Raw genomic sequence first — 52,951 nt, 5'->3', positions numbered from 1 at the left:
GTGTGTGTGTCCAGGTGCTGGTCATATAATTAGAATATCATCAAAAAGATGATTTCACTTATTTTCATTCAAAAAGTGAAACTTGTATATTATATTCATTCATTATACACAGACTGATATATTTCAAATGTTTATTACTTTTAATTTTGAAGATTATAACAGACAACTAATGAAAATCCCAAATTCACTATCTCAGACAATTAGAATATTGTGAAAAGGTTCAATATTGAAGACACCTGGTGCCACACTCTAATCGGATAATTAACTCAAAACACCTGCAAAGGCCTTTAAATGGTCTCCCAGTCTAGTTCTGTAGGCTACACAATCATGGGGAAGACTGCTGACACAAGGAGGGAAAGACACAAAAGGTCATTGCAAAAGAGGCTGGCTGTTCACAGAGCTCTGTGTCCAAGCACATTAATAGAGAGGCAAATGGAAGTTGGTAGAAAAAAAGTATACAAGCAATAGGGATAACCATACCCTGGAGAGGATTGTGAAACAAAACCCATTCAAAAATGTGGGGGAGATTCACAAAGAGTGCACTGCAGCTGGAGTCAGTGCTTCAAGAACCACTATGCACAGATGTATGCAAGACGGGTTTCAGCTGTCGCATTCCTTGTGTCAATCAGGGTCCCTGAGACACACAATCCATGTTGCTTGAGGTCCAGTGTAAAGTTTCCACAGTCAGTGATGGTTTGGGGTGCCATGTCATCTGCTGGTGTTGGTCCACTCTGTTTTCTGAGGTCCAAGGTCAACGCAGCCGTATACCAGGAAGTTTTAAAAGCACTTCATGCTTCCTGCTGCTGACCAACTTTATGGAGATGCAGATTTCATTTTCCAACAGGACTTGGCACCTGCACACAGTGCCAAAGCTACCAGAACCTGGTTTAAGGACCATGGTATCCCTGTGCTTTTTACTGGCCAGTAAACTCGCCTGACCTTAACCCCATAGAAAATCTATGGGGTATTGTGAAGAGGAAGATGCGATATGCCAGACCCAACAATGCAGAAAATCTGAAGGCCACTATCAGAGCAACCTGAGCTCTCATAACACCTGAGCAGTGCCACAGACTGATCGACTCCATGCCACGACGCATTGCTGCAGTAATTCAGGCAAAAGGAGCCCCAACTAAGTATTGAGTGCTTTACATGCTCATACTTTTCAGTTGGCCAAGATTTATAAAAATCCTTTCTTTGTATTGGTCTTAAGTAATAATCTAATTTTCTGAGATACTGAATTTGGGATTTTCCTTAGTTGTCGGTTATAATCCTCAAAATTAAAAGAAATAAACATTTGCAATATATCAGTCTGTGTTTAAATGAATGAATATAATATACAAGTTTCACATTCATATATATACATATACACACACACACACACATATATATACATATATATATATACATATATATATATATATATATACACACATACATATATACATACATATATACATACATATATATATACATATATATATATATACATATATATATATACATATATATACATATATACTGATTAGTTACTACTTTAACCATTTGCGCCCAAACTACGGTTACCATATTAACCTTTTTGCAATGGGTTTAAAGGCTTGTTCTTATCAAAAAGATTTACAATGTTTTGTGTTAGTATTACCACCTGTGCTTAAAAGTTTAATCAGTTAAGCAAACTGACTAAGCATTTCGGTGAAAGTGTGACATTCAATGCCTGTCCTGAAACGGGAGAAGCGCACAACTTCTTCCAGAAACCTCAGATCGGTTGCACAGTCTAGTACTGTGTCAAGACTGTCTCAAATAAACCCGTCCCGATTCTGTAACGTTACTGACAGTCCAGCAGCGAGGATAGCAGCTGTATTCTGGGTCGGTGCAGCATTGCATCGTCTAACTGGATCATCATGACCCAGCTAGCGATTCATTTCAATTACCTTCTTTTTGGCAACTAATCTAAGTTTGTATTTAATAATGGTACACATATCAAATAATGCATGTTTACGTCACCCTCAATGGTCGCCATTCGAAAATCTGTATTTCAAACCCTAGTGAGCTGCCTACCTAGACAACATTTTTGGGCATCTTACTCAGTTCAATCAGTTCAGTTGACTCGGATATGACGCCGAATGCATATTCGGGATTTATAAGAAAAGAAAGGAAATAATACCGATCAGGTGAGAAACACCGTCTTTGGACGCTACAGATCACCAGTTCAATGGCTACATCATGTCTTCGTAATTCCAGCACCAGTCCTCGCGTCCGAGCATCTTCTACGATCAAACCTGAGTTGATCGTTACATGGCCTCCGTTTCGTGAATCTTTCGCATGCTACATAAAACCACACATTTATATGATCCAGTGCTGTCAACTCAAGAGAAAATGTTTCCCCTCCCCGCCGTCGGTGTCGGATGGTCTGTAATGGTAATGCGCAGGAACAGAATTCGAGCTGTCAAATAGTGTAGCAACACAAACACACACCGCGTACGCGCTGCACGCATTTAAAGAGACACACACACTGCTTGAGCTGCCGAAACTGCGCATGCGCAATGCGCACATTCTCTGCCTGCCCACTCGCTGATGTTTATGAGGATTTACCTGTTTTTATCAGGGGGGCAGGGTTTCATATTTTATTGAAGCAGCCCCGGGCGCCGCCATTGGCTAGCGGACCCCGACCTGCTGTTAGCATTCCATTGACTCCCATTCATTTTGGCGTCACTTTGACAGCGTATAACTTTACATCTGAGGCGTTTAAAGACTCCATTTGTCCATTAATTATTTCTAAAGAAACACGAAAATGTATAAAAGGCTCTATTACCTTACGTTATGGTCAGTGTTGGGAAGGTTACTTTGGTAATGTAATAGGTTACAGATTACAAGTTACCCTGTTTAAAATGTAATAGTAGTGTAACTTTTTCAATTACTTTATTAAAGTAATGTAACTAATTACTTTTGAGTACTTTTTGATTACTTTTCTAAATTTGTGAAAATTAAAGATTAATAAATAAAAGCATATACATCAACTTAAATACAGTTAGCTAATAAGCATGTGACGTATTCTGTGTAATAAACTCCTGAAACATTGGTGTTTTTTTTAAACTGCTGTCTCTGTATATGATGATAGTTTTCTCAAAATAAGTAAAATGCACATGAAGTGACACAGAGCAGTTCAAGAAATTATGTTTATGTGCTCGTGTACTCCTATATTGAGGCAGCAGAGGTTGAAAACACTGCGAGCTTTAGTAGGCCTATGTGTAGTAAATGAAACCATGTCTTTGCCATTAATTTACAGGAGGGGCGGACTGGGAATAAAAATCAGACTGGAAAATTCAAACTCATACAAACAAATTCATGGACAAAACTATTTTTTGTATGGACCTGACATAAAAAAGGTTTAAATCTTTAATTTGGGGACATGCAAAATAATTAAAAGTTCTCTCCTGAACTGCACCTTCACTTCCATTTTTCTCTTCAGTCTCTTTATTTTGTCCTGTTATCCATCTCTCTCGTGACTTTAATACTCAAGATTGAACAAAACTATACTTTACAATACAATACTACAATATCTTTACAGAAAAATCCTAATACTGTACACAAGTCATGTTTTTCCCTTACAAAAAATTACCATGCTTTTATTAGCCTATATAAAAGTAAAATAACCTTGTTTTTTTTTTTTTTTGCAAATGGATTTGTATTTATTTTTAAATAAATACATTTGTAAAATAATTTTACATTTTTGGTTATCACAGTTAAACAATAGTAACCATTTTCTCTGGATTTATAGTTAAATATTAAAATGTTAATTTTCGTAAGGGTTGTGTTGTTGTCTGTCGTAGCTCCCCCTAAACCTATAAAAAATCAGATTTTTTTTTCAGCTAAATTACTACTGTAACATTACAACTGATAATAATGATGTCCTTTATATAGTATTTTGAGTGATGACTGATGAGCAACGTGCTGCTGCTTGATTAAATAAATAAAAAAACAAAGACAAAAAACCATCTTTACAGATGAAACTGACCCGAAACCCTGAACAGTGGTTCTGCTTCTCTGCTCCAGCTGTGCGCTTCCACACTCCATCAGAATTATCACTCTATTCTCTCTCTCTCTCTCTCTCTCTCTCTCTCTCTCTCTCTCACTCACTCACTCACTCACTCACTCTCTCTCTCTCTCTCTCTCTCTCTCTCTCTCTCTCTCTCTCTCTCTCTCTCTCTCTCTCTCTCTCCCGTTGATTACTCGGAGTCTGATCCAAACTGTTTGGCGGAGGCGCGGAGAGCGCGCGAGTCATGACTAACAATTCATGACTTATTAGAGATTTAATTATCAAATGGCGGATTCGCAAATGATCGCTTTAGTACATTCGGCAGGCAATTATACAATAATGATATTAAATAGTGGGGTAAAATCGGCTGCCAGGCCACCGGGAATTGTCCCGGTTCTCCCGGTGTCCAGTCCGCGCCTGATTTCCACAGACACGCAGAATGTGCAAGTCATATATTGCATTTTTGGGGCTTAATATTCACAGACACTAGTCGATGTCATGTTTTGATTCAAGTGTACTGACCTACTTTTGATTTAGTCATCCAAAATGTGGCATATTCCGTCCGCGTTAGGCATTTCGTTTTTATGACTGGATTCTACGAACCAGACTGTGTTTCCGCATCCCGGAAATTATTAGGGCGGTATGTCTCAGAATAGTCAGTGCAATTTGGGAAAGAAATCAGTTAAATCTTTATGTGGATGTGTGTAAATATTCAAATGTAATCCCCTTTGTAATCGTAAAAAAATTCATAAGTAACTGTAATTTAATTACTCATTTTTTCTTAGTAACTGTAACTAATTACAGTTACAATAATTTTGTAATTAAATTACGTAACGCCGTTACATGTAACTAGTTACTCCCCAACACTGGTTATGGTCCCGTAGAAGCAGTTTTTGTAAAAAAAAATAGGCTAACGATTGCGTCATAACCTGCGACTCTCTGTCGCATAGTAGAGAAATTACCGTATGGACAGGAGGAGAAGCTCGCAGGCAATCTTCTACTGTCTATGAGGCAATCGGGGGGGGGGGGCGTAGAGGCATAAAGTCAAGGGAGATAATTAATCAGAATACTTACCAAAATGTGCTCCTGTTCACGCTCGCCTTCTCTGCAAGATTCGGTGGGTGATTCAGATTTCTCTTGGCACAGCGATTAGAAGACTTACAGGTTGCTCACAAGACATCTACGTCATGAAGCTCAGTTTGAGTCTGCAGTACGCCCGACCCCCCAGACAATTTAGCTCCCTTTTTACTAGTGTTCATAGAATCCATTGAAAAAGGGGAATTACCCGCCTCTTTAAGACAGGGTGTTATTACATTAATTCCAAAGCCAAACAAAAATATTCTTTATTTAGAAAATTGGAGACCCATTAGTCTATTAAATAATGATGCCAAATTATTTGCTCTAATATTTGCCAAAAGACTGAAAAAAGGATTAAAAAGTATCATAGATGAGGAACAGACAGGATTTATTCAAGGAAGACACATTAGTAATAATATTAGATTGATTCTAGATATGGTAGATTACAATGAATATATTTTAGATGATAGTTTTATTTTGTTTATTGATTTTCACAAGGCATTTGATACCATAGAACACAATTTTTTATTCAGGGCAATTTAATTTTTTGGCTTTGGTAGTTACTTTCAAAATGCTATCAAAACCTTATATAAAGGATGTAACAGTTCTGTAAAATTAGCAAGGGGGACTTTTGGCAGATTTAATATTGGTAGGGGAATTAGGCAAGGGTGTCCGATCTCCACTTTTTTGTTTTTGTTAGCAACGCAAATAATGGCCCTTCACATAAAAAAAATTGATTTTCAAGGAATTGCTGCATTAGGGAGAACATTTAAGTTGTGTCAGTTTGCCGATGACACTACCTTATTTGTGAAAGATTTGAATGAAATCATTAAAGTAGTGAACTGTATAAAAGAATTTTCAGAAGTATCAGGATTAAGAATGAATATGAATAAGTCAGTTCTGTTTCCTCTCAACAAATGTTTTTTAAATAATTTCCATAATATTCCAATTAAAAACCAAGTAACATATCTGGGAGTAGTTATATGTAAAGATGAATATTTGCGTAATGATTTAAATTTCAGTCCAATTATTACTAAAACAAGTAAGAGGTTTAATATGTGGTTGCAAAGGGATTTGTCTATTCAGGGGCGGGTACTTCTGTCAAAAGCTGACGGTATTTCCAGATCAGTCTATACATCCTTATCATTGGATATTCCTCCAAAAGTTACCAAGCAATTGAATAAAATGCTTATTAATTTTTTTTGGAAAAACAAGCCTCATTACCTGAGAAAAGACATTTTATGCAACTCCAAAGATCATGGGGGTCTAGAGGTGTTGAGTTATGATACGTTAAATAATGTATTTAAAATAAATTGGCTTATTCAATATTTAAAAAATAAAGACAGTATTTGGAACTCCTTTCCCAGCTATTTGTTCAAGCAATTGGGTGATCTTGAATTTTTGTTGAAGTGCAATTATTCAATTGAAAAAATACAGGTGAAGCTAGCAAAATTTCATAAACAAGCTCTTATGGCATGGACTCTGGCCTATAAACATAATTTCTCACCAAGGAGGTACTATATTTGGAACAACAAGGACATCTTATATAAAAATAAAACTTTATATTTTGATTACTGGTTTGAAAACAATATTATAGCAGTTAGCCAGCTCCTCAACAATGATGGAGTTTTATTAACATATAAAGAATTTTTGAATTAATTTAAAATACCAGTTAAACCTAAGGAATTTGCAGTTGTAATGGATGCAATCCCTCAAAAAGTTTTGTTTCTTCTTAGAAATGCATCACATGAGAAAGATTTGTATTTTGAAGAGATCAAGAGTAAAATATTTATTGGTAATACAAATATTATACAAAATAGAGTCTCAAATAATTATATTAGAAATATACTTAATAACATTGTTTATCCTCCAGCTCGCTTTTTCTGGTCTTCTGTATTTGGAGATGTTAATTAAATGTTACAAAGCTTGGCGAACAGTAGACAAATTTTATATTAATAATAAAGTAAAAGAGGTTTCTTTTAAAATAATGCATAGAATATATCCAGTTAAACATGTGCTGGAACGCTTTAAATTAGAAATTGATTACTCTTGTGATTTTTGTAAAGGTGAAAAGGAAACAATTTTTCATTTATTTTTTCATTGTATACATACAAAAATATTTTGGATTGATATGGAGTTTTTTATTAAGGAAATATTGGACATTTCTTTGCAGTTGAGTGGATATGATGTAATTATATACTTCAGTGATCATGGAGTTGGCAAAGATGAAGCATATCTCATACAATTGTTAATTTTAATGGGGAAGTTTCATATCCATAAAATGAAGTGGTCAGGCTCCAAACCAAACTTTTCTCATTTTCTAAATGATTTCAAGCTGTATTGTAAGATTCTATGTAATTGTACAAGTAAAAAAGCTATTCGAACTTATAATATTGTAAACAGGTATACTATTGTATAAAGTGACACCCCCCAAAAATATTGATTTATTTATGTAAAAAAAAAATTTTTTTTATGGTTGTTATTGTCCTCTGGCATGGTTTTCATATTGTTGTTCATATTTTTTCCTTCTCATTGTAATGTTTCTCGTTGTATTGTTTTGATGTATGGCATAATAAAAAAAAAAAAAAAACGCCCGACCCCCAGGAAGTGCGTGCTTCTATTTGACTTCACTTGTCTCCGTTGATTCCAATGGGGTCGCTGTGTCCATTTCTTTTAATGTCTATGGTTTTTATACAGTCTATGGGATTTACATCATGTCATATACACAGGGTTTGTTATGCTGCTTTTGTCACCACTTTAAAGATATAAGTATCCACGTATTTTGTGTTTGAACTGATTTTTCTAAATTTGTATCAACGAACTTTTGTATTAGCCAAAGTTATTTATTTTTTTCAGTGATTCTCTTCATATTAAGTATATGATTATTTTATTACTATAGGATAAAATACCATCCTAGCAAAATTTTACATTCATAAAAAATAATGCCTTCTTTCTGTTTTCAAGAAAGGTGTTTATATATATATATATATATATATATATATATATATATATATATATATATATATATATATATATATATTTAAATTCTTAAAAAAAACTTTACAAATTAATTTACTTGTAATAATCTTCAACTTATAAAGTTATCTAAAATATATAAAAGTTTATAAAATACTAATAAAATCATAAAATACGCCATAATTTATTTTAAAATCTCATGCATTAGTAACTTTCTCATGATATTTTGTGTATTGGCTTTATGCTTCATCGTTGCAAAAAAAATTGATATTATAATAGAATGAGCATTCTGTTTATTTTGAATGTGAAACTGTCAAAATATGCAATACATATTTACATACGTATTTATAAGATTACAGCATACCATTATCCAGTCTTTATTCGTTTACCAAATGAGCATAATTCAATTCTTAAGGCAAATATTAAAATATATGGTTATATATAATAGAATAGGATTAGAACAAAATAATAATAACACGACTTATTATTACTATTGTTGTTATTATTTGGTATACTATTAGAGTGTTTCAGATTAGAAAATGGGACCTTTACAGTACTTTTCATTTTGTTTCCGGTTGTGTTTCGTCTGCAAAGGTTCGACCGAACCCAGGATGAAAAAAATATATTTACGTATTTCTCTGATAAAAGACGTGCCTTATAACTACCGTGTACAGTACAGTATTTCGCTCCAAAGCTTTCATTGTCGTACCATCCGCTTATTCGAGTATAATAAGCAAGTTGATGTAACCAGTCGGCGGACGGAAGAGAGTATGTTGACGGAAGTAGACGTGGATTATGTGATGAGATCAGAGCCAAACCTGCGCAGTAAAGTGACATATCTATCACGTTTTGACGCCAAAGAAGCTTACGAGTAACTAGTAACTCATAACCTGAACCTGTGTTTATTTGGGCAAAGTTTTTATATAGATCATTTGTTATTTACCCGACCTTATTAAAAAACCGTTCATTGATTCAGTACTTTTGTATAAAAAAAAACCTGTGCGGTCTGTTCGAAAACAAGCATATTGTCATTGTTTTTGCGCGTGATTTCATATAACTATGTGGTGTGGAGTTGTATTTGAACTGAGATGTAACACAGTTTTTGTCAACCTCGAAGAAACATGTTAAGCCAATGGCAGCTTCACTATGAATGTGCAACATAAAAGTTTTGAATGTTGCTGACTGGAAGCAAACGCTGTTTTCAACTAGATTCATCGAAATATAACTTGTATATTACAGTAGATAGAGTATATTGTTTTTTATATTGTGTTAGTCCATGAAGAAGATGTCTCCAATTCCTGCTCTTCCTCTTATCATTAACTGTTGTATGTCTGCACTTGGGTGCGTTGCAACAGTCAAGCTTATTCCTGCTTTTAAGAATCATTTCATATCTGCGAGACTCTATGGCATGGATCTAAATAAAACCATAAAGAAAGAGGTGTAAGTGGTTGATTTTTACATCAAAAGTATGTATTGTAATTTTATGTCTGGAACCTGAAATTAACTCCTTTCTCTTTCCCTTATTAACCAGGCCTGAATCACAAGGGGTTATCAGTGGCACAGTCTTCCTCATCATTCTCTTCCTCTTCATCCCTGTGCCCTTCCTCCATTGCTTCATGGGAGAGCGGTGTCAACGGTTCCCTCACAATGAGGTGACATTATCATCCACTAATCATAAATAATACACACATTTCAAGAATTCACCACTTACACTACTGTTCAAAAGTTTGGGTTCAGGTTTTTAATACTTTTATTCAGCAAGGATGCATTAAATTAAAAATGACAGCAGAGACATTTATAGTGTTACGAAAGCTCATGGTATCCACAAAAATATTAATAATAAAAACCCTTTTCAATTTTTCTTATAAGACAAGTTTCATGTGCAGCAAATATATATATATATATAAAACTGTGGCATTTGTGCATATATCCATGTAGTTTGTGCAACTGATTGGTGCTTTGTTGGCCATCTGCTGCATGATATTCCTGGGTTTTGCTGATGATGTTCTGAATCTACGATGGAGACACAAGCTAATGCTGCCCACTATTGCCTCCCTGCCTCTACTCATGGTCTACTTCACTAACTTTGGCAACACTGTCATCGTTGTGCCCAAACCTTTCCGTGTCCTGCTGGGGATGCATCTGGACTTGGGTGAGTTTGACAGTCTGCTTAAATGTCTGGTGCTCTATATGACCTGATTTTATTGCACTCTTGTTTGATATGTATGATTGTTGATATTCTAAGCATTTTCTATATACTGTATTTCAGGCATTCTGTATTATGTATATATGGGGATGCTGGCTGTGTTCTGCACAAATGCCATTAACATCTTGGCTGGTATCAACGGCATTGAGTCGGGGCAAGCTCTCTTCATATCTGGCTCCATCATCGTCTTTAATTTTCTGGAGCTCAATGGTGAGAGGAGGCCTTATATTCAACCCGTTTTAGCAAATTTCCACCTAGATTCAAATCTCTTAAAATATGCATAATTTATATATACGTACAATACTGTTCAAAGTTTGAAATAATTAGTCTCTTATGCTCACAAAGGGTGTATTTATTTGGTCAGTTAAAAACAGTAATATTGTGAAATAACTGTTTTTATTTGAATATACTTGCATGTAATTTATTCCTGTGATGGGCGATACTCAGTTCTCAGAAGCCATTACTCCAGTTTTCAGTGTCACATGATCCTTAATTTCTTAAATCTCTCTGACGCTGCTTGGTTTTTCATTTTAATAGGACTTTAGCTCATTCTCTAGCTTACATTGTTCAACTGATCTTTGATTAATGTTTCTCTTTCAGGAGACTACAGGGATGACCATGTTTTCTCTTTGTACTTCATGATTCCCTTTTTCTTCACCACATTAGCCCTCTTCTACCACAACTGGTTTGTTAAAACTATTGCTATTTGATTATCTGTACTTTAGTTTTTTAATCCAGGCCAATTAAAAAAACTGATATCTAAAAGTTAAGCTTGACAAATAGCGCTATTTGAACAAATATGTAACCTTTGAATATCTCATATCAGGTATCCTTCCTCTGTGTTTGTGGGAGACACTTTCTGTTACTTTGCTGGAATGACGTTTGCAGTGGTTGGGATACTCGGCCACTTCAGTAAGACCATGCTGCTTTTCTTCATCCCCCAAGTCATCAACTTCATTTACTCTCTGCCTCAGCTGTTTCACATTATTCCCTGTCCCAGACATCGCCTGCCAAGGTGGGTTATTACACTAACATTTTACAAATCAAGCTATAACAAAGATTTATTTCTAATTTGCATTAGAATTCATTTTGACAGTCATTGAAGGTTAATTTAATATGTGGGCATTTAAAGTGTTAAACTCTTTGGTTATGAGATGGTTGTGAGATGAGTTGGAAGTCGTGGCCTAATGGTTAGAGAGTCGGACTCCCAATCGAAAGGTTGTGAGTTCGAGTCCGGGGCCGGCAGGAATTGTTGGTGGGGGGAGTGCATGTACAGTTCTCTCTCCACCTTCAATACCACGACTTAGGTGCCCTTGAGCAAGGCATTGAACCCCCAACTGCTCCCCGGGCGCTGCAGCATAAATGGCTGCCCACTGCTCTGGGTGTGTGCTCACAGTGTGTGTGTGTGTGTGTTCACTGCTCTGTGTGTGTGCATTTCGGATGGGTTAAATGCAGAGCACAAATTCTGAGTATGGGTCACCATACTTGGCTGAATGTCACTTCACTTTCACTTTCACTTTCATGAGAGCTTGACCTCTAAAACTGATTAATGCAGGTTACAGTCTGACACGGGAAAGCTTGGCATGAGCTACTCCAAATTCAAACAGAAGGACCTGGGCAAATTAGGACAACTTATTCTAAAGGTAAACACACACATGGCACTGTGAGTGTGTATCATTATAAACAGGTTTAGGAATGTTTGTTTAAAAAGAATGGTACTTCTGCAACAAAAGAGCCAGGAGCATTTCTATTTGGTATTCCCTCTATGTTTGAATGTGATTTCCTCTTTTTTTTCCTGCAGGTGGCAGAAATGTTATGGCTCCTGGATGTGCGTAGAGGGCAGGAAGGAGATGATGAGTTTATTGAGTGTAACAACATGACCCTTATCAACCTGGTACTAAAAGTTCTGGGACCTACCCATGAGAGAAACCTGACTGCAATCATGCTGTTAATACAGGTGAATCCCTTGAGAGCGAATGTGCTAAACTATGGTTATTTCAAATTAAAAGATATTTGAACTTGTGTCTATGTGTCTTAAATACTTTATAGAGATTGGCATATCTAGCAAAAATGTATATTCATTATAAAAATGCCCATGTCTTTTTAAGATTTGATTAATTTACATGGCTTTTCCAGGTGTAGAAATCAAACTTTCAGAATTGGGCTACCTCATGTATATCTATATTTTCAAAGAAATATAGTTTAAACCCTGGTTCTTCAAAGGAAACGGATGTTTTGATGGACTGAAATAGTATTATATTTCTTTCTCAGGTCTTGGGGAGTGCCGTGGCGTTTGGAATCCGGTATCATCTTGTGCGTCTGTTCTACGACGTCTAGACCACTGAAGCTCCTGAGAAACGTTACAACCTGCTGCTTTCATTTGGAGAAAAAAAATACTGAAATAAAACTGATTGTTGTAAGATTAATTACTAAACCGCCTGTCCTCTATAAAGTATGGAATCTTGACACATTGTATTTCAGCTTCTCTGTCTATACATCTGCATGTGTAGGGACAGTCTATACATATGCCCTTAATTCTCAATGTGACATGAAAGCTCTGTAGATAATGAACAGTGTCTGCATAAAGATTTCCAATAATTTGGGATGACCTGAAAAGGGGGTTCTATTTTGAAGGATTATGTGGAAAATGTTACATTCAGGGATATTTTAGGGAGTTGGTGTATTTTTTCAGAACATTTCTGAAGGATTATTTGATATATATATATATATATATATATATATCATTATTAATATTTTTTCTGTGTGTCAGATCTAATTTTATGTCTTTGACTCATTTGAATAAACCAACAATGTCAATGGACCACACTAGCTTCCAGAGAGGAAAATATGCTTTATATTTATACTGTTTTATGAATCAGTTATTATATATTTTATATGCATTATATTTGTACTATTCTCATACGGTATTTAGACGAGAAACCAAACATAGCCCATACATTAATACTAATATAAAACACTACATTTTCAATTATGTAGTGTGATGGTTTTCCAGGTTCTCAAATTTGATGGCCCCTTCATAATATACAAAGGCCACCTATAAGCTTCATATATAATAACCTTTTTATACTATAGTAAGTGTAGTATTTTAATGAGAACATTGTGTTTTCAAAATTAAACAATTGGCTTTTATTTGCCATTGTACTAAAATGATAGGAAATTTTTAAAATATTATCTCGAAAGTATTTACTTGCTATCACATTTTAAACTATCTATCTTTCCTGAATATTAGAATGTAAGAATAATAGAATGTAAGAAAAAGATTTTTCGCTTCTCTTGAGATCTGTTAGTATAGCACAATAATATTGTTCCAATTCCAAAATACTTTAAGTAAATCCCTTTTATTAAGGATGGCTGAAGCGAAACAGTCGTTCCGAAGCTTTGCGAGATCCCGAAGCGCAGATGTGTCGAAACACTGATCCGAAGCGTGATTCGAAACACCCATGTCACGTGACTATGACCAAACGAAGCCGCGAAGTGTTTCACTAATTGTTTCATCAGGTGTGGTCCGCCGAATCAGCGTTTGATTGGAACGGTCGGGAACAGACCACACAATCACACATCTGTATAAAAGTGAAATAAACGCATTTTGACCTCGTGGGTTTTTGTGAGAGGAGTTTGACTTTGAGATAGCGGATTTTTGGTGATATAGTGACATGGTGCGATTTGATTAGTTATAGGCAATTTAAACTTACATTTAAATTTACACAACACATTGACTGAGAGGCTAGAGACAGACAGAGTATACATATAGTGACACATTAATAGATACATAGATATAAATATATATAGACAGCTATTAATAGATAGATACATATATAGATAGATTACAGATACATATATAAATACATATAGATAGATACATATATAGATAGATTATAGATACATATATAAATACATATATTATAGATAGATACATATATAGATACATAGATTATAGATACATATCTAGATACATAGATCGATTCATATATAGATAGATAGATTTGGATAGATAGATAAAATGGAAGCTCCCCAGAAGAGATGCCGTACATCTGTGGTGTGGGAGCATTTCCATTTAGAAACCCCAAATAAAGTGAGATGTGTGTATTGTGATCGGCAGCTAGCCTACTGCAACAATACATCATCCATGATGCGCCATTTGAGGAGCACTCATCCTGCCATTTTGCAGGGTGCAGAGGATGGCATTCCCCCTGTACCTAGGCCTGCTACTGACACTGCTGGGCCATCTAAGCAAGGTATGCATTGTTTGGGATATAATTATAATTGAAATATAATTACAACCTTTTGGGACACTGTTTATAAAGTTTATAAGTTATATAAAGCACTGATTATAAACACTGGAAGGTTTCCAAATAATGAACCAGTAGGCTATACTTTTAATAGATTTTTTTTTAATAGATGTTTTGTCTTCTCTTTTAAAAGTCAGACAGAGGGAATTGGATGAGGCTCTTATAAACATGGTGGTGAAGGATCTGCAGCCCTTCACCATCGTGGACGATGAGGGATTCAGGGCATTTGTGAACAAGCTTGATCCAAGCTATGTCCTCCCATCCCGGAAGGTGCTTAAAATAATGGTCAGCGAAAAGTACAACAAAGCCAAGGAGAAGACAATGGAGGACCTACAAAAGGCCGAATTTGTTAGCCTTACAGCTGACATGTGGTCCTCCATTAATATGGATGGATATCTTGGTGTGACTTGCCATTACATAACACCAGAGGCAAAAATGGCAACTGTTGTACTGGGTGTAAGGAGGTTTTACCAAACCCACACAGCCCAGCATCTCATGGAGGCTAAAGCCTTGCTAATGGCTGAGTGGGGAATAACCTCCAAAGTTCAGTGCATGGTGACTGACAATGCATCTAACATGATCCTAAGTGCCCAGCTACTCCACCTTCGCCATGTCCCATGTTTTGCTCATACTTTAAATTTGATTGTGAAAAAGGCACTAGATCAAACCCCAGTCATCAATGAAATACGCCAGAAGGCCAGAAAGATAGTGGGGTTGTTCAGATCCAGCTGCAAAGCAAAGGACAAGCTTGTAGAGATGCAGAGCTTGATGGGAAGACCAACTCTGAAACTGATACAGGAGGTTGACACGAGATGGAACAGCACATTTGACATGCTACAGCGCTTGTATGACCAACGTGAACCAGTGGCTGCTGCACTTTCCAACTTAAACAATGATACTGCTCCCCTGACAAGTATTGATTATGACATTATTGAACAATCATTGTCAATACTGCAACCATTCAAACTCGCAACAACAGAGATGTCAGAGGAAAAGAGAGTGTCTGCTTCAAAGCTTATACCACTGTACAGGATGTTGTATCACAAGCTTGCACAGAAAAAAGGAAATGCAACGCAGGAATCACCTGTTCAATTAGGTAGGCCACAATGACCATACTACCCATGTGATTGGCCATAACTGTCATATTATTGTCATTATTAAAAATATGTGTTTCTCCTGTTTTGGCTCATAGGCTCACATCTGCAAGAAGGTCTGCACTCCAGATGTGGAGGTTATGAGAGTTTTAGAGCCTTGGCACTGGCTACACTGCTGGACCCAAGGTTCAAAAATGTGGCATTTGGAAATGCTGCCAAAGCCCAGGAAGCTGAAAAGCATATCACACTGGAGTGTGCTTCACTGATGCGTTCAAACACAAATCCTGGTGAGCAGTTTCAGTCTGTGTTATGTTATGTAATCTGAATCATGTAATATAATATATCCTTCATATATGCCGTCAGTTTAGGATTTGTTACTAATTGCTGTTTTCATTTTTATTCAGACCCAGAAATGTCAACATCACACCCATCATCATCATCATCATCACCATCACCATCAACATCAACACCAGTAGAAACACAGGACAGTTTATGGGAACTTTTTGATACTCGCATCCATCAAACCAAGATGATACACAATGCTACAGCTGATGCCACAGTGGAAGTGAAAAAATACATCAACGATGCGTATTTGCCCAGAACTCATGATCCACTAACTTACTGGAAAGAGAGAGCAGTAATCTTTCCTCATTTGTATGTCCTTGCAAAAAATATCTTTGTATGCCAGCAACAAGTGTCCCTTGTGAGAGGATTTTTTCAAAGGCTGGTGAAATTATCTGTAAAATAAGAAGTAGGCTAAGTCCTTCCACAGCAGATAAATTAATATTTTTGAATAAAAATCTCTTAAAAAGTGAGACATTGTGGCTTGATTTCTTTTATTAATATTCATTTTTCATGACCAAAATAACATTATGCACAGTGAGGAGCCTATAGGTTACAAGCTTCACATATTAGAACATTATAATAATAAAAAAACAACACATTTTTTTAATGGCTCGTCAAGGTTGTTTCAGATCAACACCTGCAAGTGACCACTAGGTGTCACCGTTGAGACGGGTGTCGGATTGATTGAGGAGCGTCTCGCTGCAGCTTGCGGTGGACATCCAACCCCGCCCACATCCAAGTGTGACGTCAGACGCCACGCCTATGCCATACGTAAAAATACGTCATCGGGTGATGCCAGGTGACAACTCATGTGTTGTGCGCATGTGCAAAAATGGCGGAAGTATGTTTTTTTTTTTTTTTTTTTTTTTATTAACATTTTGTCAAAGTACAATTTTAAGACGTAAACAAAATTGAATCAATTTTATCGGAAGTATATTGTTTCGGGGATCAAATTAAATAATGTTATCTTTCGTTTTACTAATACAGGTTAAATAACTTGTATTAAATAAATTTAAATAGTACAAATTAAACCTAGGCCACATCTCTAATGTATGGAAGTAAATTCATCCAAACAGCCGGTAAAACGCCTGCATTGGTTGATTATACTTAGGTAAATTAATATAATATTTATACCTTCCGCTGTTCGATTATGTAAATGACAAATTCACATATTTTATGATCGATTGTAACATACCTTAGACAATATGAAAGTTAAGTAGACAATTTTGTTTAAGGCATTTTTATTTATCTAATTCTCTAAAAATATGTTTCACTTATAAGGTAGGAATGTTAGTGATCATATCACTATTTTAAGGATAAATATGGGTGTTATGCAATAACTGGAATCCTCCCCTCTTTGCTTTTTTTTAAATGTGTTTATTTTTCAAATTTCTTTCATTTTAAATAAAAAAAAAATGTTGCTGAAATTGGCAAATTTATATACTTCATTTGGTTTTAAGTATTTTTGTTTTCCTTTTAATTATATACAAGAACAATTATGATCTACACACTAATATTTTTTATAGCATGGAAAAAAAAAATGTATCACCTCGCAAAAAAGAGCAACTACATTTGCATGATAGGATTGACGGTTCTCTATATAGACTAAGCTACACATACATAGGCTTAAGTCATTGGTTGCTTTGATAGATTATGTAAGTAACATGGCATTGACTTTTGGGCCTTTTTCCATCAACACAAATATATATAAAAATGTGTCCAAGTCCTACGGATGCATAAAGATCAATAAAAAGACATCCCTTGGGTATTGTTATATTTATTTCACAAAACAATAATATTCAACAATGTAGAGTAAATAAATTATTATAAATTAAATAACTCCCAGAAACATTTTATTGACTTTCAGCCCCTGTTCATCAACACATTTTAATAAGAACGTTTCCATATCCTCGCGATTGTCAAAGACAAACACACAGGCATCCCTTGCTTTCTCAGTCTCTCTTTTCAGGTAGTCTTTGATTATATTAGACTGTTTTTCTTCGTCCATCTGGAGAAATTCAGGCTCTGTCACCTCTCCATGGAACAGCTCACAGTGGCTCTGAACCCAGCACCATGCTACACCAATGTCCCTTATGAACTTCCTCTTCAGTTCCTCTTCGATCTTCTGTTGAAAGTAAAAAATAAACTGTGTTTGTGGGGTAAATCTAAAATTACTATAATTATTTTCACAAAAAAAAAAAATGTTTTTACCTCATCACTGTCATCTTGACCCATCACAGTTTCCGTACTAGCTGGCTGTTTGGTGATGGTGGACTCTGACAACCTAAAGACAGACTCAAAGGTTAGGTAAATGGACCATTTGTAGAGCATCTTTTTAGTATTTCCAACCACTCAAAGCATTCAACACATTTCTAAACATTCAACATTGTGGCCTCTCCAAAGTTTTGCTACTGCAGTGCCTAACATTCTAGGAGGAAACATTTAGTGTGTCTGGGTAGTTTGAATGCAGAAGAATCAATTTCATTTCATTAACCAGTTGTGTGTACCTTGGATGGGACATGTTTTGCAAGAGCAAACTACACCACCACCTTCGGAGCTGAGGGATGTCATCCTAACAGATAAAACCCAAAATAAAAAACTGAGAATGCATTTGAAAAAACTTCTGGAAAAAATAAATAAATAAAAAAGGAAAACCTTCCAAAAGAAAATTTGAGGTCATCACCTGGCTAAAGTCAAATGTCCAGTCCAGGGCCATATAGAGTGCATACTGAAACAGACAACAAATACCATTGAGAAAATTCAAATATTGAAATTAACTGACACCAATTTACTGTAACGTACAGATAACACTAGACCGTATTCATCTAAATACTGCATGTAAACTAAACTAAACTTCTGCCATCCCCATAACTGCTCAGAATCTGTAATTCACTGCTTACCATCAGCATGAACAGACCACAATCCAGTCCCTCTCTCTGGGTTGGAATATTCTATCAAATATTTAAATGTATAATTATTTTTTTTTTTTATACATAAAACTACAGAACAAGGACTGAAAAAAAAAACTGATGATTGCATTCTCGTACCTTGGTTATAATGATCTTCCACGGGCCATTCATTTTAAGATGAAGTAACCTGTAGAAAAAAAAATTAACAAAAGTGTAGAGTGTACACAGCAAGTTACAAAACACACATAGATAAATAACAACAATATTCTCATCACTTTAGTGGTTCCCAAGAAACTACAGTTCATCTTGTTGTTCTTTGAGATTCACATACATATTTAGATTATACAACATACATATACATGCATATATGATTTAAAAACACAAAAACCAATCATTATCTAAAGACATGCTCTCACCATACCTCCATGGTCCACTGCATGACTTATGTGGTTCTCTAGAAGGTGAAGTGTAAAAGATAACTTCTCTTCAGTGGTGAAACTGCAGCAGGGACATTCAAACCCCCCCATCACGGCAGAACTGTTCTGGATCAGGTTTGGACTGCAGAGGTGTAGGATCCTGTAAAACATGATAAATATTATGTGTATATAGAAGGATACAAAGATTTGCCACGAACAGAGACAAAGTAAGACATAGTGAATTGTGTGGTTGCTCAAACAAGTTATTGTGCAAGAGTTGTCAGTGTATATCATTAAATATATTCCATGTGTTTTGCATGGGGCCAGGGGAGTACATGTATGTGAGAGAGGTGAAGTGTGAGTGTGTGTGTGTGTGTGAGAGAGATCAGTATTATGTGTCAGGGATATAAAAAAAAAACATGAAGGATGAATCAATGCACATACATTTTATCAGGATACAGTTAGGAGCATTATAGACATTATGAAAGTAAACACAGCAGTGTTGGTAGCCTTATAACGTGCCTGTGTGCTATCGTTTCACTTCATGTCTAACAAAATATTCATTGATAATTTAATGTGTACATTTTACCATTTTAACTATTAACGTTAAGCAGAGACATACAGTGAGTGTGACAAACACTTTTGGGCTAAAAACCGGCAGATGGTTTTTGCCATGGCAGATAACTTCTTCCTCTTCTGGGCAACTGGCAAATACAGGTAACAACAACTTCTTCTTCTTTCTGGCGATCGCAAAACAATATTTCCTTCTTTTACCGATTAAAAACATCACAAACTTCTTCAGTTCAGTCTTCTCGACGCTTCTTCCTGTTTGAAATTTAATGAGAACGTGACGTAGACGGATATAGGCGCGGATATATATAGAGAGAGAGAGAGAGAGAGAGAGAGAGAGAGAGAGAGAGAGAGAGAGAGAGAGAGAGAGAGAGAGAGAGAGAGAGAGAGAGAGAGAGAGAGAGAGAGAGAGAGAGAGAGAGAGAGAGAGAGAGAGAGAGAGAGAGAGAGAGAGAGAGAGAGAGAGAGAGAGAGAGAGAGAGAGAGAGAGAGAGAGAGAGAGAGGGGGTGTTAAGCAAGTAAGTATAAAAGTAAGTATATAGAGGAGGCGAGTTATTTCAGTCTTTTTAAACAACCGCAAACACGTTCCCTTACGAAATGTCCTTGAATTAAAACACATTCAGTTATTCTCACCAGAAGCTATTAAAAAGCCACTATTCAACAAAATGGAGGCAGTGTATTAAACAGCTTTTTTGTTTTGCTAATCAGCTATGTCTCATGTTAAGTAACAACTTTGTGTTTGATTTCACAAATAATACGTTTCAATATGTTGGAGGTAATAATTTTGAGCAAGTTCATATACTAAATACAGATGTTTATTGTCTGTAAAAACAACCTGGAAGCTGTGAAAAGATTGCCTTAGAGTCATGTTAGATCTCGGACATGACTTGACTGTGTTTCAGAACACTGGAGGACCGCACACTGTGATGCCCATAGACATCATGGTGATGTCCCCGTCGAGTAAACGCGCCCTGCGCAGAGAGGAGCTGCGACTGGACCTGGCTTGTGAGTGGGGCTCGTATCAGGAAACGGTTGAAACGATGCAGGAGTTCTCCCAACACGTGGAGAAACATTATACAGATGCTCTTGACCGTGAGACAGACTTACCAGGTGCGTACTACACTTCACAGTGTCAGCGTGGATGTGTCTTGTAATGGAAGCATTTATTTACTTATTTGTCGTGTTTTAAAGGCATAGTTCACCCCAAAATGAACATTCTCATCATTTATTCAACACCATATTGTTCCAAACTTTTTTTATGTAATAGAATAGGATTTTTTATTTATTTATTAAAGAATATCGTCTCCATGAAATGAAAATGAATATTGACTGTGGATGTCACATTTAGCGAATGGTGGAAAATCATCTGATGTAGTCCATAGAACACACACTAGTCAATCAAAAACTTTCATTAAAGTTGTCCTAAAACTAAAACAATACCCGTTCTTGTCCAAGAACTGGACATATAGATGCCATATTTATTTTGAGGTGGGTTTCCAGTCGAAAGTAAACCTAACCCATCTAACTTGACTATGGTCTTTTGCCCTGTACCAATCTCTTTCAGGTATAAAGAGCATGAAGATGTGTTCATGCGCCTGCAGCTGAACGGCTATGAGAGCATGGAGCTAACAGAGCAGCTAATGTGGCAGCGGCAGGGAGAGGGGGACAGCAGTGAGTCCAGCCCGGTGAAGAACTGGAGGAGTCAGGGCTCCTCGGCACCATGGGTGGAAATACAGAGGCAGGAATAAGAAAGGAGGGAGTGAATGACTGTAGGACACAAGAAAAGACAGAAAGTGTGTTCTTGGTGTTGACAGCCAGCACCTCCTCAGAAACAGACTTTACGAGTGAGGATTCTATAATGCGTCAGCTACAAGACACTCACTGCTCAACCGCTGGGCATGGAGGTGGTTTAACTGCATCTCTGATTACCCCAATGCCTTAAGACTGCTGTGTCAGACAATAAAAACATACATTAGGACATTCCAGTTAACTCTCTGACAAAAAGTACAATGATGCTAACGGGACCAAAGCAGGAATAGAGTGTGTTTGAGGATGCTGTCGTCATCATCAAACCCCTTGAACACTGCACTGAACAGAACAGATGAAGCTGAATCACAGGTTAGCGCTGAGGATGTGGTTAAATGAATAGTTCACTCAAAAAGTACCATTTTTGTTATAACTTGCCCCCATATTATTTTGTTTGTCACAAAACAAAAAATGAGATGTCAAGTGAAGTGTGTGAGTTGCCTTTTTTTCCATTCAACAAAAATGAATGGTAATTTATTCCTCCATAATAATTTATTAAGGAGGTAATTTATAGCTCCAAAATAGACAAAAACACAGTGAAAGTATGTTAAATGTAGCTTCTGTGACGTGTGTCTCAAGTGTGTTTGTGTATTTTTATTTTTTTTCCCTGTTTGGAGCTTGGAAAAGTATGTTATTTTCCTTGTAGGGAAAACACACGCACACGTTCAAGATGTCTTATTGAAGGACACTGCAGGATTGGAACAATAAGATTAAATTATGCCATTTTAATTTTGGTCTAAATTATCCCTTTAAATTAGACTGTGTGAGAGAGAGAGAGAGAGAGAGAGACAAGCTAGAGAGAAGAAGGTAAGGGAGAATGGAAATGTATCCTACCGAAGTTTAATCTGCTTTCTTTGACTCTTAATGTAAAGGAAGATGGCCAGATCTCTGTGGAAAACTCTTTACAGTGTATAGTTGTATACAGTCAGTGTCCTGTTTTAAAAATGAATTGGAACTTTAAACTGACCACCATTCCTGTTTAATTTATTTTTTTCCTGTTTAATTTATTTTTCAGCTTCAGATCAGCTCTGTCGTCCAGAAAGGCCCATTCTGGTGGAAGCTTCCAGTTTCTACTGCCATTCTATCAAAGTAGCAGTTAAAAATAATTAATTTGTTTTTAGTAGTAGTTAAAAAAACATTATTATGTTTGATTTTTTTCTTTAAGATACACCTTTTCCTTAGGACTTTTATTTGTCATTGAGTCCTAATAATCTAAGTGAGAAGGAAGAATTCATTCAGGGCAAACTGACTACTAAATGACCCTATTTTATTTTAAACAATGGCAGTTATTTCAAATCATTTTTGTCCTCTTTGTTTTGTTCTTTTTTTTTTCATTCAAAGTAGTCAGTATTTTTGGAAATTAAAATAATATGAATAAAATAGGCACTTTAAATTGTAATAGTATTTCACAATTTTACTGCTATCAAATAAATGCATCCTTGCGGCGCGAGAGACTTCTTTTCAAAAACATTCTTTAAAAAAAAATCTTACCGATCCCAAACTTTTGATCATTAGTGTGTATATATATACTGTGAATATTCTTCTGTGCGTGAAAAAATGAAAGCTTGTGTATTCAGGTACAGAGTGTGTTCTGGGAATAATCCACTTTTCCTGTGTGGTGTGTGTCTGTAAGAAGAGTCACGGTTTGTTTGAATCTCTCAGGACAGGAGGTTGTGCTGGGTTAGGCAGAATTTTATGCATCACTGCAGTAGTCAGAGGTTAGTGTTTGAGCACTTTACATAGATCTGTGTCGCAGAATTTCGTGTCGTAATTACAATCACTCCAGATCTCAAGCACTCTAGGAACTCTGCTTAGGGAAACGAACCGGACAAGATGTGAAAAACATTTACAATCAGCACAACTGATATTTAAGCTAAACTGCAAATCAGACTTCCCATGGCTCTCTCCCTTTCTCTGTAATCTCTTTCTCTGCTCTGGTGAAGTTAGCTAGTGTGTTAGCAGAATTTAAGAGATTAGTTTGAGTTAACGGCTTAGTGTAAGCTAAGATGCAACACTTCCCCTTTCTTTCCATCTGTCTCTGTGCAGGAAAACAGGAGCTGGAAAATAGCCTTTAAAGAATACAGTTCCTAATCCAAACTGTTTTTCTATATTATTCATATAATTATGACTTCTACAATATGAGACAACATAACAAGGAAACGCTGATTAGAAAAGAAGTGGGAGACGTTCATAAGAAGAGAACTGAAGAGGTATATAGAGAACTTCTGTATTGGAGAAAAATTTCCGCCATTAAAACAACATGAAAGTAGTAAATCTTCTGCTGCTGTTTCTGGGGTCCTTGCAAGTGGTGTTCACTCAAGAGCCTTTAACTGTATTTACTGAAAGAACCACTGTGGAAGAAGATCTAGGAAGTGGTAAGAGAAGAACTTGATTCATTTATGAACGAACAAGATATCTAAACTAAGCATAAAGACTGCTTTTACAAATTGACAAAATTTTTAAATTATTATACATTGAATATTGGTAAAGGATGAATGTATTTGAGCACCGAAGACTGCACTGTGTCCCTCAGGTCTGTTGGAGGTGGAACAGGAGGATGAATTGGCGGACACTTACTGGTCCGGGACAGCCCCCCTTTGTTTTGGAGGGTGTAAAGGCAGACACCAGGAGCTCAAGAGAGACAACTGTGGAGATTCAAACTGCTGCTGGGTGGGATACAAATCCTTCTGTAGAGGTACACCTTATCATCATCTTAAAGGGACAGTTCACCCAAAAATCACTTACTCACCCTCATGTCATTCTAAACCCTTATGACTAACGTTATGTGAAACATGGCTCAAAAGTCTGTTTGTTTGTTTGTTTTGGTCACTCAAAATACTTAACGGAAGTCTTGTGTGAACTACAACTTTTTATGTGTTTCATGAGTTTTATTTAGTGTTTAATCTTCTGTCTTTTTCTTTTCCCTAGTGAATTGTGGAAAGCCTGATGTGGACTTTAATGGGATGGTGTATGGGAGTGATTGGTGGGTGGGTTCTGTAGTGCGGTATGACTGCAGGCCAGGGTTCGTGTTGGTGAGAGATCCTGCCCGAGCCTGTCAGTCCAATGGCAAATGGACGCCTAAACCCTCCTGTCTCAGTAAGTGCTGGTCTGGCTGGACGTTGCACACAAATTATGGAATTATCCAGAAAGTGCACACAAAACTGAGACCTAATCTGACCTAACCTAAGTCTCGTGTATGTATAGGATAACTAAATTTGTTACTGTCAGCACTGTTACTTTGAGAGGTGTTAAAAATAATTCTCCAAAATAACCACACTCTTTAAGAAAAAAAATCCATAGAAAAATGGAAAAGGTACTGGAAATATTGTCTTTATCCATGAAGTACAGGCATTTTCTTTAATCCTAAAACACAAAAAAATGCAATGCATTGCATAATTCAAAGCAAAGGGAAAACAGCTGTGAAAAATCAGTACAGATACTTTTTTCATATTAACACATAAGTACGTTGTTCCCTATTTTGAAAGATTTTTCTAAAGAGTGCGTAGTCATTGTTCATAACATGAAATCATTCAATGTCTACTGATACATAATATCTTTCAAAAAAGTGTAGATGTATTAAGTTGATCGGCTTTTTTTATAATATTTTTATTATAAAAAGATTTGACTTGAATGAGTAGAGATTTAACAATAGTTGTGGTCCGTTACATTTTACACCTAAATGCATTTAATTGACTTTATTAAATATAAGTTAGGTACAATTCTCTCTCCTCCTTTATGTGACTTTAGGAGTGTGTCATCGTGGCCGGGTTGAGATCAATGAGAAGGACATTGATGGGACATGTTCGTCCACCTGTCCTGATTCTAAGAGCTATGCAGTCCCTCTGAACCACAAATGCAGTCGAATTGAGAACTGTAGAAGTAAAGAATCGGGCTGGAAGCGCTGGTTTACACGCTGCAACGACTGCGACTGTGACTGCTTCACTCCCTGCAGTAAGTTTTTATAGAGTCATTTAAATCGAGGCTAGTTAAAACAAGGGGAAAATATACTGTAACTGCAGTAACACAATCAATGTTTTTGTTTGTTCCCTCAGCTTCTACAGGATAGAAGACAGTGAATCTGTATTCATTTTCCTTTTCTACAAAAGCCTAACCTTTCGGAAATGGTTGTTTTCCCTTATTTTTGTATAGTAGTACAGAAATGAACTGGTAATGGTGGTTACCCTCTGAGCATAAGCAAGGTGAAGAGGGAGCTTTACGAGTGCTGAATATACTGTACATTTGATTGTATCTAGTTGGTTAGTCACAATTGTGGAAAGATAAGAGACACATTTCAGTTCCATAAGTGATTTTATTGGAACCTTATGCTTCTGTAGATACGAGGAAAGGATTAGTTTATTAATTCGCTTCATGATTGATACAAGATTAATGTAGTATGGGATTAATATAGTTGAATCAGAGTTGAATCAGCATCAGAGAGAGATATAATTTATAACCATAGATGTGATCGCAGAAAACAAATCTCCTTTTAGTCCCAAGTGGTAAAATTCATGATGAAATTCTCATTTTTCTTGGGTTGGTAGCAGCCAATTCCTGTAAAAGATTGAGGGTGGGGAATATTTTATATTTGTGTTGTAAATAAAGTGAAACCAGAATAGTAAAAAGAAAACACACACATATTCACACATACTCTGTGACATAAAATGCGTGCTAATTAAACTGATGCACTTACCCACGTTCAGTTGGGTTATAGAGTTTCCTTTCTTCGACAGAAGCTCCCAGTATGTGTGTCTTTCAGTAGATCCAGCCAGTCCATTCACACTCTCCAGAAATATGCCGTAGCTTTTGTTAATAGTGTATGTGAAGCTAAAAGAAATGCATGTAGCAAAATTAGCACAAAAAAAAATTAAACTAGCACTACAACAGTTCCTTATAGCCCTGAACCTTGTACAATAGACTGACATGGTAAAATATGCCCCAATTCCCCTTAACCTATTAACCTAATGTACTATGCTTGTTTTGTAACGTACATGAAACCAGATTAATTTTACAACATTTTGTGTCATACTTGAAGTTGTTCTTGTCGTGTAGTTGATTTAAGATCCCAAATATCGGCATCCCCACTGTCGCAGTAGTGGAGTAGGAGATGTTCGTGTTATTAAATTTATTAATGACAATCACCTTAATGGGGATCGGTCCCTGCTTTCCTATTAAGAAGAGAAAATTGGGCAAGAGAGTCTCAGAGAATCTTATAAAATCATACTTTTTCAAATGTTGTTTAGGATGTAAGTATGTAATCCTAAAAGGATTTAAATTCAATCAAGTTTCTCCTCATTTAAAGCAGAAATCATGGTTTTATAGAGGAAAACTCACCTGAGTGCTCCTCACTTCCCCCCAGTCCTGGGAAAGGCAGCAAAGCTGCAAAGCACAGAAGAGTAATTGCTGTCAGAGCCATTCTATCAGTCTGCCCAGTGTGTCTGAATGTCTCTCACACCACACACTCTATTTATATTTATTTTTTTGCATTCCAACTTAAGTCATATCATTTCTGTGAAGTCATACCTTAAAAAGGAGCGGTCAGCCAAGAAACATGAGGAAAGAACATTAATACATTGATACTTTGTTTTTGTCTTCCATATTACATTACAGGAAACAAGGACAAGAATTGTCTTAGGACTTTTAATTGCAACAGTGCCAGGAAATAAATAAATATAACAAAGAGTGCACTGTTGCCCAAAAAATATTTTTGAAGAAAAACATTCCACATTGTAAAAAAACAAAAACAAACAAAAAAAATTGCTATAGAAGCTCCCAGTATGAGTGGTTTTCAGTAGATCCAGCCTGTCAATTCACACTGCACACATATGCTGAAGCTTTTGTTAATACTGTATGTGAAACTAATAGAAATTATCAGAATTAACACACACATTAAATTAGCACTATAGCAATTCCTAATCCTGAGGCTTGTACAATAGGATGACAAGACAATCCTTGAGTCAGGGACAGTGTGTTCAGGTTTGACTGTAGTAAAATTTATGCAGAAAATGACATTTACAAAAAAAAGGGATATATAGGATTTTTTTCTTCTCCATATCTTAAAAAGGAGTGGTCAGCCAAGAAATGCAAAGATTATGACAAAGAAATTTACGTAAAGCGCATGTGAACGGCAAATATGACATCTCATGGCTCACTCCCTGAACCTTTTCCATATTGCCAAATCAGATATAGAATATGCACTTACTTGATTTTTGAAATGTCTTTAAATGTGTCTTAAAAACGCGTGGAAAACGCTAGGCGCGCCGCTTTCAAAAGCGCTCCTGAGGCCGGTGACACACTGGCTGCGTGGCGTGTCTGTTTTTAATTCGGCTCCCATGTTAATAGGTTAGAGCTTGCAGATATATATATATATATATATATATATATATAAAGAAATTCAAAGGCTTTATCAATGCCTTGAAGCACAGTGAAGTCTATTATTAAGAAGTGGGAGGTATTTGGTTCAACACAGACTCTCGCTGGATCAGGGCATCACTCCAAATCGGATGAAAGAGCGGGAGGAAACTGCTCAGAGAGGTGACCAAGACGTATACAGCAATACAGATAAAAAAATTGCTAAAAATGTGGCTATGTGGTTTTTCTTTTCGGTCGGAAGTGCGCCCTCTTGTGACCATCGTGCGCTCCTACACAAATTCTGACAGCATAGTTTTAGTACTGATCGATCGTCGAACTGATTAAAATAACATTAGAATAAAATTACATTGACATCAACGAAAAATACGGTTTGACTACATGTCATGTTGGACTACTTTAAGCACTTTAGGCGTCATGACGTATTAAACATCACTATTATGCATGACGCATGCAGTTTAAATAGTTTTTCCATTTATTTGTTCTTAAAGTAGGCTACAATTTAAAACCAAATGAGTAAAAAAATCAAATTATCAGGGGCACAAGGCAAGAAGCGGCGCAAAGAAGAGAAGCAGAAAAAAATATCAATATAGAGGTAAAAATCACAAGTTAACGACTGTGTATTAGCACGTGATGTTTAGTATTTTAAAATAGCCTTTTTAGAACATCTTAACTGCAACACTGACACTGTGGAACATTTTAGCTCGAGTTAACTGCTTATTTAATTTTAATTTATTTTCTTTACAATAAGCTTCTGTAATGCTGTTTTAATTTGTTACATTAGCCTACTGCTTACTTTTAATTCAGCAACAAGTGTCTAAATGTCTTTTGAAAAAGACCATGGCTAGAACTATCTAGCATTCATAAAATGAAATAAGTTCAAGTTTTCCACTGTATGCACAAAAGGTATGGGCATGCTAATTATACTAACTAGCTAGCAAGCTGGCTAACATCTACAAATACATTACAAAATGTAGCCTTTATTTTGTTGTTTGTTGGACTATTTTAGGCATTTCATATTGCTCATATTTCTCTGTTGTAATAAGTACTTGTAACGGTAGGCATAGTTGTGGAAGTAGCTCATGTCTGGTCTCTTCAATAGGCTATTTTATCAGATTCACTCAATAAATACCAACAAAATTTATTATCACAATTTATTTACTACTTATGTTAATCCTTATCACCATTTATGTTTTGCTAAGGGGGGATGGGAGGGGTTGCAGTAATCTAAATTCTCACCTAGGGCACCAACAGAGCCTGGGCAGGACCTGCCCAAAGCACACAGCAAAACTGATCACGCAGTGGTTGAAGGAGAAAAAGATGAATGAAACTTAAACCCCATTGAAGATCTGTGGAATGACTTGAAGACTGCAGTCCACAAATAATCACCATTAAATTCAACTGAACTTAAGCAGTTCTTCTGCAAATAAGAGTTGGCAAATATTGCAAAGTCTAGATGTGCAAAGTTAGTAGAGACAGAGACGTATCCCAACAGACTAAAGGCTGTAATTAAAGCAAAAGCTGATTCAACAAAATACACATTCTTTTCCGTACCAACTCTATACTATTTGTTTAACTTCAGTTAGTTAGTAATAGTTGTTAAAAGACCAGGGAGGCTTTTCAGTTTCATATTATGAGTTTATTAATTCAGTTCAATTTTGTGTTGATCCCATGACTGAAACAATGTGGATTTTTTTTTAATCTATTGTTTGGCCCAAGTGGTGAACCTCAGGATCATATTGTCATCTCTCTGGGGTTGATAGCAGCCAATTCCTGCAAAACATTGAGGCATTCCAGAGTATAAATAATCTATATTTAAGAGGAAGCTATTTGTTTTTTGCACATTTGAAAACTATTTAGATTTAATTATTATTTTGTGTTATAAAGTAAATCAAGATTAAGCCAAATTTCCTTTCTTGCACCACAACAATAAAGTAATGTTATATAATTATCTTCATTTACGTACCCACTCCCAGTCGGGTTATAACTCCTGCTCTCTCAGACAGAAGCTCCCAGTGTGTCTGGTCCTTATCAGATCCAGCCAATCCGTTCACACTCTCCAGATATATGCCAGAGGTTTTATGAATAGTGTATGTGAATCTGTTGTTGTAACACAAATAAAGAGTTAATCAGAATTGGCTCCAAAATCAGTTCACATTCTGCTTTCAAAATTTTTTTTAACCCTTACCCTTTATAATAAATTGAAAAAACAACAGTTGAGTCAGGTATGCCTGGAAAAGCATCTCAGACTTATCACAGATAAACCCCATTTTCCCATAACCTTATTTAGTTATTACATTACAAATGCTTTTGATCAAGTACGTCAGTCATCACAAGTTATTTAATCTCAACCAAAGTTAATCAGGTATACTCTTCTATACTACAATCACATAACTGCATGTGAAGTGAACTAAAGCAGTAAATTCAGTAAAATTTGTGGAGTACTTGAAACCGTCATTGGTGTCCTGCAGTTGATTTAAGGCACCAAACATCAGCCCTTCCTCAAGCACAGTTGTGGAGTAGGATATCTGCTCATTAGTTAATTCATTAATGACAGTTACTCTAACGGGTACCTGTTCCAGCTTGCCTATGAGAGAGAGAGCGAGAGGACAGCATTATTTAGTTCAAATACATGCTGTAGTAATTTGGAGCATTAATAAATTTAATAACAAATATTGAGGTAATCCGTGATGAATTCACTTTTTGGTCTTTACTCGGTTTCTGTGGATAGTAGTGTCTTCATAAAAGCTAACATAATAAAAATAATACTTTTTCATATCTAGACCTGCAAGTAATTAAACTCAGTCCTCACCTGATCCTGCAGGCAGTCCCAGTCCTGGGAAAGGCAGCAAAGCTGCAAAGCACAGAAGACTAATTGCTGCCAGAGCCATTCTATCAGTCTGACCAGTGTGTCTGAATGTCTCTCACACCACACACTCTATTTATATTCTGCTTTTTTTTTTTTTTTTTTGCATACCAATTTCTAGATCATAAATTATTAGTTTTATGGAGAGGCCTTATCTCTTACCTTAGAAAGGTGTGGTCTGCTAAAGGATTTTGCCATGGATTAACTGATGCTTGTTTCTGAGAAATATTGAATACAAACTGATAACATTGAAAGTGGAGAAGTAATTATTTGGCAAGGTCCCAGTGACCATATTTTGTCTTGTATGTTGTAAAATATGACATGTCAAATATGCTGTAGAGGGTGAGGATTATGTGGTTATGTTATCATTTACCACTGACCTCTCTTACCTCTTAAAAGTTAGTGTACTTTTCATTAATAAACATTAATTATTAACCATCACAAAATAACCTGACCACAATTTCTTCATCTCCAGTGATGTGCATCTTAAAGGATCTTGTGAGATGCTCAGAAAATCTCTGAGCAGTTATTCTCTTTATGTAATTATTTTATTTAATAATTTCATAACATGCACAAATTAGTTCATTACGTTTTATAATATAAACATTTGAAATATATCAGTCTGTGTGTAATGAATCTATCTATCTATCTATCTATCTATCTATCTATCTATCTATCTATCTGTCTATCTGTCTATCTGTCTGTCTGTCTGTCTGTCTATCTATCTGTCTGTCTGTCTGTCTGTCTATCTGTCTGTCTATCTATCTGTCTATCTGTCTGTCTGTCTGTCTGTCTGTCTGTCTGTCTATCTATCTCTGTCTGTTTATATGTATATCTTAATTTACCTTCCCATGTTATATTTAATTTAGCAGGACAATAAATGTATTTTTTGCTGTAAAATATTGTAAGAATGTTGTTAGAAGTAAACAACTTTCAATGTGTGGGCTATCTGTCTGTCTCATCCACATGAAGCTGTACTTCCCCTTTCTGCAAAAAAATCATTGGAAAGATTCTTCAAAGCAATCACACATGCTGAAAGGTAAGCATTATTTCCAAATCTATCCCCAACATAAGATTAGCCTGCATGAAGTAGAAATATTGAATATGATATTGAGCGTATCATAACAGCAACAGCATGTGTACTCGTCATGGATGATGTAGGGCGTCGTTTGAACGCGAGTTACCCCGTTGGTTTCACCGAGAATAACCCGAGCACTGCAGCATCAGCACCAGCAGCAGCAGCCGATGCGCAGGTGCCGCCTTTAAAGAGACCGTGCGCTCAATTCTCCCACGGTGCTGGTTAGGTTGTAATTTCCCTTTGTTTAAGATTTTCGTCTCCATCATCCCAAACCCCCCCACTCCCCAAAGCAATCTCACAGACAAGGAGTTCTAAAAATAGAAATAACATACGTTTTCATCCTCCTGTCCCCAAAAATAAGAACGCAGCTCCGTTGCTGTAGATCGCGAAAGCAGACTAGTAGGCTATAACGTTTTGGTGACAAAAACAAAGTTTTTCTATTTAATGTGCACGAAAAAATCTTATGATATCTATTGGACATATGGAGATCTCAGAGCAGGCTATAAAGATACAATTGATCCTGGTTGACTTTTCTCTTAGATCATGGGATAAGTTGAGATCCCCATCTGTGTAGTTATCATAAGATGGCACTAGGTCGGAGTCTGTAATGTAATCCACCACACAAAAGCAGTAAACCGTGGCTTGTGCGTTTGCCATCACAAATAAACAACACATTTTTAGCCTTAGATGAACAAATGAAAAAATAAAACAAGAGGACGAAGAACTGTAGCAGCACTGTGATGAATAAATTGCATGGACTTCCGCACTGCAAAAAAATGTCATTAAAGAAATTAATTAAACAAAATTGGTTACCAACCCAACCAACCCCCGCCCTAAGTGTTTTATGTTGAATTTTTCAACATGTTATTTATTGTTTATGTCATTATTTTGTGCCTTTTGTGTGGTAACATAGATCTGCTCTGCTCTTTGTAGGCTACAAGTAGTTCGAGATTTTAATATTTTCGTAATATTAGCCTATATAGGCTACTCATACAGTTATCAGCGCAAATTATACCGAAATGTCGCCTAACATCATCATTGTATTTTCTTTCTCGGTACATTTCTAGCACTAGCTGCCAGATTTAACCATACATTTACCCAGAATTTTGCTGTTATTTTTAAAATGCTACCCCTCAAACACAAACAAAGTATCATAACGTAAGTAACAAATAAATCACTGCTACTTTGATCGTCCTCCAGTAACACGGGCTTATTCCGGACGAGAGCAGTTACGCCCAGTGCCACACACCGCCAGGCGTGCCAGGGCTCCTCTGTCCACTGCGCTCTATATCACACTGCGGCGCAGCATCCGGAGGACCGCGCAGGACGAGCACAACTCTTCTCCACACAGCTTCATCCATACGCATACTGGATGACTGTGAATGCGCAATGATCGAGTCACGGTTTGCCCTTCTGTCAGCTGTCCGAAATGAAACTCCCGGTTTAACACGGATACTGCATCTGTTTAATTATTCATAATTGTTATGTTTGTTTTGGATAAGAATTGTCACGATATATTTTCAAGGAACGATATGAATGTGACGTGTAGCGGCTTTCTGAAGGAGGATAGCATCCTCTCCGTCACTGGTGAGCTGGATCGGGCGTATAACGGAGCATCTTTTTTCTCATCTGGACTATAGAGCGGGGCCGCTCCTGTTGCTGAAGCCTGTGTGTACATATGATGCTCTTGAGCTCAAAGGAATGAATTGGACATTTTAATAAGGAAACACGCTGCCAGGGAGACGTTTGATCAACTCAACGCGTAAAAAAGTAGGTATCTATTCTGAGTTTGGGTGCAACACTTATTGAAGCTCTCCAGTATAAACACACTAGACTGTGGTTTGCATGTGTGTGATGTCATTGACAGGGCATGTGATGCGTATTATTCTAAACACTGACTCAGTTCACCATAAAATATCTAGGTGGAGCGCACGTTTAATGAATGTGAAAGGTTTCTTTTTAGCTTTTGTCTCATTTACATTCCTTTATATATGAAAATATTGTTACTATAATTGCTCATTGTGTATTCTGTCTTATATCTGTTCTGGGAAGTGGAGTAGGGAGATGATGACCTTTCTCTGACAGATCATATAGCCAGACTGGGTTTTAAAGGGTTTTCGTGTTTCTCAAACCTCAACACTGCACATTTTGTATATATATATATATATAATTTTTTCTTCTCATTTAACAGCTGACTGTTATCATCAGTTCAATAATGGAGGCTCCAATACATAAATGTGTAATTCTGAGGTCTTTCAGAAACTGGATTGAAATACAGTGCTCAAAAACACAGCCTTTCTATGACTGATCAAAAAAGACTAGGCAGTATTTTATTAACTATGGCCAACAGAGCTATATAAGTGACATAATCAGTAATATGCCTCACTGTAGTTCTCACTTTATAGAAATGTATATCTCTCAACCTGGTCATACTATTGTCCAGTTTAAGAGGTGTTTTGGGCACTTGGGCAGTTTGGCCAGAGACCATCTTAAACCAGTTAAGTTCAGCAGTCTAGCTTAGGGATAGATCCAATTGAAATAATTTTTAAATAACATTTTCAGGACATCTCTCTTGAAGATGAGTCACTTGAACATAAATGGGGACATTGAGGATCAAGTGCAGGTCCATCAATCACAGTGAAATGTATCATTTGAAATGTAGCTTTTTCAGATTCACCAGTCCCTGGTCTTGTGCCTTGAGTCATAATGGACAACAAACTGAGCACTTCTTAATGGAATATACCATACTGACATACAAGCACTTTAATCATATAAATTGCTAGCTGGCAACAGTGAAAACACTGGTTCTTTAGAGAGGCAGGGTTCTATCAAGCACAGCACCCGGAACTGGTTTAGATGCTTCTGCAGCCTAAGTGCATTCTCATTGACGTGAAATACAATAACTCGTTTAGATTCCACATTTGCATTGCTGTCAGTACTGTTTGTACCTCTGTAGCTCAGTGCAGTGTTTTTCTGTGTCAGTGTCATTGAATCTGAGTGGTGATTTTTAATTAAATGCTGACATGACTACATTTAAAAAGTCTGTACACTGTTGACTAATGAGTTACACTCTTAAAAATAAAGATTCTTTATTGGCATCTGGTTCCTTAAACATCCTTAAGAACCTTAAACATCCGTATAAACTTTCTGTAATGCAAAAAGGTTCTTTAGACTATTAAATTGTTCTTTACACTAAGAAAAACAGGTTCTTTTAAGAATTGTTCACAGAAAGGTTCTCCGGATCTGTTATATTTAAGAGTGTATGTTTGATCTGTAATTGCCTTCTGTATTCAAACAATATTTTACTTGCTTTAACCCCTGTTTTTTTCTGTATTATTCACTATATTTTAGCATGCACTATATTTGTGTACACTGTGTGTGTGTGGCATTTTTCATATTCTGTGGTACTCAGAAAGAAAATGTGAATCAGCACTATAGGCTACTGTTGTCAGGCTGTAATCGGATCTTTACTCCTCACAACAGTTCTGGAATTACAACCTCAGCCTTCCACATCCAGCAGGAAAATGTGAGAATCCAACGAAATCTGCCAGAGCTTTCATTAAAATTAGAGCATAATTCTATAGAAATCATATTAGATTAAATAAATATTAATAAAACATAGCACAGATTCAGGAAATCTCTGCATTTCTATCAAAAGCTACAAAAATACTAATAAAAGAGATGCTCGATCCATTGATCAGCTGTATTCTTGTCAGCGTGTTTGTTGAAAGCTTCCCCCGCAAAAGTGCAAAAAAGGTTTCCATCAAAGCTTCAAATGCTGGCATCAAATTCCATAGGCTACAAGGGTAATTACTCTACTAACTGAAACTGTCTCCAAATGCATAACTCTGAGCAGATGCTCCCTTTCTCACTGATTTTATCTTTCTAGATGGTCTGGGGGTAATATAGTTTAAACTAAAAGTGATGTGACGTTTGGTGTCCCATACTAAGAATTTGTACTAAGAATCCCATCAAAGTGCACATACACAGCAGTAAGTAGGGAACACACACTGTGAACTCACACATGGAGCAGTTGGGGGTTCGGTGCCTTCCTCAAGGGTCCCACTTTAGTCGTGGTATTGAAGGTGGAAGAAAGCACTGTTCACGCCCCCCACCCCCCACCTACAATCCCTGCTGGTACTGAGGCTCAAATCAACATCCTTTGGGTTAAAAGTCTGACTCTCCAACCATTAGGCCCCTATAGTTAGTGTCCTAATGCCAATCACCTGACCTAACTCAAAAACCTAATTAAAACAGAATGTAATATGGTTAGAATGAATCAATGTTCATACAAAATGATGACTACCATGAGTTTCTTTTCAAAAGGCAGAATGATTTTGTTACCTTTCTGTTCCTCCTTTTCTCTGAGCTCTACCACAACCTCACATATGTATCACTGATTCAAACAGGAGCATGAAATTACACACCACTTATCAAAGACATATTCTCCCTTGCAAGTGTGTGTGTATGTGTGAACTAATTGCATTGAGGTAGATTTAATTGAAGATAGTAGTATTTGCGATTAAGTATTCCTATGCTTCTGTACAAATGTTCCATTATTACACATTATAACTATTTTTGCATCCCCCAACATTTCCTAGGCTCTTAGTATGGCTGCAAAGTCCTTAGAGCCGGGGTCTGTTTCCATTCCCATGGAGGAGACCAAGCGTGCAGGTAGCGCCCCTCCAGATGCTGCCATGCTGACCCACCTGAAGAAGGTGGAGAACCATATCACAGAGGCACAGAGGTTTTCTCACCTGCCTCGGCGTTCAGCAGTGGACTTGGAGTTTACAGAGATCTCCTACACCATCCGTGAGGGCCCCTGTTGGAGGAGGCGAGGTAATACATGAATCCTCATGATGAAGCTTATGTGGTTATTACAGTAGGATGAAACTTAAATTTGGAAGCATAACTGAAAATAAGTGATTAAAGATGTTTTTTCCATGTGGTAGTAGTTTATAAAATGTACCTGTGATATTTCTGTTGTGTCAGAAATCAATACATTAGCAATTATTTTCCTTTTACTGCCTATGGGTACAAAGGTGATCCAGTGATTTACTGCATGATAAACTACCAAAAACAGGAACTTAAATGGTGCAACAAATCAAACATAAACACTTCACTGACAGCAACTTATTTATGTGGTTGTCTGTGACTAAACATTCATAATGTAAGAAATCAAGATACTGTTAATAAATTAAATATACCACATGGGTCTCTGAGATACTCAAATTTGAATTGTCGATTGCTGCTCTCATTCGTCCATGGCATCCGGGTAATAAAACTGTGCTACTTTCACACCGTTGATTTTGTGCCAATTTGCATCTCAGTTATATCTCAACTGTTGCAAACTGGCCTTTTAAGAATTTTATTGTAGTTAATTGGCACCAATTAGTTAGTGTGCCGACATACAGACCAACTGTGCTCGCAGCAGCCCAACTCTGATTCCCCTCTCTCAACCCACCACTTTCCTCTCAGCTCTCTACTGTCCTATCCCAATAAAGTCATAAAAAGTTAATAAATATAACATAAAACATAATTTTATTGTAATATTGTTGCAGTGTTTTTCTTGTTGCTAGTTTGTGGATTGATTTCTAAGAGTACGCTTTTACATAATGTACAGGTAAGGTTATAAAATCATTTTAACTCAGATTAATATTTCATATCCTCCTTTTTTTTTTTGTTTGGTTAGTAGTAGTCCCATTAGTGTCATTATGACCCTGCCAAGGTTTATTTTGCTATACTGATGGGATAGCTATACCTAATCTCTTAACACTCCAAACTCACAACACACAAACACACATATGTATGCACAAGTACACATATACACAGGCATAATACTATTAGCCCCTCACACACACCATCCTGTGTCCTGCACTGTACAGTGCTGTTCTCAGCAGTCTTAAGATAAAGTAAATAATTCACATCCCCAGACAGCACGCTACTCAGCTGTCTCCTGCCTAGTCTAGCTAAACCTGCACGGGATGAAATCAGTCCACACACAAATGCTAACTCACACTCAAACACAAAATGAGTGATAATGGATAATGAGTCCAAACAATAAGCAGGGATGAGGCTCAATAACAGGCAGGCTGAGAGAGTGACTGCTGAGTCCAGCCCAAGATGACAGTAGACCAGTGAGCAGTAATGGCAGGGCAGAGCGAGATCGGTGGATAGCAGTGAAGGTCTGACAGGGACACTTAGCATAAGAGCCTAAACACTCATGGTCTCTAACTAAAAATAAAGCAAAGAACATTAGAGAAGAAAACGGAACTACATGAAGGACACACAGGGAAAGTACAAAACAAGACTAGAATTGCAGTCTAAAAGCCACAAGGAAGAACACAGCAACATAATGTATAACAAACTGGCAAAACATGAGGGAAAGAAAGCACAATATAAAGGAAATGGTGAACATGAGGAACAGGTGACAACACTCAGACAAACAAAGACTAAACAAGGGGGTCTGGTAACTGGAAACAAGGAGGCTGGATGAGAGGAGCACATGGCAAACACAAAGACATAGAACACAACGTTAAACAAAACACATTAAACAAAGACAAGACAGATAGAACAATCAGGGGAGAACCCTGACAGTACATGGTGTTTTTTGCTAAGTGATAGATAAGATAAGAGCTAGAACTGGCTATCAGCAGTAATATATCCATTAATGTCAAACGAGTGCTCAGTTGACACATCTTGGGAAGCTACAGTACATGGAGAACTATGCAGAATTTTAACATATAGCTAAGGACAAGTTGAGGAGCAATGTATGATTGCAGGAGAAGTTATTTGTGCTTAAATGCTCTTAGGGAGCTTTGGGTGTATTTTGGGTTTATGTAACTGTTTTTTTTTTCTATTTTAGTAGCTCATGGGACCAGAGAAATCTCATAATGTCTTTGCCTTCTCCTGTCTTTCTCTCTTTCTCTCTGCTCCATGTATTTTATCTAGAAAGCAGCATGAAGAAGCTGGTGCAGTTCTGTATGCTGGTGAATGATGGTTACTGCATGCACACCAGCTTCTATAGTTTATTGTCCTCCAGCATGCTGAGCTCCACCCACAAATTGCTACTTGTTCACACACACACACACACACACACACACGGCACAAACCAAGCACACATACACGACAGATGTATCATAAGGTCTCACGGTTGCAGACATTAGTAAATGGAAGAGGGTGAATCATACAGTAGTGATCTCTATGACACTTTTAGCAAGCCACTCCTGAGACTTATATATGTTCTTATGTTCAAATGGTGTACCTCATAATGCTGTTCCTGAGTTAGCACCACATACATTACTATGCCATTCTTTCATTATTATCTCATACTTCATTATACAGTCCCTCTGGTGTTCCATCTGTTGAGAAAAAAGCTCTTTCATGTGTAGTTTATGTATTAGCATTGATCATTTTAAAATACCGCAAAGGCAAATGTATTTGCTTGCTTTTACATGGTGATCCAGGTTTATCCTGTATTCCTCACTATTTCATTGCTGTGCAGTCCATATAACATGTACACATGTGGGAGATTTAATTGTGAAGGATGTGTTGTTCCTCTATAAGTACTTCCCCAAGCTCTGAATGATAATGTATGTGAGTGCAGGCAGAGAAGATAGATTAATAGTTATGTATGCAGGCTGATGGTTTCATTTTTGATGGATGAATACAAGCTGTTTGTGGCCTTCCTGCCATTTAACCTTCCTCTTTTTGATGTCATACTGCTCCTCTGCTCTTTTTTTTTTTCCTCTCGTCATTATTGATCCGTCTCTGTTGTTTTCACTTTTCAGTATTACCTCTGGCCTCTCTCTCTACATTTTTTTCTTTCCCTCTGGACGCTTGTTCACCTGTCATATTTAATATTTTCTATCTTCCTGAAATTTATTTTTCTTTGTTCTGTTCCTCCTCTCTCGCTGCTTCTTGAAATGCTTTGAGTCATAAACATTCTGCATTTTGGATGGTTGCCTTGATCTGTGGGAATTAGCATAGATGGCTTCCACAGATGTTATACAATACCAGTGCATTTGCAATAAGCCCAGTGGTAAAGTTAGAGTTATGGGTAATGCACAGGGCTTTTAATAATCTGCTCTGTGACTGTTATGCTTTTGAACATGGTTCTCGTGGATCTTCAGAGAGACTATCTCTGTACTTTAATAGCACCTAATTAACCCAAAGGCACTTTTGTACTGAACCAGATATTTTATCCAGTTTGAATTAAACACAATCATTTTACACATATTACACCTTCAAACTGTTTACTTGATAGTTCTAATGCAGAATATGGGATTTTGTACTCTTGCTTGAGGGTGTAATTTGTACAGGAGAATTCCATCACTGTACAGTTGATTCAGTGTTTCAGTTATTAACACTCTTATTATAGCCTGCGGTTTGTACACCAATGCAACAGTTATTCATTAACAACATCAGTTTGCAAATACGAGCAAATTATTCATAAAAGTTTTGTCATGCATTTTTATGTTATACTGACAATTGTCTCATTCTGTCACTTCATACTCACACTTAACAGCATAGGCGGGGTGACCATTTGGGCAAAAAACAAGATATCTTGGCCACAAATCAATAATTAATTCCCACAAATTCATATATTTCCTTGTTTTAGGTCAATTGTTGCCCTCTTGTAACTAATTTGTTCCCTCATTTTAGATTAATCAGTTTAACAAAGAATCAACTAAATTTAAACATCAGAAAAATAACAACATGCACTGTAAAAAATGACTGTAATTTTAACGGTAAAAAACTTGGAAAATGCTCCAGTACAAACCTGTTAAATGGTTAACAGTAATTTCCTGTCCCCAGAATTCTCTGAGTTGCATTTCAGATTTTGTTTGGATTTGATGTTTTTTTCTTTGAAATAACTAAGTTTCTTCTTATTTTTTTTTCTTATCTGTTATGTTTATTAGGGTGGTATGTTACATATAGGGTTGTTAAATTAATGTTTGCTGCATATTTCAGTTTAATGAGTCTCACCATGATGGTGTTTAGTGCTTGTGATGACACTGTGCACCTTCTATATATCTTATTATTTAAAAGCTGATTGTGATGGGCTTTGTTTCTTCACATGAATTTCTCATTACCACCTGCTTTTGGTGGTTACTAGTGTATTACAAAGGTAGGTACAAAACAGATTTCAGTACTTCAGTAAGTTGGTATATTAATATTATATCAGTTAAATGATGGTATTAAAACTGTAAATGTAAAGTAAAAACCGTTAAACCTTAAACGATGTTACCATATTTTTAACGGTATAATTCTAGCAACCACAGCTGCCGTTTTTTACCGTATATTTTACAGATTTTTTTTACAGTGTGGCCAAGATTTACCTAAAATTATATTATTAATCTGTGGTCACGATATGCAGTGCTTTAATTGGCCCAAAAGAGGTGCCGGTACTCTATTATAGCCTTTATATATAGTTTTTCTTTTGATGACTCCCGTCATCCCCTGAGGTAACGACAACTGTATTGAAGGGGTTTTATATACAGCAGTCAACAGACGACCTTATAAAAAATAATAAATCCTTTATTAGTTTGTGGATTTGCTTGAGCTAGAAAGAGCTACTGAACATAAATTAAATATGCAAAAGGATTTTGAAAAAATACCCTTAGAATAGGGTGACCAGATGAGATTGGCTTAAATTCGGGAGGGCGGGGGTAAGGGGGGTGTCTGCGGTCTTGGGTGACGGGATGGGGGGCTTATGATATTAGACTTCGTAGCCTATAATAAAAGATAATGAATTTCAAACCTTAACTAAACACATTTTTATTCAAAGAACAACCGTCTATCATTTCTCTTTAGTCTTCCACAAGAAACAACAACATTAAAATCATGAACTCAAATGTCATTGTAAAAAAAACAAAAAAAAAAAAGACTGTTGTAACAGTGCGTAAATCAGACCTTTCTGTAACGCTAACGCTAATGAGCTTAAACTTATTTTTTGTACACAGTGCCGCGAACTGTCAATCACTCCTGTACGCGTGCATCACTGTCCTCCTCGCAGCTGCAGCAACTTGCGCTCTCTTCATCAAGCTTTAAAACACAAAGGGGACAAAGAGGTTGTATTGTCTTTGTGCATATTGATTAATTAGATAAATAAATATCTAAATTCGTGCCTAGCTGCCTACGGTATTTTTTTAGAACTTAGAAAAAAGATGCTGCAGCCAATGAGCAGCCGGCGGGGGCTGGTTGCAGGACGACTCAACCTCCGCAGACAGTTTTTAATGTTGATCTGACAATAACTACTCAAGATTTTGCTTTAGTATAATTTTCGTGACAATTAGGGCCAGATTCGGGATTCGGGACAACAGTTTAGATTTCAGGACTGTCCCGAATTTTTCGGGACGTCTGGTCACCCTTCCTGAAAGAGCTACTGCATTACTTTATTAGCTTGAACCTACAGCGAGTAGTGTCAGCCAGCGAGTCATCTGATTCTGATCGTGTTGTTTTAGTACTCAGTGTATTTGAGTGTATTTTTTTTACCGAGCTTAGTATGCGCGTTTCACACATCCTCTCCGGCCACGTTGAGTTGTTACTGACAGCGGCAAAAGCGACGCATGCGCTTTTCACTTGAAAAACTCAAGGGTGTATGGGTAATGTAGTCTCTGCTCTTGTTGGGACAAATTAGGAAGCTTGCATTGTGAAGGGCACTCTGAAAAGCGGCAGCGCAGGCAAAAGATTAAAACCTCTATTAAAACAGATGTCCAAATGAGCGTACCAGTACTCTAAAAGCACGTTCTGAGCGCACGGAGAGGTGGCGGTACGCTCAAGAGCTATATTTGGAAGCGGCGGTACTGAGTACCCACTTAAAGCACTGACGATATGTATTTTTCTGCCTGTCATGTGTGGGGCTTCATAGCAACTTACTTTTTTTAATTAGGAAATTTTGTAAATAATAATAAATACTGATTTTTTTGCTAGTATTTACTTTCAGAAACCCTCCTAACAATGTGTAGGACTGTACATTTCTAACACAAGATAATATTGCTAGCAGATTGATGACTGCCTTCTTCCTTATCAGCACATAACCACAAACTGCATGGATGCATATTGATTAAATGTGTTTAAGCTTTCCAAGAGCACTCTCAGGCTGATCCCTGCAGTTCAGTTCATACTATAGTGCAGGCCCATGTAAAAGATCTCAAGCAGTGCTGCTTGTTTTTAACTCATGCTATAGATGGAGAAGAGGATGAATGCATGATCAGATTGATGGTCAGGTTACACATCGTCAGCATGTAGCAAAATCTAAAGATGAATTATTAGTTACAGGATGCAGGGCATATCATCTGTGGATGAGTTATCAGCATTTAATACTCATGGATGCCACAGATCATTGGTTTGCAGAGAAGCGTACAGGAAATTATAGGGCGATGTGTGGTGTTGCCCCTGTCACTCACTTTCTTTTTCTCTTTCTCAATTCTGTCACTTACCTTGCATAATTTTTTTCCGAGATGTAAAAGTAGAGAAGGACAGAGAAATGCAGGGAGTGTGTGTGTGTGTGAGAGAGAGAGAGAGAGAGAGAGAGAGAGAGAGAGAGAGAGAGAGAGAGGGAGGCAATCATAGTACTTCACCAATGACTCAAAGCTGTGACTGAAATATAAAGCAACACAGATAAATGGGGAAGACAACACACATAACATAAACCAGGGATCTTCATGTGGGCATCTGTGGTCTCAAGGGAGTCTGGACACTACTGTAACCCTGTGGGGGTAGGGAGTTCTGCTAAATATTCAATAAATAACTTCCTACTACATAAAATTGAAGCTGAATGAATTGCTCATCTCCAATCACTCCACCGGCCTCACTCTGTTCCCACATCTCTCGGCCCCACCTCACTCGTCACATATACTTACTAAGAAATGGCCAGTATGCTAGTAATATGCATGCTAATAAGAAGCTAGCTAATAGTGAGAACTGGTCCTTAAAATGAAGTGTAACCATTTAAATTCTATTTGAGATTTTTACTAGTCTGTGGTGTATCTGGTTATTGATGCAAGTTATTGCATTGTTCATTGTTATTTTTGTCACATAATGTGTTTAAATGACTGATTTTGTTCTTTTTTTTCAAATGAAAATGGTTATAATTATCACAGTTGGATGATGGGTCAAATCGTAACTTGTATTCTGTTGTTTAAATAATTTCATTGGACATTACTTGTCTTGAGAGTTAATAACATAAAGTATTTTGAGTACAAAGTACTTCACTGGAGTTCTATCAAATATTATCATATGTATACTATTATACTGCTGTGTTTTATCAAGTCTGTATTTGTTTGATGCCAACTTTCTCTGTCATGAATTTAATTTGGCAGCTAGTAACTCTAACTGTATTGAAAATGATGTGCCCAAAATGCTGTGTGCAGGATTTAAGGCCCTTCTGAAGTGTCTGTCTGGAAAATTCTGCTGTCGTGAACTCATCGGAATCATGGGACCCTCAGGGGCCGGCAAGTCCACTCTCATGAACATTCTTGCTGGTTACAGGTAAAAGTGCATGTATGCATGGAGAAGAAATATTCCAGAATTCTTTTCCTGTTTATCACTTTCTAGCCTTTCTTTTTTATAAACTTCTGTCCCTTATCCTTTCTTTCTGCAGAGAGACAGGCATGAAAGGTCAGATCCTGGTAAACGGGCGACCCCGTGACCTCCGCACCTTCAGAAAAATGTCATGTTACATAATGCAAGATGACATGCTACTGCCAAACCTGTCAACACGAGAGGCAATGATGGTGTGTGTGTGTGTGTGTGTGCATAAGAATTTTTGTATCATATGTCATTCTGATTGGTCAGTTGCTGCCATCTGTGGACAAACTTTTGCATAATGATCACTAAGCTCTCTCAATTGATACAATAATTTCGGCTTCAATAATTTATATACAATTATTTGGTAATTATCACAACATAATCCCCATCAGGGTGATTTTTTTTCTGTGAATGACAGAAAAAGTAGATGGTACATTATCCCTTATTTAATGTAATCTTTCTTTTTTGTTTAGGTTTCAGCTAACCTTAAACTTAATGAAAACATGGAAGTGAAAAAAGAACTGGTAAGTTTTTGTGGTATCACTTTACTGTATTTTCAGATCATCTGTGTTATGTTAGGAAGTTATAAATTATCATTGTGTTTATAATAAAAAAAAAAATCTAAATTATGATATAATGTGTGACAGGTGAATGAGATCCTCACAGCATTAGGACTGCAGGAGTGCGCTCACACTCGCACCATTTCTCTGTCGGGTGGCCAGTGTAAGCGGTTGGCCATTGCTCTGGAGCTGGTCAACAACCCACCTGTCATGTTTTTTGATGAACCCACTAGGTGCCCAAAGCTGTATTACATTCAGCCTTATTCCTAATTCGTTTGATTGTTTGTGGTAATATTTCTCCTTTACGGAACATTTCCATTTAATATCCCCAAACGGGCATTTGTGTTTGTTTCTGTATGTTAGTGGTCTAGACAGCGCGTCCTGTTTCCAGGTAGTGTCCTTGATGAAATCTCTGGCTCAGGGAGGCAGAACCATCATCTGTACCATCCACCAGCCCAGTGCTAAACTGTTTGAAATGTTTGACAAAGTAATTGCTGTATTCTAAAATTATATTGTTCTGTGAAAATATGTTTTGATTTATAAGTGTGTGAGGATGTTGATGTGTTCATGTTCTTGTTTAATACTCAGTTTGTTCTTCTTTGTAGCTTTATATCCTGAGTCAAGGTCAGTGTATATATAAGGGAACAGTCCCACACCTTATCCCTTACCTGAAAAACCTTGGACTTCACTGCCCCACGTACCACAATCCTGCAGACTTTAGTAGGTCTACTGTGTATTTGTTTGTGTGTGTGCACGCACGTGCGTGCGTGCGTGCGTGTGTGTGTGTGTGTGTGTGTGTGTGTGTGTATGAGAGAGAGAGGGAGAAAGAAAAGTGATAGATAGAAATAGATATGCAGCTAGAAATAAATCTTTATGTATGCTTTCTATTTTTGCTTTAAACTAAGCACTAATGTAGCAGTTTGTATGTTCTATATTAGCTTGTTTTTTTTGCCTCATTTGTTTGCTTTAGTTTGTCAGGGAGACATATTAACATTTTAAATTTTGTTTCTTAAAAATTTAACTAAATAAATACACTCATTTAATATGTACTCTCACTTGACATAAATAATCCATTCATATCTAGGTTATGGTATTATTCTACATAGGACAGATCATTCCCACATATCTGCAACATAACATAACATAACATAACATAACATAACATAACATAACATAACATAACATAACATAACATAACATAACATAACATAACATAACATATATAAATGTGGAATAATGAATGAATTTTGAGGAATTAGTCGTTTTTTTTAGCAAGGTCACAGGTAATTGATGAAAAATAATAGTAAAGACGTTGTTACAAAAAGTCTATTTTAATGTAATTGTTTCCACAGAAATATTAAGCGACAAAGATGTTTTCAACATTGATAATAATAAATGTTTATTAGTCATATTAGTATGATTTCTGAAGGATCATGTGACACTAAAGACTGGAGTGATTACTGCTGAAAATTCTTATTGCCATCTAATAAATATATTAAAATAAAAATAAACATTGTGATTTTAAATTGTAATAATATTGACTGCATAAATGCAGCCTTGATAGGCATAAGAGTATTCTTTCGAAAATATGAATAAATCATAATGACCCAAACTTTTGTAATTGTACATTTGTAAATGTATTTTTGAAATTATTATTAGTTATTATTATTAGTTGAAAATATTTTTAGTAATCGTTGTTATACGATAGAGTGCTTTCAAAGATGTCATAATTCTCTTTGGCTCCTCTTGTTTATTAATCAGTCATTCAGCATGTGTATGAGTTCTGCTGTCTCTCTGCTGGCAGTAATTGAGGTTGCCTCAGGAGAGTACGGTGATCTGAACCCTGTTCTTTTCGAGGCGGTTCAGGGAGGCCTGTGCTCAGATGAGGGAAAGAAGAACTCCATTGACAAGAACGACGGCACCACATCCTGTCCCTCCCAGTGTTACAACGTGAGTAATGGACACTTACTCTCACACACAAAATCTGTCTGTTTACCAGTCTCTGACCCACACACCTCAATTTGTATGTGTATTCATACAGGATTCAGGCTACATTGAGAAACACACTTTTGCCACCAGTACCCTCACACAGTTCTGCATCCTCTTCAAAAGAACCTTCATCACTATATGCAGGGACATGGTAAGAATTGCCATCTATTGTGATTGGCGGTGCCTAATATATTAAAGGCTAAAGAAATGCAATGACAAAACAATGTCTGTGTTCAGGTATTAACACACCTGAGAGTGATGTCACACCTGTGTATTGGTGTGCTGATTGGTCTGCTGTACCTAAACATTGGGAATGATGCCAGCAAAGTGTTCAACAACACTGGCTTCCTGTTTTTCTCCATGCTGTTTCTCATGTTTGCTGCACTCATGCCCACCGTCCTGACATGTAAGGCATTCTCTGTGTGTGTGTGTGTGTTTGGTTGTGCGTGCTTGATTCTTTATGAGCATGGAAAATAGATTTGACATGAGTGATTACTAAATCTTTTTTGGTTTGTGATGGATTAGAAGCACCCATATTGGCTTGATTGAGAGTTATGGTCTTTACAGAATCAGTGGAGCTGATTGAATTAGGCACTGATGCAGTGATGTATTTCCCTTGCAGTTCCATTGGAGATGCCTGTGTTTATAAGGGAGCATCTTAATTACTGGTACAGTCTAAAGGCATATTACCTGGCCAAGACCATGGCTGACATTCCATTCCAGGTACTTCTGTTTCTTTGTCTTTACATGTTATAATGTTAAATCTAAGGAAGGAGCCACTGTTCTATCTGATTGGAAGGACTTGCAAGGTTGGCATGTTAGGGGACGAGCATTTCTAAATGTACAGAGGACATATCAACTAATGATTTGCTGTATCTGTCCCACTTTTCAAATCATTCCATGTGCCCCAGGTAGAATCCAAATGTCAGAATATGAGTGCTCCTCTCTTTTTTCCAGATAATTTGCCCAATAATGTACTGCAGTATAGTGTACTGGATGACAGAGCAGCCACCAGAGGCGGGCAGATATCTGCTCTTTATGGCCCTGTCCACCTGCACTGCCCTAGTGGCTCAGTCCCTGGGGCTTCTCATTGGAGCTGCATCCACCTCACTACAGGTAGGAGGACTTCAAACAAAAATACTGTAAAACAGCAATATTTAGAAGTATTATTACAATTTAAAATAAGACATGTCAAATATTTTTTAAATGCAATTTATTCCTGTAATGGCAAAGTTACATTTTTACTCTACTCCAGTCTAAATTGTAACATGATAATTAAGACATCATATGTGGATTATTATTATCAATGTTGAAAACAGTTGTGCTGCTTAATATTTTTGGGGAAACTGTAATACATTTGGTCAGAATTCTCTGATGAGTAGAAAATTCAAAAGAACAGCATTTATTTGAAACTGAAATATTTTGTATCAATGTAAAAGTCATTACTGTCACATTAAAGCATCTATTCTGAATAAAATGATTAATAAAAAAAGAAAGCGTATTGGATAGCATATACATTCTCTATGTAATTTTAATAATGTATAGTCATTTAAACTTCATGTTCGAGTCATGTGCCAAAGCAAAAAATAGGTATGTATATAAAATATGTATAGTTTAATATGCTGTACCCTGTATATAGTAATTGTACAAAAATGAAAATGTACTTGTACATGCAACACACAATAAAAAAGTAATATTTAGTTTGATTGTGTGTGTGTGTGTGTGTGTGTGTTTGTTAAAATGTTTGAAATTCTGCATTAAGCACATTCATTTAATATTTTAAAGGTTTAGTTCACCCAGAAAATGTAAATTCTGTCATTAATTACTCACCCTCATGTCGTCTCAAACCCGTAATACTTTCGTTCATCTTCAGAACACAAATTACATTATTTTTCAGTCAGTTGAGTTGCTTTCTATGCAGGGTCAAAAAGCTCTTGGATTTTATAAAAAATATCTTATTTTGTATTCTGAAGATGAAAGAAAGTCTTACGGATTTGGAACAACATGAGGGTGAGTAATTAATTCATTTTTACGTGTTACAACTATCCCTTTAACTTAGACTTAAAAAAGATATATATTTTTAAAATTCCATCAAATGACCCACAGCCCCTAGTTTGAATTCCCCTGCTTAAACACACAATTTTTTTTCTCTCTCTCTCTCTCTCTCTCTCTCTCTCTCTCTCTCTCTCTCTCTCTCTCTCTCTCTCTTTTTACATAATTTCAGGTTGCCACATTTGTAGGTCCAGTCTCTGCCATCCCAGTGCTTCTGTTCTCGGGCTTCTTTGTCAACTTTGACACTATCCCTAAATACCTTCAGTGGAGCTCCTATCTGTCATATGTCAGGTGGGTCAAGAACCATAACACTGACAGTCCTAAACAGGCAATCATCGCACACAGAAAACTCACACTCACACACTGGTGTCTTCCTCTGCAGGTATGGTTTTGAGGGCGTGATCCTCTCAATCTATGGCATGAACCGCTCAGAGCTGGAGTGTCCCGGTGTGGTGTGCAAGTTCCAGAAACCAGTGGAGGTGCTGCAGTTGCTGGATGTGGAGGATGCTAAACTCTACGTGGACTTCATAGTTCTGGGGGTCTTCTTCTTTGTTCTGAGACTTGCCACTTACCTAGTTCTACGTTATAAAGTCAAGTCAGAACGTTAGGGCCAAAACTCATCATCAGACATACATTTAATTTCACATACACATAAACTCTCATAAATGCACATAATCTATTTGCAATGGAGACAGAAACCAATGCACATTGATTACGGAGTCATTGTTTGGCAGTGCAGCATTTATCCTCAGTTTTTGTTACTTGAAAAATATTTTTGAATCTCAAAGTATAGAATAGTAAAAAATATAAATTGTTTGATTTATTTAGTTTTCAATTTTGAATGTATTCCATGCAGTAACAGTGTAAATGCATTTTACCCTTGACTAAACGTTGAAGCATGAGTCTACTGACAGGACTGTTTTTACAATATTTACAATGACAATCCAATAACAGCTCCCAACAGCATGTGGATTGGCCAACAGGCAACATGCGAGTCTGTTGATGTCATACTGAATTATCATCACACTGTTGTCTCACTGTTAATGTATTTCGTTCAGACTGAAGAATGTTGAGAATGTCATCAAAATGTGTTTCGGAGGAGAGTGCACTGCATGCTTGGGGCACTTTAGGACATGCAAGCAGCAGAAGCGAGAACTGTGTGTGAGGCATTCAGTATATTACAGATTATAAGAATGAATCGTCCAACCAGCGTATCTTCAATTCCATTTTTTGTCTTCCCACAATACACAGAGTCCAAGGAGAATAGTATCTTCTGCAACCTGCTGAATATTAAGACTTTTATGATCGCTCAAGGCAATTCTGGGCAAAGCATCAACGTCAACCTAAATCTAACCGTTTGAGGAATGCTGCAGCAAGTGCCCTTGATGTGAACTGCCTACCTTTTTTTCTCAGAGGGGCAACTGGAATACCTTGCTTGACAAACATTTTGGCATTTTGGCAGTATACATCTGTCCTGCTACCTTTAATTCTCTGACAACTGCCTTTGTGGTATCCTGAGAGAGAAACAGACAATAGTTTGTGGGCTTTTGCTCTCTTTCTTTCATCAGGAGGGATCAAATCTTGAACTTGTACAGTACAAAAACAGTGACCAAAATATGTAGAACTCAATGTGAATCGGCTAATAACAAAGCACCACTGAATTGACTGCGTTTAGCCAAAAACAACACATATCAAATGTTAGAAACTCATTTGCAATCCTAATCCTATTGAACATCTCATGCAAACATCCATTACTTTCTAAATAGGAGTCACTGGCCTGTTCCTTTCTACTTCTTTTGCGACTGTTCCCTGGACACTTAATCTGGGATGTCAGGACATCTGTGGTTAGTTGCAAGTGAAACAATCATATACCTGGAGAGAGATGCTGGATGAACACTTTATGCCCTCTTCAGTGGTGTGGTGTGCTTTTCGGGATGGTTTGCATCTGTATGCACATTTCCTCCTATCTGCTTCTCCCCTCTAGCAGCCAGGCTATTTAATACTGCAATGCAATGCAAACATCTTCACAACTAACTGGAAATCTTTTTGAGTCATGCTATGTGTTATGTCCTAATATAATGAAGGCTACTAATAATCTGAGTATATACACAAAGAAAAGTATATGTGTTATGCTTTAAGCAAGATTGTAAATACATGTATGCACTTTTGTTGATGCGGTTTTATTAGAACTTTTCTGGATATTGGTTTGTAATTAATTTTATTTTTATATCCGTAAATATGACATGCAAATCTGGAAAAGGCAGTGTTGTGACCGGAAAATGCATGACAAATTTGAAATCAAAACACAAGATGCTGTGACTGAGGAATTTATGTTGCACATGTGTTGTAATCCAAAAAATACTCCCAAAATGATTGAATAATCTGCAGTGGGTTCATTTTAGAACATCTTTTTTTTGTTTTAGAATTGGGCAAGTTTACAGTGAGCATTGTGAGTAGTAAAAATGTGATATAAAGGCTTTGAGACAGGAAGTTGGCCTTCAAAAAAGTCAGTAGCATTTAGTTTTAACACGCAGTACTGTAAGGTATGATTGTTCTTTTTCTAGAACAATCTGTCCACCAATATTTTGTGCACAGCTTTAAAGAAGTTTTATGTATTTATTTTTTGCCATATGGTATACCAAGGAAAAAAACTAGGTCAGCTCTTGGTTGTGGATGTTTTCGGAGCACAAGCTCCATTTTCAGAAGAGCTGCTATAGAGCAAGGGATCAATGAAGCTATTAGCTGCTTAACAGTCAACAATCCAGTATTCAGTATTGCTTGATGCAAACCAGTCAGCAGCTGCTTAGACAAAGAGTGTTCTATATTCTATTTCCCTTTGAGTCATCTGAGAGTTTTAGAATAAGGAAATGTTTACCATCAAGAATCTGTCTTCTAATGGTACACAGACATCTAGTGTAGAGAGTTGGGTAATACCTGTTTCTAATAGCAATAGTATTATTGTTCTGTGCCTAGTGAGTGATATTTCCTATCTAATCCTTGAATATTCGATATATTTCCGGTATTTGTCTGTCAAATCTATATTGTATACAAATCATTTTGCGTGTCTGTGTCATTAGTATGTTTCAATATGGTTTTCTGTATGTGGAGTCTTAGCTGGAAGATTTTGAGAGTCACCCGGATGAGATCATATTTCACACACTCATATTTAATCATGTTAATTTGTCTTTAAGCAAAATCACATTCATTGTTTGTTACGCAGCATGCATGCCTTAAATAAAAAGCATTTGATGGTTCTCTCTCAGATTACAAAATAAAAAAAGATAAGCAGGTAAAGTGTGAATCAATTTGCGAGATAGTGAAAAAAAAAAACCTTTTGTTAATTCTGTTTATGTATGAAAACATTCTACAAGGTTTTGGCTTGCACAACAGATGTGCAGAGAGCAAGAGTTACTGCGGTTTGCTTCCCAGTTTAGCTGCATAATTATTATGTTTGCCTCATCAAAAATGCAAGTTATGTGTGCTAAACCATGTTCAAATGATTATAATAAATGCATTTATATATTACCTACACCTAATTATTTCTGTCTCTGTAGTAGTCCAGGCTATACTTATTTAAAATACTCTGTAATTACTTTATGGATTTTTTTTTTTTTTTTTTTTTTTAGAAAATATGATTTTATTAAATTTGAATTGCTAACCATGCAGTTAGTTTAATTTGAGACAACCTGCTTATTGTCCACCCAAAAATTAAAATTCTGCCATCATTTATTCACCCTTGTGTAGTTCCAAACTTGCATGACTTT

At 36.7% G+C, this 52,951-nt stretch overlaps 5 protein-coding genes across 5 annotated transcripts; 3 read left to right on the top strand and 2 right to left on the bottom strand.

Moving 5' to 3' along the window:
• Window positions 1–9,042: 9,042 nt before the first annotated feature.
• On the top strand, window positions 9,043–12,859 carry LOC132139691 (UDP-N-acetylglucosamine--dolichyl-phosphate N-acetylglucosaminephosphotransferase-like). The gene is made up of 9 exons (XM_059548239.1): window positions 9,043–9,526; window positions 9,618–9,738; window positions 10,025–10,238; window positions 10,356–10,502; window positions 10,893–10,977; window positions 11,119–11,307; window positions 11,848–11,935; window positions 12,094–12,249; window positions 12,564–12,859. Exons 1-9 carry the CDS (start codon window positions 9,363–9,365, stop codon window positions 12,627–12,629), a joined length of 1,230 nt encoding a protein of 409 aa, XP_059404222.1. The 5' UTR covers window positions 9,043–9,362; the 3' UTR covers window positions 12,630–12,859.
• A 10,410-nt stretch (window positions 12,860–23,269) lies between these two features.
• Window positions 23,270–25,890, top strand: si:ch211-117m20.4 (sushi, von Willebrand factor type A, EGF and pentraxin domain-containing protein 1). The gene is made up of 5 exons (XM_059548237.1): window positions 23,270–24,117; window positions 24,276–24,437; window positions 24,671–24,838; window positions 25,490–25,693; window positions 25,795–25,890. Exons 1-5 carry the CDS (start codon window positions 24,003–24,005, stop codon window positions 25,806–25,808), a joined length of 663 nt encoding a protein of 220 aa, XP_059404220.1. The 5' UTR covers window positions 23,270–24,002; the 3' UTR covers window positions 25,809–25,890.
• Window positions 25,891–26,089: 199 nt separating this feature from the next.
• Window positions 26,090–27,212, bottom strand: tcnbb (transcobalamin beta b). Its single transcript, XM_059542675.1, has 4 exons — window positions 27,074–27,212; window positions 26,769–26,907; window positions 26,433–26,566; window positions 26,090–26,293 (listed from the first exon to the last, which is right to left on the bottom strand). The coding sequence occupies exons 1-4, from the start codon at window positions 27,153–27,155 to the stop codon at window positions 26,229–26,231; spliced, it is 420 nt and encodes a 139-aa protein (XP_059398658.1). The 5' UTR covers window positions 27,156–27,212; the 3' UTR covers window positions 26,090–26,228.
• A 2,432-nt stretch (window positions 27,213–29,644) lies between these two features.
• Window positions 29,645–31,146, bottom strand: tcnba (transcobalamin beta a). The gene is made up of 4 exons (XM_059542665.1): window positions 30,921–31,146; window positions 30,554–30,695; window positions 30,075–30,208; window positions 29,645–29,881 (listed from the first exon to the last, which is right to left on the bottom strand). Exons 1-4 carry the CDS (start codon window positions 30,997–30,999, stop codon window positions 29,811–29,813), a joined length of 426 nt encoding a protein of 141 aa, XP_059398648.1. The 5' UTR covers window positions 31,000–31,146; the 3' UTR covers window positions 29,645–29,810.
• A 2,011-nt stretch (window positions 31,147–33,157) lies between these two features.
• LOC132139688 (ATP-binding cassette sub-family G member 4-like) lies at window positions 33,158–52,242 on the top strand. Its single transcript, XM_059548235.1, has 15 exons — window positions 33,158–33,822; window positions 36,654–36,891; window positions 44,430–44,547; window positions 44,660–44,792; window positions 45,060–45,110; window positions 45,234–45,379; window positions 45,510–45,633; window positions 45,752–45,866; window positions 46,951–47,096; window positions 47,188–47,286; window positions 47,373–47,541; window positions 47,758–47,858; window positions 48,093–48,251; window positions 49,360–49,478; window positions 49,570–52,242. Exons 2-15 carry the CDS (start codon window positions 36,663–36,665, stop codon window positions 49,793–49,795), a joined length of 1,935 nt encoding a protein of 644 aa, XP_059404218.1. The 5' UTR covers window positions 33,158–33,822; window positions 36,654–36,662; the 3' UTR covers window positions 49,796–52,242.
• Window positions 52,243–52,951: the final 709 nt, after the last annotated feature.

This window comes from Carassius carassius, chromosome 4 (assembly GCF_963082965.1).
Source record: "Carassius carassius chromosome 4, fCarCar2.1, whole genome shotgun sequence".
Taxonomy (NCBI): domain Eukaryota; kingdom Metazoa; phylum Chordata; class Actinopteri; order Cypriniformes; family Cyprinidae; genus Carassius; species Carassius carassius.
The sequence above is the reverse complement of the archived record's forward strand: the minus strand, read 5'-3'. Positions and strand labels throughout refer to the sequence as shown.

Coding starts and splice junctions, on each gene's coding strand:
- LOC132139691 (XM_059548239.1), top strand. CDS start 9,363: ATGAAGAAGATGTCTCCAATTCCTGCTCTTCCTCTTATCATTAACTGT. Junction 10,503..10,892: donor TAATTTTCTGGAGCTCAATG/GTGAGAGGAGGC, acceptor TTTCTCTTTCAG/GAGACTACAGGGATGACCAT. Junction 10,978..11,118: donor GCCCTCTTCTACCACAACTG/GTTTGTTAAAAC, acceptor ATCTCATATCAG/GTATCCTTCCTCTGTGTTTG.
- si:ch211-117m20.4 (XM_059548237.1), top strand. CDS start 24,003: ATGAAAGTAGTAAATCTTCTGCTGCTGTTTCTGGGGTCCTTGCAAGTG. Junction 24,438..24,670: donor ATACAAATCCTTCTGTAGAG/GTACACCTTATC, acceptor TCTTTTCCCTAG/TGAATTGTGGAAAGCCTGAT. Junction 24,839..25,489: donor GCCTAAACCCTCCTGTCTCA/GTAAGTGCTGGT, acceptor ATGTGACTTTAG/GAGTGTGTCATCGTGGCCGG.
- tcnbb (XM_059542675.1), bottom strand. CDS start 27,155: ATGGCTCTGACAGCAATTACTCTTCTGTGCTTTGCAGCTTTGCTGCCT. Junction 26,908..27,073: donor GGGAAGTGAGGAGCACTCAG/GTGAGTTTTCCT, acceptor TCTTCTTAATAG/GAAAGCAGGGACCGATCCCC. Junction 26,294..26,432: donor TATAACCCAACTGAACGTGG/GTAAGTGCATCA, acceptor AATCTTTTACAG/GAATTGGCTGCTACCAACCC.
- tcnba (XM_059542665.1), bottom strand. CDS start 30,999: ATGGCTCTGGCAGCAATTAGTCTTCTGTGCTTTGCAGCTTTGCTGCCT. Junction 30,696..30,920: donor GGGACTGCCTGCAGGATCAG/GTGAGGACTGAG, acceptor TCTCTCTCATAG/GCAAGCTGGAACAGGTACCC. Junction 30,209..30,553: donor GACACCAATGACGGTTTCAA/GTACTCCACAAA, acceptor TTACAACAACAG/ATTCACATACACTATTCATA.
- LOC132139688 (XM_059548235.1), top strand. CDS start 36,663: ATGGCTGCAAAGTCCTTAGAGCCGGGGTCTGTTTCCATTCCCATGGAG. Junction 47,859..48,092: donor TGGCTGACATTCCATTCCAG/GTACTTCTGTTT, acceptor TCTTTTTTCCAG/ATAATTTGCCCAATAATGTA. Junction 48,252..49,359: donor CTGCATCCACCTCACTACAG/GTAGGAGGACTT, acceptor ACATAATTTCAG/GTTGCCACATTTGTAGGTCC.